The sequence below is a fragment of the Carcharodon carcharias genome, chromosome 11 (genome assembly GCF_017639515.1).
Source record: "Carcharodon carcharias isolate sCarCar2 chromosome 11, sCarCar2.pri, whole genome shotgun sequence".
NCBI classification, from domain to species: domain Eukaryota; kingdom Metazoa; phylum Chordata; class Chondrichthyes; order Lamniformes; family Lamnidae; genus Carcharodon; species Carcharodon carcharias.
The window spans coordinates 105,543,811-105,615,899 of NC_054477.1; positions in this window are offsets into that span (position 1 = coordinate 105,543,811).

Below are 72,089 nucleotides of genomic sequence, written 5' to 3' on the forward strand. Positions count from 1 at the left end.
ACCTCGGTTAAGGAAGAAGGAGGACATGTCAGAAGAATTGTTTTTGAAAGTGGCATCATAGGGACAAATGCGACGGAGGTGAAGGAACTGAGAAAATGGGATGGAGTCCTTACAGGAAGCGGGGTGTGAGGACCTGCAGTTGAGGTAGCTGTGGGAGTCGGTGGGGTTGTAATGAATATTGGTGGACAGTCTATCACCAGAAATTGAGACAGAGAGGTCAAGGAAGGGAAGGGAAGTGCCAGTGATGGACCATGTGAAAATGATGGAGGGGTGGAAATTGGAAGCAAAATTAATAAATTTTTCCAGGTCTAGACGAGAGCATGAAACGGCACCGAAGTGGTCATCAATGTACCGGAGAAAGAGTTGTGGGAGGGGGCCTGAGTAGGACTGAAACAGGGAATGTTCCACATACCCAATAAAGAGACAGACATAACTGAGGCCCATGCAGGTACCCATAGCCACACCTTTTATTTGGAGGAAGTGAGAAGAGTTTAAGGAGAAATTGTTCAGTGAAAGAATAAGTTAAGCCAATCGGAGGAGAGTAGTGGTGGATGGGGATTGTTTGGGCCTCTGTTCAAGGAAGAAGAGATCCCTCAGACCATCCCAGTGGGGGATGAAGTTGTAGGGGGATTGGACGTCCAAGGTGAAGAGGAGGCGGTTAGGGCCAGGGAACTGGAAATTGTTGATATGATGTAGGGCGTCAGAGGAATCGCGGATGTAGATGGGAAGAGATTGGACAAGGGGAGAGAGAATGGAGTCAAGATAGCAAGGAATGAGTTCCGTAGGGCAGGAACAGGCTGACACGATCGGTCTGCTGGGACAGTCCTGTTTGTGGATTTTGAGTCGGAGATAGAAGCGGGCTATCTGAGGTTGGGAGACTAGGAGGTTGGAAGCTGTGGAGGGGTAGATCCCCAGAGGAGATGAGGTCAGTGACAGTCCTGGAAACAATGGCTTGATGTTCAGTGGTGGAGTCATGGTCCAGAGGGAAGGTAGGAGGAAGTGTTTGAGAGTTGGCACTCAGCTTCTGCGAAGCACCTTCCCATGCAACTGCAGAAGGTGCATCACCTGCCCCTTTACTTGCCCCCTCATCACCGTCCCTCAATTTAGCCTACCACATTTGCTGCTCCCAATGCAGTCTCCTCTACATTGGAGAGACCAAACACTGACTGGGTGGTCGCTTTGCGGAACACGTTCGGTCTGTCTGCAAGCATGACCCAGACCTTCCTGTCGCTTGCCATTTCAGCACACCACCCTGCTCTCACGCCCACATGTCCATCCTTGGCCTGCTGCAATGTTCCAGTGAAGCCCAACGCAAATTAGAGGAACAGCACCTCATCTTCTGATTAGGCACTTTACAGCCTTCCGGGCTTAACATTGAGTTCAACAACTTCAGATCATGAACTCTCTCCTCCATCCTCACCCGCTTTTCGATCCCCTTTTTTCTACTAATTATTATATATATATTTCTTTCCCCACCTATTTCTATTATTATTTTCAAATTTATTTCCATCCATTCTTTTATCTCCACCTTTTAGCCTATTTTGATCCCTTCCCCCCACCCCACCCCCACTAGGGCCATTTGTCACTTGCTCATCCTGCTTTCTACTCTTCATGTCACCATTAGTACATCCTTTAGCAAATATCACCACCATCAACACCCCTTCGACCTTTTGCCTATGACGTCTTTGGCAATCTCTCCTCTGCCTCCACCTTTCCCTGGCCCTCTATCCAGCTCCACCTGTCCCACCCCCCTTAAACAGCTTATATTTCACCTCATTTCTATTTCTCTTTAGTTCTGATGAAGAGTCATACGGACATGAAATGTTAACTGTCTTCCTCTCCACAGATGCTGTCAGACCTGCTGACTTTTTCCAGCTATTTTTGTTTTTGTTTCAGATTTCCAGCATCCGCAATATTTTGCTTTTATCAACATGTATCTTAAACTGTTGTCCATCATAGTCCACCACGATATGATGTGATGTATAATGCCATGCAATCTGTGGACAGAACAAAGCAGCAGTCCTACAGGAAGGACTTGTTCCACATAGCCTCCCAGTTATAAAACACATTACTGTTCTACTAATCTTTGTTGTAAGTTGATACTTTTTCTGCTAAACAGAAGAACACAACAGTATCCGTTTGCCCAGTTGTGTTAAATGGGCAGATGCTCTGTTTTGCCAGGACTCACTTGTGTTTCCCTTTTGGCCAGTACCAGTGATGAGCAGCCACTTCATTTTAACATTAATTGGGGGTGTGTCAATGCTTATATTCATTCGTGGGATATGGGCATTGCTGGCTAGGCCAGCATTTATTGTCCATCCATATTTGTCCTTGAGTAGGTGGTGGTGAGCTGCCTTCTTGAACCACTGCAGTCCTTGTGATGCAGGTATACCCAAAGTGCTGTTAGGGAGGGGGTTCCAGGATTTTTATCCAGTGACAATGAAGGAAAAACAATGTATTCCAAGTCTGGGTGGGGAGTGAGTTGGGACGGAACTTCCAGGTGGTGGTGTTCCCATTTATCTGCTGCCCTTGTCCTTCTAGATGGTAGCGGTGGTGGATTTGTGAGGTGTTGCCTAAGGAGCCTTGGTCAATTCCTGCAGCGCATCTTGTAGATGGTATACACTGCTGCCACTGTATGCAGGTCATGGAGGGAGTGAACATTTGTTGATGTGGTGCCAACCAAGCGGGCTGCTTTGTCCTGGATGGTGTCAAGCTTATTGAGTGTTGTTGGAGATGCACTCATCCAGGAAAGCAGAGCGTATTCCCTCACACTCCTGACCTGTGCCTTGTAGATGGTGAACAGGCTTTGGGAAGTCAGGATGTGGGTTACTCATCACACAATTCCTAACCTTGGACCTGCTGTTGTAGCCACAGTATTTATATGGTTAGTTCAGTTCAGTTTCTGGTCAATGGTAACCCCCAGGATGTTGATAGTGGGGGATTCAGTGAAGGCAATGCCGTGAATTCTCAAGGGGCAATGGTTAGAATCCCCCTTGTTGGAGATGGTCATTGCCTGGCATGTATGTGGCACAAATGTTACTTGCCAGTTGTCAGCCCAAGCCTGGAATTGTCCTGGTCTTGCTGCATTTGGACATGGACTGCTTCGGTCGTGATTGATGCTGAATATTGTGCAATCATCAGCGAATATCTCCACTTCTGACCTTATGATGGAAGGAAGGCCATTGATGAAGTAGCTGAAGATGGTTGGACCGAGGGTATTGCCCTGAGGAACTCCTGCAGTGATGTCCTGGAACAGAGATAATTGACCTTAAACAACCACAGCCATCTTTTACTGTGCTAGGTATGACTTCAACCAGTTGAGAGTTTTCCCCCTGTTTCCCATTGACTCCAGTTTTGCGAGGGCTCCCTGATGTCACACTTGGCCAAATAGTGCCTTGATGTCAAGGGCAGTCACTCTCACCTCACCATTGGAGTTCAGCTCTTTTGTCCGTGCTTGAACCAAGGCTATAATGAGGTCAGGAGTTGAATGACCCTGCCAGAGCCCAAACTGGGCATCAGTGAACAAGTTATTGCTAAGAAAGTGCTGCTTGATAGCACTGTTGATGACTCCTTCCATCACTTTACTGATTAAAAGTAGACTGATGGGGCAGCAATTGGCCAGGTTAGATTTGTCCTGCTTTTTGTGTACAGGACATACCGGGCAATTTTTCACTTTGCTGGGCAGGTGCCAATGGTTGTAGCTGTACTGGAACAGCTTGGCTAGACGTTCAGCAAGCTCTGGAGCAAAGTCTTTAGTACTATTGCCGGAATATTTTCGGGGCCCATAGCCATTGCAGTATCCAGTGCCTTCAGCTGTTTCTTAATATCACATGGAGTGAATCAAACTTGTTGAAGAACTGGCATCAATGATGCTGGCCACCTCCAGACGAGGTTGAGATGGATCATCCACTCAGCACTTCTGCCTGAAGATTCTTGCAAATGCTTTAGTCTTATCTTTTGCACTAATGTGCTGGGCCAACCCATCATTGAGGATGGGGATATTTGTGGAGGCGCCTCCTCTGGTGAGTTGGTTAATTGTCCACCACCATTCACGACTGGATGTGGCAGGATTTTAGAGCTTAGATCTGATCTGGTGTTTGTGGAATTGCTTAGCTCTGTCTATCGCTTGCTGCTTACGCTGTTTGGTGTGCAAGTAGTCCTGTGTTGTAGCTTCACCGGGTTGACACTTTTTTTTTAGGTATGGCTGGTGTTGCTCCTGGCATGCCTTCCTGAATACTTCATTGAACCAGGATTGATCCACTGGCTTGGTCGTAATCGTGGAGTCAGGGATAAGCCGGACCATGAGGTTACAGGTTGTGGTTGAGTGCAATTCTGCTGCTGCTGATGGCCCATAGTGCCTCATAGATGCTCAGTCTTAAGTTGCTAGATCTGTTTGAAATCTATCCCATTTAGCACAGTGCTAGTGCCACAAAATGGAGGATATCCTCAATGTGAAGACGAGACTTTGTCTCCACAAGGACTGTGCGCTGGTCACTCAGACTGAAACTGTCATGGACAGATGCATCTATGGCAGGCAGGTTTGTGAGAATGAGATCAAGAATTTTTTTCCCTCTTGTTGGTTCCTTCACCACCTGCCGCAGACCCAACCTAGCAGCTGTATCCTTTAGGACTCAGCCAACTCGGTCAGTAGTGGTGCTACCAAGTCACTGTTGGCGATGGAGATTGAGGTCCTCCACCCAGAGTACATTCTGCACCCTTGCCTCAGTACTTCCTCCAAGCGGTGTTCAACATGGAGTACTAATTCATCAGCTGAGGGTGCATGGTACATGGTCATCAATAGGAGCTTTCCTTGCCCATGTTTGACCTTCATGGGGGCCAGACTCCATGTTGAGGACTCCCAGAGCAACTCCCTCCCAACTGTATACCACTGTGCCAGGTCTGTCCTGCCAGTGGAATAGGGCATACCCAGAGATGGAGACGATGGTGGCTGGGACATTATCTGTAAGATATGATTCTGTGAGTTTGAGTATGTTAGGCCATTGCTTGACTAGCCTGTGAGACAGCTCTCCCAATTTTGCAACAAACCCCCAGATCTTAGTGAGGAGGAAACTGCAGAGTCGACAGGGTTGGGTTTGCCGATGTTGTTTCCGGTGCCTAGGTCATGCCGGCTGGTCTGTCCTTATTGATTTGTCTCTAGGGGTTTTATATAACTGAGTGGCTTGCTAGGCCACTTCAGAGGACATTTAAAAGTCAACCACATTACTGGGTCTGAAGTCACGTGTAGGCCAGATGAGGTAAGGACAGCAGATTTCCTTCACTAAACAGGCATTAGTGAACCAGATGGGTTTTTACAACCTTGACATGGTTTCATGGTCATCGTTAGACTTTTAATTCGAGATATTTTATTGAATACAAATTCCACCATCTGGTGCAGTGGATTACTAGTGCAGTAATGATACCATTATGTCACCACCTCCCCCGATTGCTAGTTCCCACAATTCTGGCAGGCAGGGCACATGACATAAAGAGAACCCATTTAGAGGGGGTGACTAGGGTACTCAGTGCTGTCGGTATTCCGTCATGGAAAGAACACAGAAATAAAAGTAACTGTATTTAACAATTTCTTAACCCTGTTGATAACAATCCGAAAGTCTCCATGAAGGCTGTGCACAAATCGGCCACTTTAAATCACTGGCTGTGTCGCCACTCGAAAAAATTTAAAGAAGCCCTGTATTTAACGAAATTGTCCACACACTGGAAAAAAAATGATAGGAAATGTTGATTGTGACTCTTTCCTTTAATTATCCCCAACCCATTAAATGTCACTTATTCACAATTTTCTGCTCGAAATGCAAGAATAATCTAATCTTCTACAATGAAGATTATGCTGTAGGTTGGGCCTAAGAAAATTGGATACAAAGAGTTCACTTCCATTTGTCTACGATCAGGACATGACTATCCAACATGTCTAAATATCGCTTTGTGTTCATCCACATGCACATTACTTTTCCAGGCCCAAGCAGACTACTTTTGTCTCCCTTTCTTTTTCTTAACTCATTCCAGCATCAATAGCCATTGTGGAAGAGTTCCAAACTTCTACCACCCTTTCTGTGCAGAAATGTCTCTTAATTTCACTCCTGAAAGGTTTGGCTTAATTTTTAAACCATGCCTTAGTCCCAGACTCCTCAGTTAATGGAAATAGAGTAGATAGAGAAAAGCTATCTGTTCTCTTGATATCTTGAAAACTTTGATCAAATCATCCAAAAGCTTATAAATTTCAAGGAACACAGCCCTATTTTATGTAACCTCTCCTCGTAACTTAACTCTTGGAGTCTAGGTACCATTCTGGTGTATCTATGTTGTGCTCTCTTCAAGGACAATATGTCCTCCTAAGATGTGGTGCTCAGAATTGCTCATTGTACCCTGGATGGATCTAACCAGGGCTTTTTATAGTTACAGTATAACTGATTCGTAAAGACGTTGCCATGGGGAATGCACTAGTTAATAGTGACTGACAGTTAACTGCCAAGCATTGTTTGAAATTTAAATCAGGCAGCTTGACTCAGATTGGTCAAGGCATTGCCCTGAGGAATGAAACAGTGAATGGCTATCACTTATTTTGTTAAGTTCGTATTCAGCAGTAGGTGGGATGCAGATTTCAGGTTCCTATCAGATCAGCCATGATCTTATTAAATGGTGGAGCAGGCTTGAGGAGCTGAATAGCCTACTCCTGCTCCTTATTTGTATGTTCATGTTAGTTGAAACAGGCACAATATGTACACATGTTCTTTCTGTCTGCAAAGAACAGGGCCCTGTGTGTTTATACATGTAGCTTCCAGTACACACACATGAGCCATGCTGTGAGCCTGACTGACAATCTTAAATTGGCTATCAGCATAACTTTTAGCCCACTGAGGATTATTTAGCAAATATTATCCAATCACAGAATCACACCTAATGTTGAACACTGTATTTTGAGTTTTGCAAGTATGGGCTGGTGGGGTAAAGTCTGTACCTTCCCTGTTGTGAACAGTGGAAAGGACACGCTGTCTGATATGACCCCCAGTCTTTGGAACATATGGCCTACGTACCAGCATCACGCTAGCACTGAAATTCATATACCACATCACTCATTTGTGTGATAGGCAGAACGTCTTTTTGGCTTGATGGCAGCATCCTGTTAGTGGCAAATGGTCTCGATTGGACAACATTTGCTAAAAATTACGCTGACAACCAATTTAAGACTGCCAGTCAGGCTTGTAGTGTGGCACATTTGTGTGTATTGGAAGCTACATATATTAATACACAGAGCTCTGATTTGTGCAGACAGGAAGAGCATGTACACACATTGCACCTGTTTCAGCTAAACAAAATAATTGATAGTCACTCACTGGTTCATTGCTCAGGGAAATGCCTTGACCAATCTGAGTCAAGCTGCCTGGTTTAAATTTCAAACGATGTTTGGCAGTTAACTATCAGTCACCATTATCTGGTGCCTTTTCCCTGTCATAGCCCACTTGCCAACCAATCAGCACTCTCTTCTCATACAGTATGAAGTTGTTGCTACCCCTGACATTAGCATTCTTGTTATTGTCCTAATGAGTGCAAGATGAAAAGCTTTGATAAAATGTCTTTTTTCAGAAATATTAAAAGTTCTGTACTACTGAACAGCTATTAATATCTCTTTGCCATTTTCTGCTTCCATATCTTTGTGTCATTGACAAACTTTTCTAAGTGTCTTTCTATCCCATCATCTAAATTGTTAATAAATACAATGCATAATTGAGGTCCCAACATTGATCCTTCTAGGACACCACTAGTCACATCATGTCAATTAGACTATCTGGCTATTATCCCTACTCTCTGTTGCCTGTCACTCAATAATATCCCTAACCTAGTCAATAACTTGCCTTCAATTCCATGAGCTTCAACTTTAGCTAACAGTCTCTTATAAGGAACTTTATAACATGCTTTCTGAAAGTCCATAAAAATAATATCCATAGACATTCCCCTGTCCACTCCTATATCAACTCCTCAAAAAATTCAATCAGTTTCATCAGCCACTTTCACCTATTGCAAATCCATGCTCTCTCTGATCAAGCTGAAAATTTTAAAACTGTTCAATCATTCTATCATTGATTATGGATGGTAATAATTTCCCAATCAGCGATTTTAGGCTAACTGGTCTATAAATCTCCATTTTCTCTCTCTCTCACTTTCTGAAATAGGGAATGACATTTGCAACTTCTGCAGATGAGAGAACTTTGGAAGATGATAACTAGGGGATCTGCAATATTCTTACCAACTTCCTTAAAAATCCTAGGACGGAAACTACCTGGCCCTAGGGATTTCTCAATCTTTAGTGCCATTATTATTTTCATCATTGTTATTTTTCTTTCATTAATTCTGGGCAGTTCCTATCCCTGATTTAGTATTAGTTTCTTTGGGATGTTCAGCATGTAACCTCCTCTACTGTAAACACTGACACAAAGTAACATGTCTGCCATCCCCTGATTTTCATTGACAATATCATCATCAGTGTTCTTGGGGCCTACGTTGCTCCCGTCCATCTTCTTAACCGTTTTTCTTATCCAATTATATTAATTGTAAAAGTGTTTTGTGTTATTGATATCTCTCATAAGCTTCCTTTCACGCTCTCTTTTTTGTATCTCTTACAATCTGTTTTGTCACCCTTTGCTGATCTTTATATCTCTCCCAATTGCCAGATCTGTTCTACTTTTACAACATTACATACTTTCTCTTTTTAGTTTTATGTTGTCTTTTACACCACCAGTCATCCATGATTGTTTGTTGCCAAGTACCACTTTTGCCCCTTAGGGGAGAAGGGCCAAAAATCAGTTTCTCAACGTCATGGAACCAGATTGTGATCGTCTGTCCAGCCCACTGATGGCAGGCTGCATTCCCCACTATCGGATGTCGGGGACCTCATTGTAATACATCCACATATCATTATAAGGCTAACCCGCTGGACTCAAACCACCCCCCCTCCTCTGGTTGGAGGATCAAGTGGTTATGGAGTCCGGGTGAGGGGAAGGGGTTCCAAGGGGGAAAGGGTTTCCAAGGGGGTAATGTCCAAGTAAATGTGCAAGAGAGGGCTGTGATGAGTCCATGACTGCCTCCTCAGAAGTGAACTGAGGATGGGCGTGGATCCATAGAATGGTGAGAATGACCGGGGGCAGAGTGAGGCAGTAGAGTGGGAGGCTGAAGGTTCGATGGTAGTGGTAAAGAGGATGGCGAGGGTGGTTGGTGGAGATTTGGAGGCAGAAACAGACCCTGGGGTGGGAAGGAGCATGTTGGGGAGGTGAATGTAGATGGGGTGGTATTTTTGGGAAGGAAGGGAATGTGCATGTTCACCTGGACATCCCCGATGGGAAAGGTTTGTGGCTGGTATTTCATGGAGGGGTGGTGGAAGGTGATGCCAGGAGGTCAACCATGAAGGGGGAAAGGAAATGGGTGACTGGGGGAGGGGAAAAGATGGGGGAGTTGATGAAAAAACGAATCCAGACCATGCTGTCTAAATCAAAAGTAAGACAATGGTCGTGGTGGGCGGGATCAGGTGCTATATGGGAGTGATCATTGGGTGAGTGGTGATTCAGGTCAGCTCAGATGGACAACTGAAAGTGAACCCCAGCGGGCAGCATTGAAAATACTCAGGACATTGAGGTAGGTATGATAGGTGAAGGGTCCGTGTGCGTGGGAGAGTGCTTGCTCGAGGCTCTGAAAAGCCCTGCCACACACACACTAATCCCTCCAGAATCACTCGTTGAGCAGCTGCTCCCTCTGCAGTGACAGAGTACGAGATTGAGGTGCGCACAGTCTAAGGGGACTCAGAGGGAGAGGACAGCCTCTGAGCTTCCTGAGTGGATGACCCAGGGTGTCCAGATGCCCCTCCTCCTCTCCTCGGGTACCCAGGGGCCCTGGCCTCCTTCCTTGAGAGGAAGGAGCACCTGGAGAGACTCGAGGTGCCCCATTTCCCTCTTGTGTTGCCACTGGAGGAACTCACCCATGGCTACCGCGATGGAGTGCAGGTCTACACACATCTCCACTTTCTGGTGGACCAGGGTCTCCATGGCATCGACCAACCTCCCCATGGAGACCTCCATACATGCACATGTGGGCACCACTTCATCAGACAGCAGGTGGACACATTTCTCCGATTCTCGTTCCACTGTGTTGAGGGCCTCCAACAGATCTGCGAGATGTTCCCCCGTCTTCTGCTGAGTCTCCGGGATGAGTTGGAAAGCCAAATCCAGAGGCTCATCTTCTGACTTGGATGTCACAGATGCCTCTTCCTCGTCAGTCCTCCAAGTGCTGGGGATCTTGCACGATCCTGCCTTCTGCTGCTGCGGACATGGGTCCATGAGGTGACCACCAGATTGTGAGCCTGAGCCTACTCTAGATCTGGGTGCCACTGAGGTGTGTGTCCCTCTGCTTGTGGAGGGTGTGGGTAAGCGCTCTGACAAGTCTTCCAGGATGCTTATTTCCAGCTTTTCAATGGAGGAGGCGTCCGCTTGGCTGGAGGTGAGGTCGTGGATGGAGTTGAGGGATTGGCTAGCTGAGGGTGTCTGTCGCTTGGCAGAGCTCCCTGTGAGCCTAAGTAGAGATGATTAGTGCATAGCAACAGAGTCAAAAGCAGGAGAGAGAACACTCACATTTGAATTGAGAGAGGGTTGATGTGGTGTAGGATCCTCATGATGATGTTCGCCACTGACTTCACCATCACCGCAGGCATTGTTCATGACCTCACCAGTCAACGTGATGGCACAGTCCTCAAAGAGATTGAGGAGCCTAATGTAGGCCACTTCATCCCCCGGTCTGCGACTCTCCCTGCTGATGTTAGCAGGCTTCTCCTGCATGAATACAGGTGGAGAGAGTGTGAGCAGGATTCATGGCACTGTGTGGAATCTTTATGTGATGAATGGAGCCATGGACAGGATTAGGATGTGAGCTCGAGAGTGTATGAGCCTGATGGAGATGTGAGGGCGTGTGTGAGAGTTCGCGGTGTTGTCTCCTGAAGAAAGAGATCACTGGATGTATGATGGATTTGTGAGTGTGAGTTGAGAGTGCTGAGAAGAGTGAGTTACTCTGGCGGAATAGATGAGACCATTCATCCTCTAGCAACACTAGGTGGCTGTCCACTTTTATAGGGCATTAGCACTGACCACTACAGCCACTGCGTCCCAAGCCGGATTAATAATGTTGCTGCCCATCCCGTGGCCAGATAGGGATAGAGGACATTACCGCAGGTTTCCATTGCTTCCAAAACACACTTGAGGGATGCGTCATTGAACCTGGGGGCTGTAGTCTTCTTGCCTTTCAGGGCCATGCCTTCTGTGCAGCAGTCATGGGCTGGAAACACTGCGAGTTGTGTCACAGCTGCGCTTTAAATATGGCGTCCATGATGAAGCAGTGAGGTGATGGTGGGGCAGGTGAATGAGAGCCCACCCACCATGGAAACAGCATGTTTCCTGGGAATGCATAATTAATGCGCCTGGTTTGGAATGATACGGCTTGAAAAGCCACTGTTGCAGCCGCGGGTAAAGCGTTGTTTTACCTGCCCTCCCACTACCATACTTAGGGTGGAATTATCCCAGATTTGCACTAAGAGATTCATTGCCTTTCTGTCATGTGCTTTTCTGTCACAATCTATCGCCCATTAAAACCTCTGTCTTGCCGAATCTCTGCCACTTCATAGCTGCTACCAAGGGGCTTATATACAACTTCCATTGCAAACTTTAATACTTTTCAATTTCTTAATTCCACCCACAAAGTCTCCACCGCCTAATCACCTCTCATTATATCCTCTCTAATCATGAACGTGATTTCATCATTTATCACTAAGCCCATTCCTCCCCCACTGCTATTTTGCCTGCCTTTCCGTAGACCTTATGATTTGGCCTAAATAATGCCCAGCTTGGACTCTTTTGTGGTCACACAATGGCTATCATGTCATACCCAAGTTGAATTTGCACTTGCAATTTATTCAGTTTGTACCTTTTATACTTCATGAATTTGTATAAAGAACACTTATTTGGGCTACACACCCTAGCCTATACTTCAGCTTTAATGTTTTACTCAAGTTTCTTATTTCTCTGTTCTGGTTTAATTATTTTTAGTTTTCCCTTTACCTGTATTGTCTAAAGCACAATTTCTGATTGTTACTTTACTCTCTTCCCTTTCATTCAGTATCCAGCCAATTCTGTCCAGTGCCCATGGACCTGGAAAGTGAAAAAGCAGCTAGTTGTAGGAAAATGCTTGCATATATGGATATTTGAATGCCTTCCACAGCCGAGTGGTTTGCCAATACTTGATACTTAGATGCCCTCATGAAGAATGAGACATACAATGACTTTCAGTGTCGAGTACCTTAACGAGTAATATGTTTTTTTCTGAAATATTAGCTACTCAAAATGTAATTTAAAATAAAGCCCGAATTTCTATATTTTACACCAACAGTTTTGTTGATTGTGCTTAGATACAACTTCCATAAGTTCCTCTTGCACAGAAAGCTCACTTTACATCTACAAACTCAATTTCCTGCTCTACAAGTTTAATAAGCTCCTATTAATATCAGTTATGCTATTCATCATTTTAATGCCCCAGGAAACACTGGAAGCAATGTAGAAACTAGTACCTTTGCGTCCTTTGCTTTATGTTTGCACATCATGCCTTTGTATTTAGCTGCTCTGACTTTCTGCTTACTGCGTTGTTTTTTCTTGTTGCAACAAAGTAAATTTCATGGGTTACTGTTTCTGCCAGGGAGCCTCTCTCTGAATAAAGGAGCATATTGGACAAAGGGGCATAGAGGTCAGCATGTCCAATTTGCGGCCCTCCCAATGTTTTGGCTATTAATTTTAATGATTTCAAAATTGGGAAGGCAGTGAATTGGGAATGCTGACCTTTGTGTTCAATTATCTGATGTTCCCTTCTATTGAATGAGGGACTCTTATAGAAGCTGTAATTTCTGCACTCACTCCATACTACTACTAGTGGTTAGTCCATTCCCCCTTATATTTATCTTAGGGACTAAGTTTTCTACTTTTTGGTAATAATTCAATGGAAATTTAAACACCTTCTTACCTTTGCCCCTTGCCAAAAAAGTACACATTTCTGTCTCTTAACTCACTATCTCTGTGCCTCATATGTTTGTCTTGTATTATAATACCTTGCTTAGTTGCATCTCATCCTTCCATCATCTACTTGGTTCACCCCGGATCATTTAATTTGTATCATTCATCTGTTTATTTTTATGAATGCCTTTTTTGAATCATTCGTTTCACTCAGAAACCTAACGGAGTTTTGCCACTGTGAAGAGTGTCTTGCAAATAATCTGGGCAACATTCATTAGTCAGACAGGAGTCTCCTATTGATTTGACAGGTGAGTCTCAATTGTGAGATTGCTGATGTGAGGAGGGCCATATCCTGGATGTATGTATTTATGGGACTCCATGTATCATACTGAAAGCCTGATGAGGTGGGGGAGAGGGTGGGCAGATGACCTGCCTTTTATATTTGGTGTCTGGCATTCAAATCTTGCTACCTCTCAGCCTCAAATTCATTCAAGGTGGTCCAACAGACAATGGCTGTGTCTTCCCAGGTGTTGAGGTTAATATTGTAAGATTTCAAGGTGGTCTTTGGGATAATTTTCCAGCATTGCATCTGCCCATCTCAATTACAATGACAGAATCTTCCCTGTCCTGCAGGTTTGAAGGCTGGTCTAGGAAAAATAGTTCCAGCTTGGCATTGGATCAGTGGGCTGAACCATTCCCACTTTGGTGATCTTCCAAGAGGCAGGTGATCATCATTAGAGGCTATCTGCCTGACAGCAGCAGATAGCCAATCTGCATAATTAACTGTTCATTTGTGGGCACTTTGCGGATGCTGTGGGAGATGAACTGAGGCTCAAGCCTGTCAGGCTCCTAGGGGTGGCTTGTCAGCTGCTTGCATGCGGGCCCCATGCAGCTTCCTACACTCGTGCTCCACAACAGAGACACAGCCATCAGTGGATCACAACTAAGGCCTGATGCTATCCTGGGGTGGTTTGGAAGCTGTGGCCGCCATTTATTTATTAAATTGAATTGAATGCCTCTTTAGAGGCTGCCTCAAGATGGAGGTGCCCCTGTGGTCCCCTTGCTGCAGCAGCAGTGTCCACCTCTACCGGGGGGCTGAACCTTTCAAAGGCTGAAAGCCCTCTAATTGATAGGCCCTCTGAAGTCTCAGAAACCTGCTCACCATCCTTAATTGGACAGTGGACCTAATGTGATGTTGTCCACTTTAGCCGGAAGGATGGGAAAGCAGAATATTTTGTAAATGGAGATAGATTGTAGGATGTTGTGGTGTGGAGGGACCTGTGTGTCCTTGTACGTGAATTATAAAAAGTTTGCTTGCAGTGCAGCATGTAATTAGGAAGGCAAATGTTAGCCTTTATTGCAAGGGGGTAGAGTGTAAAAGTAGGGATGTCTTGTTACAACTGTACAGGACATTGATGAGGCTGCATCTGGAGCAATGCATACAGTTTTGGTCCCCATACTCGAGGAAGTATATACTTGCCTTGGGAGCAACTTAGAGAAGATTCACTAGGCTGATTCCTGGGATGAAGTAATTGCCTTATGAGGAAAGGTTGAGAAGGTTGGGCCTATACTCATTAGAGTTCAGAAGTATGAGAGGTGATCTATTTTTATTCTTCCACAGGAGGTGAGTGTCACTGGCTAGACCAACGTTTCTTGCCCATCCCTAGTTGCCAATCAGAAGGTGGTGGTGAGGTGCCTTCTTGAACTGCTGCAGTCCATGTGGTGTAGGTATAACCACCTATTAGAGAGGGAGTTCCAAGATTTTGACACAGTGAATGAAGGAACTGTGATTTCATTCCAAGTCAGGATAGTATGCAGCTTGGAGGGGAACTTACAGTTGCTGGTGTTCCCATGAATCTACTCCTCTTGTCCTTCTAGGTGGTAGAGTCACTGGTTTGGAAGGTGCTGTCAATGGAACCTTAGTGAATTGCTGCATTGCATCATGTAGACGGTATACACTGTTGCCACTGTGCGTCAGTGGTGGAGGAAGTGAATGTCTACAGTTCAGGTGCCAATCAAGCAGGTTTCTTTTTCTTGGATGTTGCTGAGCTTCCTAAGTGTTGCTGCGGCTGCACACTTCCAAGCAAGCAGGGAGTATTCTATACACTCCTGATTTGTGCCTTGTAGATGGTGGACAGGCTTTGGGGGGGCGGGGGGGGGTGGTCAGAAGGTGACTTTTTTTTAATTTGTTCATGAGATGTGGACAAAGCTAGTTAGACCAGCATTTATTGCTCATCACTAATTACCCTTGAGAAGGTGGTGGTGATCTGCCGCCTTGAACTGCTGCAGTCCTTGAGGTGAAGATAGACCCACAGTGCTGTTAAGGAGGCAGTTCCAGGATTTTGACCCAGCGACAGTGAAGGAATGGTGATATATTTCCAAATTAGGATGGTGAGTGGCTTGGAGGAGAACTTCCAGGAGCTGGTGTTCCCATGTGTTTGTTGCCCTTGTCCTTCTAGATGGTAGCGGCCATGGGTTTGGAAGGTGCTGTCTAAGGAGCCTTGCTGAGTTCCTGCAGTGCATCTCGTAGATGGTACACACTGCTGCTATTTGCGTTGGTGGTGGAGGGAATAAATGTTTGTGGATGGGGTGTCACTTAAGTGGGCTGCTTTGTCATGGATGGTGTCAAGTTTCTTGAGTGTTGTTGGAGCTGCACTCATCCAGGCAAGTGGGGCATGTTCCATCACACTCCTGACTTGTGTCTTGTAGATGGAGAACAGGCTTTGGGGAGTCAGGCGGTGCGTTACTTGCCACAGGATACCTAGCCTCTGACCTGCTCTTGTTGCCACAGTATTTATATGGCTAGTCCAGTTCAGCTTCTGGTGAATGGTAACCCCCAGGTTGTTGATAGTGGGTGATTCAGTGTTGCTAATGTGATTGAATGTCAAGGGGCAATGGTGATGGTCATTGCGTGGCACTTGTGTGGCAGGAATGTTATTTGCCACTTTTTGGATATTGTCCAGGTCTTGCTGCATTTGGATATGGACTGCTTCAGTATCTGAGGTGTTGCAAATGGTGCTGAACATTGTGCGGAAATCCTCACTCCTGACTTTATGAAGGAACGAAGTTTGTTGATAAAGCAGCTGAAAATGGTTGGGCCTAGGGCACCACCTTGAGGAACTCCTACAGTGATGTCCTGGAACTGAGATGATTGACCTCGAACAACTACAACCATCTTCCTTTGTGTCAGCTATGACTCCAAGCAGCGGAGTGTTTTCCCCCTGATTCCCATTGAGCCCAGTTTTGCTAGGGCTCCTTGATGTCACACAATCAAATGCTGCCTTGATGTCAAGGGTAGTCTCCCTCACCTCATCCCTGGAGTTCAGCTCTGTTTTCCATGTTTGAATCAAGGCTGCAATGAGGTCAGGAGCTGAGTGGCCCTGGCAGAACCCAAACTGGGTGTCGGCGAGCAGGTTATTGCTAAGCAAGTGCCGCTTGATAGCACTGTTGACGGCCCATTCCATCGCTTTACTTATGATCGAGAGCAGGCTGGTGGGGCGGTAAGTGGTTGGGTTGGATTTGTCCTGCTTTTTGTGTACAGGACGTACCTGGGCAATTTTCCACATACTGTTGTAGCTGTATAGGAACAGCTTGGCTAGGGGTGTGGCAAGATCTGGTGCACAAATCTTCAGTACTATTGCCAGAATATTGTCAGGGCCCACCATAGCCTTTGCAGTATCCAGTGCTTTCAGACATTTCTGGATGTCATATGGAATAAATCAAATTAGCTGGAGACTGCAGGAGGAGGCTGAGATGGATCATCCACTTGGCACTTCTGGCTGAAGATTCTTGCAAATGCTTCAGCCTTCCTTGCCGTAGAATTCCCAGCATCTGACCTCCTCTACTCATAGTGTATATATGCTGGTCCAGTTCAGTTTCTGGTCAGTGGTGATCACCAGGAAGTTGATAGTGTTGGTGGAGATGGTAATGCCATTGAATATCAGGGGAAGATGGTTAAATTCTCTATTGATGGAGATGGCGATTGCCTGGCATTTATGTTGCACACTTTAATTGCAACACACAGGGTGCTGAGGGAGATTGATAGAGGCTGATTCCCTTGTGGGGGAATCTAGAATTAGGAAGCACAGTTTAATGGTAAGGTGTTTCCCATTTAAGACAGCAATGAGGAAGAATTTCTTCTCTTGGAGGGTCATTGGCATTTGGAATTCTCTACAACTGAGACAAGTGGAGGCTGGTTCATTGAATATATTCAAGGGAGTCAATGGATATGGGGAGCAGGCAGGAAAGTGGAGTTAAGGCCACAATTAGATCAGCCATGATTTTAGTGAATGGCAGAGCAGCCTCAATGGGCCAAATGGCTCACTCCTGCATGTTTTTAAGAAGATGCTACCAATGTCACAGTGAAAGAGGAGGCAGCTGAGACACTGGATGGACTAAAATTGTTGAAGTGTAGGTATTAGAAAGGTTGGGTGTACTTAAAGTTTGTAATTCAACAGGACCAGATGTGATGCATCTGTAGATACTGAGTGGAGTAAGGGTAGAAATTGCGCAGGCACTTGGCATAATCTTCCAACATTCCTTAGATACAGGAGTGGTGCCAGAGGACTGGAGAATTGCAAATGTTATACCTTGGTCAAAAAAGCGTGTAAGGACTACAGGCCAGTCAGTTTAACCTTGGCCGAAGGAAAGCTTTAAGAAATGATAATCCAGAAGAAAATTAACAGTCAATTGTACAAATGTGGATTAATCAAGTCAAGCTAGCATGGATTTGTTAAAGGTAAATCACATTTAGCTACCATGACTTGAGTTTTTTATGAGATAACAGAATGGGTTGATGAGGATCATGTGGCTGATGTGTGCATGAACTTCCAAAAGATGCTTGATAAAATGAACACAAGAGACTTGTAAGAAAACCTAAAGCCCATGGAATAAAAGGGTCAGTGGCAGCGTGTGTACAAAGCTGGCTGAGCGAAATTAAACAGAGTAGTGGTGAATAGCTGTTTCTTGGACTGGAGGAAGGTATATTGCCTGGTTCCCCAGGGGTCAGTACCAAGACCACTGCCTTTCTTGGTCTATATTAATGACCTGGACTTGGATATACAGGGCACAATTCCAAAATTTGCAGCTAACACAAAACTTGTAAGTTTTGTGAACTATGAGGAGGATAATGATCAACTTCAAGGAGTATAGACAGGCTGATGGAATGGATGGACACGTGGCAGATGAAATTTTCTGCATAGAATTAAGAAGTGATACATTTAGGTAGAAAGAAGAAAGCGAGGCAATATAAAATAAAGGGTGCATAGCCTGAATCCAACAGGCAGTATAAGTGCAATCAAAGGTTAAGCACCAGGCAGTGCTCAGCTGGGAAAGGTGAGTAGCTAGGACACAGGCCAGATTGATTGCAGGCAAGCGAGCGCAATGAAATGACATGGAAATCGAGCCAAGTAAGGTTGTGAAAACGGCAGGTGAAATCAAAAGGTGATGAAAGCTGTACTGTCTTTGGTGGCTTTATTCATTCTGTTATGCATCATGGTGCATTCCTGCCACTACTCAGCATCATGGGCAAAGATTCAGGAGCACGTGCGCAAGCGGCAACAGTGCCACTCATCCCAAGTGCTGCAGCAATGAAACATGTAGTGGTGAGTAGAGGAACTACAAGAAGATGACGCACTGCAGTGTATTTAAAGGACAGGAATTTTAGGTAGGTGGGCATGTGGGATCAGCAGGCCCGGAATTGGCCGGGTAACGGACCTATAACCGCAATCGGCCCCCGACCACAATTTCATGCTGGTTGGCCAATTAAAGGCAGCCAGCATGAAGTGTGCGCTGAAATGTTCAAAGCTGCCAGCGTGGGGGTGGGAGGAGGGCGAGCGCTTGACGTAACACAGACAAGCGCTGAATGAATGCTTCCTGAAGGCAGAGAGCTGCCTCAGGGAGCTGAAGACTTTAAAACCAATAAATAAAGTTTCTAAAATAAGGGAAAAAATGTCCATGCACCACAATCAGTCACCTGAACAAAAACATGATAAAAATGCTGTCCATAGATTTTATTTACATTTAACAATGAAAACCTCATCCCTCCCTTGGGTGAGGTTTCATGCAAAATGCAGTCTGCCTGGCCGCCAACCATAAAGTTGGACGGACCACAAAATGCCAGAGACAATAACAACCTTAATGACCTTAATAGGCCTCTTAACTGTCGGCAGGGCGCTTCCGACTTATGTGCGCGCCTGCCAACCGAAATATCGCACAAGTGTCGGGACGCTCACCTGACGTCATCTTATGCAATTTCGCGTCCGATTGGGTCAAGTGCACGCCCACAAGCTGGCCTAAAAATTGTGCCCAAAGTGTTCACAATATTTGAGTCCTGAACAGGTGCATTCATTTAAACAGCAGGGAAACTGAAGAATCCATGGAATACTGTAAAAATGTCTACAAAATCCCCACACTTAAATGGAAAGGTGGCTGACCTACTCTGATTTTAAACTAGTTAAAAAATGCACAGAATAATGGTTTATTGGCTCAGGTTTGTCTCAGCCAGGGAAGCAGGCCATAAGGATTAGTTTAACCATTGCAAATGAAGGTTTACATAGTCACAATACATCTGGGTTCATGGAAAAAGACCAAAAAGATCCCAAAAAGATTTGGATGACTTTGAAAGACCAGTTCAGAATCAAACTGAACTCCTGTATCCATCGCCTGGAATTTATGTCACGCTATCAACAGCCTAAGGAATCTGTAGATGACTTTATCATTCGAGGCAGGGAAAAGGGTGCCTACTGTGAGTTTTCAGCAGCAGGGCAGACAGGGAGAATTGTCGAATTAGTGATTGCATCTACTCCAATAGACACATTTCAAAAATATCTGCTGGACAAACCGAAAAGCTACAACATTGATGAGCTACTCAAATATGAACAAATGTAAGAGGCAGTTATTGCAGACTAACAAAACTTAAAGGTCTTACGTGCAAACCGCAACAGTTGACACAGTGGCTAGAATAGCCAAACACAGGAAGGCATATAGAAGGTGCAGACTTCTACATGCACCAAAGAGTTGTCCAGCATTTCATGATTCCTGCAAGGCATGTGGCAAAAAGGGTCATTGGCAGTGGCAATTAAAAAGAGCAAAGCCCAAAGGAGCCATGCAAAGGCTTAGGCAGAGCGCAAAGAGGCAATACCTTTGAGCGGCAATAATGGCCATATCAGATCCAATAGCAGAAACATACATGAGATGGTGGAAAAAATGGATAATGGTGAAGATGATCAAGGCGTTGCGAGGTGAAGTGAGAACACTTTTCACAATGTCCGTGTTGCAGAACACATATATGCCATTACCTTCAGAAGTATTTGCCACAATTCAGATAATCTGACCTCAGAAAGTTGGTAAACATTTACTATTGGCGAATGGCCTTTCCTTAGTGATTGCAATTGTTTTAAGTTCCTCCCTCTTTTTCACCTCTTTTGGAGATATTATTTGTGCCTTCTATTTATGTCTTCAACACTTCTGCCATTTCCTTGTCTTCTATTATTAATCCCCCACTCTCTAGAGGACCCATGTTCACCTTAGTTACTCTTTCCCTTTTTAAATACTTGCAGAAACTCTTACTATCTGTTTTTATATTCCTAGCTAGCTTTCTCTCATACTCTAATTTCTCCCACTTTTTTTAATCATTTGTTGCTGGCTTTCTGTCCAGAAAATTGGTCAGATTAGTCTGACCAATGACTAATCTTCGCAGAATTGTATGCTTGTGCATCCTTCTTCTAGAGTCTTTCTTTCTCACTGGAATATGAATACACATTGCAACACTATACTTTAGGACAACAACTCTAAGTTCAACCATTCCATATTAGCAGAACTCATGTTTGGAAGACCAGTGTGAACAAATCTACCTAGTTTTCATCAATCTACCTTTCCAGAAGCCAGAGAAGAACCTTTGAAAAAAGCAGGGGAGGATAAAAGATCTGCATAACATGAAGATAGGTGACAAGTTACGAAGTTTAAAGAATGGACAACAGGTTCAAGTTCGGCAACCCATGAAAGGTATGTGGCAACCCGCTGAAGTGACAAGGATTTGTCGGGAGCCAAGGTAATATGAGATCATCTCATACAAAGGTGCACTGTGAGATGGAACAGAGGATCAAGCAGCGAACACCAAATCCTCAACCACCAAGTAACTCCTTGGCAACCAGGAGAAAATCCAAGGTAACATCCAAGCATGACACTCTCACAGACTAATGTGAGAAAAAGCAACAACCTCAAGCTAACATTACAGTTATTAAGCCAGGGCTTATACTATAGTATAAAGGGTTAGTAGTGATTATGCTAATAGCTAATATACATCATCATGATGTCTGACCATGTGTCTCTAGAACTCAGAAGGTGATTCCCCTGGAAGGAGCCTCATGCTTATCTATCCCTGTACATAGTTGTAAATAGTTAATAAACTTTTGGAAGTCCTGGATGCCTTATTTCCAGTAGTCCCTGTTAAATACACCCTAGAATCCTTTCTAATGATATTTCATATGCTTCAGGGACTTTTAAGTCTACAGCAGAATTTTACGCCGATTGGATGGGCACGTTCCTGATCCGACTGGATGTGAAATCGCGTGAGATGACATTGGGCGAATGCCCAGACGTCATCCTGTACTCATGTGATATTTTGGTTGGTGGGCACATACAAAATCCGGAAGCGCACCTGCCGACAAGAGGGCAATTAAGCCCATTAACGGAGCAAACTGACTCTGATTTTTTGTGGTCCGTCCAATCTTAGGGTTGGCAGATGGACGAATCGGCTAGGCGGACTTTACATTTTTCATGAAACCTCATCCAAGAGCGAGATGAGGTTTCCAATATGAAATAAAATAAAAAGACAGCTCTTTGCCTCTCAGCGCTTGCCAGCACCCATTTTGACATCATTGCCCACCCGCTTCCCACCCCCACCCTGGCAGCACTGAGCTTTTCAGCGCAGGTTTCACGCTGGCAGTTCAATTAACGGCCGGCTACCATGAAATTGCAGTTTGGGTGCCGATTCCAGTCGGCGGTCTGTTTTTACAGGCCGATTCCGGGCCCCCATTACGCTAGTCTGCCAAGCTACAAATTCAGGTCTATGTGTTTGTTAACTCATAACGCTGTAATGAGTAAATAAGCATTTTCATGATTGTAAATGGTTATAGCTCTTTGTAAGGGGCAGTTATTTGTTTGGGAAAAAGGGGGAATGTTGTAGCACACATTTGAGTGGGTGTTGTATTTTACTGTGGGGTCGCTTTGCTTGCGAACTGGTTGCACGTTTATCTGTCGGTGGGTGAATTGATAACAATATACGGCAGACGCAGAGACCAATATGAAATGAAGCACATGAAGCACAGACAACAGAGCCCGAACATGATGTGTGCTTCTCCAACCAGACCCTACTCTAGACTAACATTATCATTGCAGCCTGTGCTACGCAACTATTGGTCTTACAGTCACGTGGTCAATCTGCTTACATTTTCTTAAAGGTGTATTGCACGTCAGATTACCACAGTGGGTGTGATTATGTTTCCTGTATGCATCACTAGGGGGGAAATGATGTGCTGTATCATGTGTTTCAGACACAAGTATTTCCTGAAGAAGCTGCTGCCTCAGGCATGTGTACAAGTTCTTTAACTGTGTCATCCTGCTATCAACATCTCAAATCCTTACTAAGCGAACCTATGTATTTTTGTGTTAGCCAATCCCTTATGCCCTGCTATTTATCCACTAAGTAGGCACAAGGAGAAGGAAAACACAAGTTAGGATCTGGAATGCACTGCCTGAAAATGTAGTGGAAGCAAATTCAATCATGGCTTCCAAAAGGGATTGGGCAATTATCTGAAGAGAAGAAAGTTACAGGATTCAAAGGGCAGAATGGCTTCTTTCAGTGCTGTATCCATCCTAACACTCTAGTACATAACAGTCTATACTCCAAAACTTAACTTCCATGTTCAAGTACATTAAGTCCAGTATAATAACATTCCTGCTGCAGTAAAAGCACTCATGCTCCCTAACATAACATTCCTATTCCAGTACACATACATTGCACACCTGCTCCAGTAGATGATAATACTACAACAGTACCTAACACTTCTGCCCCAGTGCATAACCCTCCCCATCTAGTTTATAGCATTGTGGCCTCAATACATGACATTCTTCCTCAATGAAGAATCCATGCTCCAGTAGCTAAAAGCCCTCTTCCAAATACATAACACCCTTGCTCTGGTATTTAACAGCCCTGCTTAGTAAATAGTACTTCTGTTACACAAGTATTGCACCAGTAGTTATATACTGCTTCAGTACATAACATTACTGCTCTGCTACATAACATGCCTGCTCCAGCATATAACACTCCTGCTCTATTACATTTGGCCCCTGTTTCAGTACACGAGCTCTGTTCCTGTACACGACATTCCTGCTCCAGTACTTAGACTTTCTGCTTCATTACAGAACATTCCTGCTACATGCCTGATACTCCTACTATGTTAAAAGCATTGTATATAATTTCAGGTTATTTTTGTTGAAGTGGAGAAGGGTGGACTTCCTGTCCACAAAAAAAATGCATTTATACAGCAACTTTTACAATGTCAGGATGCTCAAAGCATTTAACAATCAATTAAGTATTTTTGGAGTGTGATTATTGTGGTCAGGTGGGAAATATGACAGCCAATTTGCTCAAAGCAAAAGTCCACACATAGCAATTTGTTAATGACCACATAATCTCTCTTTTTGTGATATTGGCTGTGGTATAAATATTGACCAGTCAATATTGCTCTTCCTCATTGTGCCTTAAGACTTCTTGCATCTAGTGGTGAAGATAGATGGGATCTTGCTTGAATAACTTACTGACATTTTGAACAGTGTAGCACTAAAGTAGTAGCCTAGTGGTTCAAGCCTCTGGAATGGGGCTTGAACTACAACCTTCAGGCTCAGAGTCAAGAGTGTTACTGCTATGTCAAAACTGACACCTCTAAATAAAGGAGTGAGGGAGTATGAACTGCTGTTTGGGAGACCGAGCAGTGGATGCTTGCTTTGTGTAAATTGGCTACCATGTTTCCTACCTAACAACAGTGAATAGATTTCAAAAGAACTTCATTAGCTATGTGAAGCACTTTGGGAAGTTCAGAATTTGTGAAAGGAATTATACATGTACAATTTTTTTTAATTTGATTTTTTTCTGTTTTAAATGTTATAGTTGGGAACATAGGGTGAATGACTAATCACAGGTATCAAAAGGACTGAAGGAGGGACCTTTAGCTGGAGCGAGGCTTAACATGGACACTACATATTATTTTTAGAGATATAAATTAAATAAATAAATTCAAATAAATAACCTCATGGCTGGTTTGTAAACTTTTAAGTTCAGTCATCTGAGTGTAATTCCTATGTAAAGATGCTGACTTTTTCTAACTTCAGCCCCCCAAATATATCCAACTTCTCATGTTAATAGTGGAAGACTTATACACCTTAATTCTTTTCATTTAAGTGTATAGCTGCTATGAGGAGTTGGCTTGGATTGCCACTGTTAGCAGTGGTTGGGTTGGACTGTAGCTGCAGGCAGGGTTAAGTTTATGTGCGAGCAGTTGATATGATGGCTGCATAAACATTTTATTGTTTTATTGCTATACATTTCTCACTTTCTTATTGCTTTTGCAAATTTGTCTGCATTGTTTCTGTCTGAGCTTTCGTTTTGTTTCTGTTCTCTTTAATTTCCCTATTTCTTCTTTATCTCTTTGCAGTTTTTCCAGTTCTCTACCCAATCTGCTTTGCTACCTCCCACTGGTGACATAGGGTGGAATTGCCCCAGATTTACACTAAGGATAGAATTCTCCGGTTGGCGAGTGGGAGCGGGCCCTGCTCGCCGACGTGTAAAATGACATGTGGTGATGTCAGGCGGGTGTCCTGACATCACCACGCATCATTTAGATTTTCAGTCTGGCGGGCGCACAGCTGACTCAGCTGTGTGCCCGCCGAACTGTCAAAGGCCTATTAAGGCCATTTAAATAGTAATTAATTCAATTAGCTGAGCTGCCCATCCAACCTTAAGGTTGGCGAGCAGGCAAAGAGCCCAGGCGGCCCTCACATTTTTCATGAAACTTCATCCAGGCGGGATGAGGTTTCATGAAGTGTTTTAAAATGTAACAAAAATTTTAACATTACTTCTTTGACATGTACCAGCTCATGTGACAGTGTTACATGAGGGAACATGGTTTAAAAGTTTGAATTAACACATGTCAAACTAATCTCCCTGAGGCACCTCCGTACCTCAGGGAGATCTCTGCGCTCCGGGCGAGTGTCACGTTGGACGGGCATTAATTGTCCCGCCCATGTAAAATGGCGGCATGTCCCCAATCACGGGCGCCGATCGGGTTTGCGCCCACCCCCGAGCGCCCCTGCACAACCCCACCAACGGGGGAAAAATTTTTCCCTAAGTATGGTAGTGGGCAGGGAAAATAATGTTTTATCCGTTAGTTGCAATGGCGGCTTCTCATGTCTTATCGGCATTAATTATGTGTTCCTGGGAAACGCGCTGTTTCCATAGCAGGCGGGCTTTCATTCACCCACCATACCTTCACCTTGCCACTTCATCATGCCAGGTGCCATATTTAAAGTGCTGCCATGCACACACCTTTCAGTGCTTCCAGTGCACAACTGCAGCACAGAAGACAGGATGGCCCCAAAAGGCAAAAAGGCTGCAGGCCCTGCCTCAGTGATGTGTCCCTCGAGTGCCTTTTGAATCCCATGAAGGCCTGCTGTGATGTATTCTACCCCGCTTTGGCCACAGGATAGGCAATGCATCACCAATCCAGCATGGGAAGCGGCGGCAGCAGTGGTCAGTGCCAATGCCCTAAAAAGAGGGCAGCCATCCAGTGCAGCTACAGGATAAATGGTCTCCTCTGTGCCACCAGGATAAGTCATTCTTCTCGTCACTCTCAACTCAAACACTCACAAACCCATCACACATCCATAGGGATCTCACACCTCAAGGGACAACACTACTCACTCTCACACACACACTCACATCTCCATCAGGCTCATACTCTCTGGAGCTCGCATCCTCATCCTGTCCATGGCTCCGCTCACCACACAAACCTTCCACACATGCTCACACTCTCTCCATCTGCTTCCATGCAGGAAAAGTCTGCTCAAATCAGCAGGGAGAGGTCCAATACCAGGGGAGTGGAATGGCCCACATTGGGCACCTAACTCACTTTGAGGAGTGTGACATTGGGCTGACTGATGAGGACATGGACTCTGCCTGCGGTGATGGTGAGGTTGTCGGTGAGCACCCTCATGAGGATACTGCACCACATTATCCCTCTCTCAATGCAAATATGAGAGTTCTCTCCTGCTTTTGGCTTTGCTGACATGCACTAATTATCTCTACTTTGGTTCACAGGGAGCTCTGCCAAGCGACCGACACTGTCAGCCAGCCAGTCCCTCAGATCCATCCATGTCCTCACCTCCAGCCAAGAGGATTCATCCTCCATTGAAGAGCTGGAAATAAGCAGCCTGGAAGACCCATCACAGTGCTTACCTACACTCTCCAACAGTGGAGGGACACACCTTGGTGTGACATAGATCTAGAGCAGGCTTTAGTTTCACAGTCTAGTGGTCACCACACAGACACATGTCTGAAGCAAGAGAAGGCAGGTTCATGCAAGCTCCCGGGCACTTGGAGGACTGTGGGGATCAGGCATCTGTGAGGTCCAAGTCAGATGATGGTCCCCTGGTTTTGGCCTTCCAACTCATCGTGGAGAGTCAGCAGAAGGCAGGGGAACATCACACAACTGTCGGAAGCCCTCAACAGAGTGGTATGCGGGTCAGAGGAATGTGTCCGCCTGTTCTCTGATGAATTGCTTACATGTGCGTGAAAGGTGGTGTCCATGGGGAGGATGGCAGACTCCATGGAAACCCTGGTCCAACAGAGGGAATGTTTGCAGACCTTCACTCCATCGCGGGAGCCATCAGCAAGTTCCTGCAGTGGTGATGTGATAGAGAAACAGGGCACCTTGCTGTCTCACCAGGTGCTCCTTCCCCTCAGGGAGTCAGGCCAGGGCCCCCAGGCACCCAAAGGGAGGAGGAGTGGCATCTGAGTACCCCTGGGTCATCCACTCAGGAATCTCAGAAGGCGTCCTCTTCACCCTGAGCCCACTTTGCTATGAGCCCCTCAGCCACGTCTTCTGTCACACAGAGGGAGCAGCCGGCCAATGAATCATTCTTGAGGGAGAAGTGTGTGTGTGGCAGGGCCTTTCGGAGCCTCATGCAAGCACTCACCCACACAATCGTATCCTCCCCATATCACACTCACCTTAATGTCCTGAGCATTTTGAATGCTGACTGCTGGGGTTCACTTTCAGTTGTCCATCTGAGCTGACCTGCATCTCCACCACCCAGTGATCATCACACCCCCCATGTCATAACCATTCTCCCCTCATGACTCTCGTTTCAATTTCGATTTGGAGAGTATGGTCTGGATTCGGTTTTTCGTGTGCTCCCTCATCTTTTTCCCCTCCCTCAGTCACCCATTTCCTTTCCTCCTTCATTGTCAACCCCACATTGCATCACCTTTCATCTCCCCTCCGTGACGTACCAGCCACAAACCTTTTCCTTTGGGGATGTCCAAGTGAATATGCACATTCTTTCCTTCCTGAAAATCCCACCCACATCCACATTCACCTTCCTGACCTCCTCCTTTCCACCCCCAGGGTCCGTGTCTGCCTCCGAGTCCTCACCAACCACTATCACCATCCCTTCTATCGTTACCATCAAACCCTCACCTTCATGCCCTACCCACCTCGCTCCGCGCTCAGTCATTCTTACCATTCCTTCATACCATGCCCACCTTTACTTTGCAGTCATTTAGTCATCAGAATCCTCCCTTGTATAAAAACAAAAAACTGCGGATGCTGGAAATCCAAAACAAAAACAGAATTACCTGGAAAAACTCAGCAGGTCTGGCAGCATTGGCGGAGAAGAAAAAAGTTGACGTATTGAGTCCTCATGACCCTTCAACAGAACTGAGTGAAATTAGGAGAGGGTGAAATATAAGCTGGTTTAAGGTGGGGGCGGAGGGGGTGTGGTTAAAGGGACAAGCAAGCAGTGATAGGAGCAGATAATCAAAAGATGTCACAGACAAAGGAACAAAGAAGCGTTGAAGGTGGTGATATTATCTAAACGAAATGTGCTAATTAAGAATGGATGGCAGGACACTCAAGGTACAGCTCTAGTGGGGGATGGGTGGAATAAGACTAACTGGGCCTAAAAGGTATAGATTCAAAAATAATGGAAATAGGTGGGAAAAGAAAAATCTATATAAATTATTGGAAAAAACAAAAGGGAGGGGGAAGAAATGGAAAGGGGCTGGGAATGGAGGAGAGAGTTCAAGATCTAAAGTTGTTGAATTCAATATTCAGTCCAGAAGGCTGTAAAGTGCCTAGTTGGAAGATGAGGTGCTGTTCCTCCAATTTGTGTTGGGCTTCACTGGAACAATGCAGCAAGCCAAGGACAGACATGTGGGCAAGAGAGCAGGGTGGAGTGTTAAAATGGCAAGCGACAGGGAGGTTTGGGTCTTTCTTGCTGACAGACCGCAGGTGTTCTGCAAAGCGGTCGCCCAGTTTGCATTTGGTCTCTCCAATGTAGAGGAGACCGCATTGGGAGCAACGAATGCAGTAGACTAAGTTGGGGGAAATGCAAGTGAAAGGCTGCTTCACTTGAAAGGAGTGTTTGGGCCCTTGGACGGTGAGGAGAGAGGAAGTGAAGGGGCAGGTGTTACATCTTTTGCGTTTGCATGGGGATGTGCCGTAGGTGGGGGTTGAGGAGTAGGGGGTGATGGAGGAGTGGACCAGGGTGTCCTGGAGGGAATGATCCCTATGGAATGCCGCCGGTCAGGGGTGGGGGGGTTGAAGGGAAGATGTGTTTGGTGGTGGCATCATGCTGGAGTTGGCGGAAATGGCGGAGGATGATCCTTTGAATGCGGAGGCTGGTGGGGTGATAAGTAAGGACAAGGGGGACCCTATCACGTTTCTGGGAGGGAAGAGAAGGCATGAAGGCGGATGCAAGGGAGATGGGCCGGACAAGGTTGAGAGCCCTGTCAACTACCGTGGGTGGAAAACCTCGGTTAAGGAAGAAGGAGGACATGTCAGAGGAACTGTTTTTGAAGGTAGCATCATCAGAACAGATGCAATGGAACCGAAGGAACTGAGAGAATGGGCTGGAGTCCTTACAGGAAGCGGGGTGTGAGGAGCTGTAGCCGAGGTAGCTGTGGGGGTCGGTAGACTTGTAATGGATATTGGTGGACAGTCTATCACCAGAAATTGAGACCGAGAGGTCAAGGAAGGGAAGGGAAGTGTCAGAGATGGTCCATGTGAAAACGATGGAGGGGTAGAGATCGGAAGCAAAATTAATACATTTTTCCAGGTCCCGACGAAAGCATGAAGCAGCAGCGAAGTAATCATCGATGTATCGGAGAAAGAGTTGTGGTAGGGGGCCGGAGAAGGACTGGAACAAAGAGACAGGCATAGCAGGGGCCCATGTGGGTATCCATAGCCACACCTTTTATTTGGAGGAAGTGAGAGGAGTTTAAGGAGAAATTGTTCAGTGTGAGAACAAGTTCAGCCAGACAGAGAGTAGTGGTGGATGGGGATTGTTCGAGCCTCTGTTCAAGGAAGAAGCTAAGAACCATCCTGGTGGGGAATGGAGGTGTAGAGGGATTGGACGTCCATGGTGAAGAGGAGTAGGTTGGGGCCAGGGAACTGGAAATTGTTGATGTGACGTAAGGTGTCAGAGTAATCACGGATGTAGGTGGGAAGGGACTGGACAAGGGGAGAGAGAAGGGAGTCAAGATAACCATAAATGAGTTCCGTGGGGCAGGAACAGGCTGACATGATCGGTCTGCTGGGACAGTCCTGTTTGTGGATTTTGGGTAGGAGGTAGAAGCGGGCCGTCCGAAGTTGGGCAACTATCAGGTTGGAAGCTGTGGGAGGAAGATCTCCAGAGGAGATGAGGTCAGTGACAGTCCTGGAAACAATGGCTTGATGTTCAGTGGTGGGGTCATGGTCCAGGGGGAGATAGGCGGAAGTGTCTGCGAGTTGACGCTCAGCCTCCATGAGGTAGAGGTCAGTGCACTAGACAACAACAGCAACACCCTTGTCAGCGGGTTTGATGACAATGTTGATGTTGGACCTGAGAGAACGGAGTGCAGTAAGTTCAGAGAGAGACAGATTAGAATGGGTGAGAGGAGCAGAGAAATTGAGACGACTAATGTCACGCCGACAGTTCTCAATGAAAAGATCAAGAGAAGGTAAGAATCCAGAGGGAGGGGTCCAGGTGGAGGGAGAATATTGGAGGTGGGTAAAAGGGTCCCTTGAACGGGGAGAGGATTCCTGCCCAAAGAGGTGAGCACAGAGACAAAGACGGCGGTAGAAGAATTCAACATCGTGACGAACCCGAAATTCATTGAGATGAGGGCATATGGGGAAGGAAACTAAGTCCTTTGCTGAGCACTGAACGTTCAGCGCAGAGAGGGGAAGGTTAGGGGGTATAGTGAATACACGGCCGGGGCTGGGATTGGAAGAAGGGGTATGGACGGAGGGACAGGCAGGGGTGGAGGGTCCTAGATGGGTGTTGGTGTTGATGAGTTGTTGGAGCTTGCGTTCCTTAGCTCTTGAGAGAAAGAGAAAAAGTTTCTTGTTGAGGCGTCGGATGAGCCGAAGGATAAAATGAAACTGGGGGCAAGTGCAGCTTTGAAAAAGGGTACGGTGGTGCTGCTGGAGGGAGAGGTCGAGTGTGTTCATATAGCGGTGCATGGCACTGAGTGTGGATTTCAGAATGTGACGGGAACAGCAGTCCGAGAAACGTTTTATGTCCCGGAGATACCTGTAATCCTGGGTGGGTTCGAAACAAGAGGGATGGAATTTCAGTTGAAATCCACATGGGGTAAGTCAGAGATGGAGACAGTCACTGAGAAAGGAGATATGGCTGTGAAAGCGGGTTTAGGAAACACCTTGTCAAACACCTGGAGAGAAATGGAAAGCAATGAAGGTGAACAAGGCAAAAGAGAGATACAGAAATCCTGTCGGAGAAAGGAACAGCACTTCTTCAAGGTAGGCATTTCTTGAAGAGAAGTGGCAATCAATTAAACACAGAAATAAAAACAAAAAACTGTGGATGCTGGAAATCCAAAACAAAAACAGAATTACCTGGAAAAACTCAGCAGGACTAGCAGCATCGGTGGAGAAGAAAAAAGTGTCGTTTCGAGTCCTCATGACCCTTCGACAGAACTGAGTGAAATTAGGAGAGGGTGAAATATAAGCTGGTTTAAGTTTGGCGGGGGAGGCGGTGGGGGGAGAGAAGTGGGGAGGGTATGTGGTTAAAGGGACAAGCAAGCAGTGATAGGAGCAGATAATCAAAAGGTGTCGCAGACAGAAGAACAAAGAGGTGTTGAAGGTGGTGATATTATCTAAATGACTGTGCTAATTAAGAATGGATGGCAGGACACACGAGGTACAGCTCTAGTGGGGGTGGGGTGGAATAAGACTAACCGGGCATAAAAGGTGTAGATTTAAAAATAATGGAAATAGGTGGGAAAAGAAAAATCTATATAAATTATTGGAAAAAACAAAAGGGAGGGGGAAGAAATGGAAAGGGGGTGGGGATGGAGGAGGGAGTTCAAGATCTAAAGTTGTTGAATTCAATATTCAGTCCGGAAGGCTGTAAAGTTCCTAGTTGGAAGATGAGGTGCTGTTCCTCCAATTTGTGTTGGGCTTCACTGGAACAATGCAGCAAGCCAAGGACAGACATGTGGGCAAGAGAGCAGGGTGGAGTGTTAAAATGGCAAGCGACAGGGAGGTTTGGGTCTTTCTTGCTGACAGACCGCAGGTGTTTTGCAAAGCGGTCGCCCAGTTTGCGTTTGGTCTCTCCAATGTAGAGGAAACCACATTGGGAGCAACGAATGCAGTAGACTAAGTTGGGGGAAATGCAAGTGAAAGGCTGCTTCACTTGAAAGGAGTGTTTGGGCCCTTGGACGGTGAGGAGAGAGGAAGTGAAGGGGCAGGTGTTGCATCTTTTGTGTGGGCATGGGGAGGTGCCGTAGGTGGGGGTTGGGGAGTAAGGGGTGATGGGGAAGTGGATCAAGATGTCCCGGAGGGAATGATCCCTACGGAATGCAGCCAGGGGGATGAAGGGAAGATCTGTTTGGTGGTGGCATCATGCTGGAGTTGGCGGAAATGGCGGAGGATGATTCTTTGAATGCGGAGGCTGGTGGGGTGATAAGTGAGGACAAGGGGGATCCTATCATGTTTCTGGGAGGGAGGAGAAGGCGCGAAGGCGGATGCACGGGAGATGGGCCGGACAAGGTGGAGAGCCCTGTCAACTACCGTGGGTGGAAAACCTCGGTTAAGGAAGAAGGAGGACATGTCAGAGGAACCGTTTTTGAAGGTAGCATCATCAGAAAAGATGCAACGGAGCCGAAGGAACTGAGAGAATGGGATGGAGTCCTTACAGGAAGCGGGTTGTGAGGAGCTGTAGTCGAGATAGCTGTGGGATTCGGTAGGCTTGTAATGAATGTTGGTGGACAGTTTATCACCAGAGATTGAGACAGAGAGGTCAAGGAAGGGAAAGGAAGTGTCAGAGATGGTCCACATGAAAATGATGGAGGGGTGGAGATTGGAAGCAAAATTAATACATTTTGCCAGGTCCTGACGAGAGCATGAAGCAGCACCGAAGTAATCATCGATGTACCGGAGAAAGTGTTGTGGGAGGGGGCTGGAGTAGGACTGGAACAAGGAATATTCCACATACCCCTTCAAGAGGCAGGCCTAGCTGGGGCCCATGCTGGTACTCATAGCCACACCTCCCTTGTATGTTCACCTCAACATCACCCACTCCGGATCCCTTCTCCTCCAGAGCCCCTTGGCCCTTTGTAAACCCTTCTCCCCTTGGCACCTCCACCCACACCCCCCACCGCCCGCCCCAGACTCCTCTCACCCTTAGTCCTCACCACTCCTGGGTTCCGCCCTCCCTTAGTCCTTCTCCCTTCCTCACTCCTTCAGACACCCTTACATCTTCTGCCACCCTGAGTCCTTCCACTATCCCGACTCTTCTCCAGCATTACTTCTTCCTCCAGCCTTACTTCATCCTCCAGCCTTACTCCTTCCCCCTTCCTGACTGTTTTACGTCCACACTTACTACTTTCCATCCTTACCCCCACCCCTCTCTGCAATCCTTCCTCCCTTGGACTTCCTCCCCTGTCCATGCTCCTTCCTCCCCCTGGACTCCCTCCCCTCACCACACTCCTTCCCCTATCACCACCCCCCCCTCAACCCCGCTGAACTCCTTCCCTTACACCTTCCACCTTCCATCTTCCATCCCCCTTACACCACCTTCCCAGTTGTCATCTTGTCTCCCATTAACCCTCCTGTCCTGTACTCTCTCCTCTCCTCCCAAGCTGCCACCCTGACACATTCATTCCCCTCTCCCAACATCACCCCATCCTGACACCTTCATTCCCCCATCCCAACCTCACTCCCCCGGCATCTCTTCCTCTCCTAGTCAATCCTAGGCCTTCCTCTTCCACCCCCTTGACCATTATCCATTGTGAGCAGACCTTCAATGGTGGCTTTCCAACTTCTGTGAGCTGCTCCACAGCAGAGCCATGTCCATGAGAATCCACCCAGCATGCCATAGACGTTCCTCCAGTGTGCCATTGGTGTCAGGCTCCAGCATCTTCTGCTCCTCGGATGTCAGCAATTTGAACAAAGCCCTGGGGATAAGTTCCAACTTCTGCATGTCACACTTGTCAAGACGTATTCTGCACTGGCATGCAATCATGCCGCCATGGACAGACGATCCAGGAGGGGATGAGGGGGGAATGGTTCCGGCAGGCTGGCCTTATAACGATATGCAGATGTATTACAATGAGGTTCCCCACATCCGTTAGCAGGGAACTCAGCCTGCCATCAACGGGATGAGCAGACGATTGCAAATTGGTTTCACAACATCACGAAACATATTTCTGGCCTTCTTGGCATATTGTATGCTCACACCGCTGAGCAGGCCCAATGCCAGCGGGCATGAAAAATTCCACCCATAGTTTTTATCCATCATTCTCCTGTACCCTGGAACTCTCTCCCTCTAAAATCTTTTGACCTTGTTACACCTTCTGAAGATTTGCAAACCCTATTGACGTCAATGGAAAAGAAATTCTGGTAGTTAAGTGTGCAAAGATTAGCTCCAGTCCTAATCTTCAATATTTGGCTCTCTGGAACAGGACATGCATTATGCATTTGAACTGCTACTACCAGCTTTCTGTTCCTGGCAGTTGAAAATTACCTCCATCTCTTTAATTCCACCGTTGGTCACCTCACAAAACTTTGCTTCATATTATACTTAATAGCTATTGATCTTTAATGGGAGGTTATTTATCATGTGAAAGGTACCATACAAGTGTACAATGGAATCCTTGTTGTTCGCTTCTAGGTCTCTGCTACGTCACTCAATTTTGTTCTTAGCTGACCATCTATTTTTTTTCTGTTTTTCTGAACAGCTGTTTTCCTGTTTCCTTTTTTGATTACCTTTCTCTTTCTTTGCTTCCTGTTTCTTCACGTGTTCTATTCTTTCTGTTGGCTATGTCATTTTCCCTGCTACTTAGTTTTCTTTCCTGGCCCTGGAACCTTCCTGCTTTTCTTGTTTACTGATCTTGTGGGCTTCATAAGTTTGGATTTGATGAAGAAGGTAAAGCATTGGACCTCATCATTCCAAAACACCCACAATGCAATCTTTCAATTCAGCATATTGCCTTCCCCAAGTGAGTTCAGTAGCCTAGACTGAATCAATTTCCAATAGTTGGCCCGTAAATAGCACAACTTCAAGTTCTGAATTTACCCTTCAGAACACTATCACGTTTCCTATGTTACAACAGTGACTGCACTACAGGAGTAATTCATAGGATGTAAAATGCTTTGAGACATCCTGAGGTCATAAAAGGCGCTATATGAATGGATTTAATAATGTGTAATGAACTTGAATGAGTCAATAATCTAATGTTAAGGGAGCACCTGTCTCACAGCTATCATAATATGATCGAATTCAACATTAGGTTTGAGAGGGAGATAAGTGATTCACCATCCAAGGTTTTAAATTTAGGAAAAGCTGACTTTGGAGGACTGTGGATAAATGGACCACAATAGGCTAAGCAGAATATTCATTATAAAGCTAAAAATTAACAGTGAGCAGTGTTCAAAGAAATAGTTGGTAGGATTCAAGGCCTATATACCTTGTTGTGATCCCTATAGAGGCCGACAACTTTATAAAAATAAATTTGAACCTCCATTTGATAGCGGAAAGGATAATACAATAAGATTTCACAATTCAAGATTTTTACTGTAACAAACAGACTAAAACACTTTTGACTAAACACTAGTTTTGTAGGCAACTTATACTTTAAACGGCAGAACAGAACTTACCCTTTTTACTTTTAACATAACCGAGAAATTTACTTCATAGGTATTTACTAGATTATCCCTTAAGTAGCTATTCCATTTTCCTGGACCCAATACAAAGCGATTCTCAGCTCTTGAGGGTTACTTCTATTCCTTTCCTGCCTCGTAACTTATAACCCAGAGCATCTTTCACAGTGAGGGTTTTTATTCTCCTGGAGATTCCCCCTCTAGCACGAGTTAGACAAATCTTCCAGCCTAGTTTCAAGTCCCCTCGAATTTGGTCTTTTCAATCTGAGCATAAGTTCCCACCTGCATTCCTGCATGCAGAACCATGGAGATTTTTGACCTCCAGCAACTCCTTCTCTCCCAGCTCTTGGCAGGCTAATTTGCCTGTGAGGTTCAGTGTTATATTTTTAAGAAAACAATGGCTTCCTAATGACACTACCCCCCTCAAAGACTATCTGCTTGGCAACATGAATCACATGGCCTTATATTTAAGTAGAAATTATAATTATTTATTCTTTGGACCCCAATTCTATTCTATCTTGGGAAGTTTAAAGTATGACTGTGCAATTTATGTGGAGACTAACAGGCTAACCACTGTAAACACAGATGGTGTTGCCATTATCTTCCAAGTGTGAACAATTTACACCTTCTTTCCAGCAAACAACCCCAGCTACCTTTAATCCTTAACAGCCAAGTTATTTAGCCTGCTATTTGGCAGACTTTAGAATAGGTCACATGACTCCCTTCATTTTATCTTAAATTAAAGACCTAGTCCAAAAGTATAACCATCTCATCAAACCTCACATTTGTAACAATACCCTCTATATATAGAGCTCTAATTATGTAATTAACCAACCGTGGTCAACAATGAAAGTACAAAACTAGAAGAAAAGTCTTACACAAATGTAACCAACAATAGAGATCCCTTGGACTGGGAGAGATACAAAGAACAACAAAGAAGGCAGTAAGAGCAAAAAAACGGAATATGAGTAAAAGATTATGAGGGATATAAAGGACAATATATAGTATAAAGCAACTTAGCAGAAAAAGGATGGCTAAGAGTAATGTGAGCCCCTTAATAGCAGATGCAAGTGATAACACAATTGGAAATTATGAAATGGTAGTCTTATTAAAAACAGTTTTATATCCTCATCAACATTCAAGATGAGGATGTTTCAGACATGTCCTCACTTTCCAAATTTGGTGGTTTCCTGCCTTCCCCTACTTCATTCACATTTCCATTGATCACCACAGAAAAGCAACAACTGATGTAACTTAAAAACGGTTATTCAAACACTCTGGGAAACTTGAAAGGCATTACAAATATAGACAACACAAATGAGAGTGGAGTATCCCACATATTTGCAGGGCTTTTATTACCCTGGCTATGTCTGAGCTGATGCAAATCTGAGAATGATAAGAATTACAAAGATGAACTATTGGGAACATTGGGAGATAGATAGACAGGGTTAGGGCTGGATAATTTTGACTTTGGGTGCTGGTGTGACATAGGCAATGCTGATTCTTGATTCATGCAGTTTGTGCCTCTTCCAACTTTCATCTCTGTAAAAAGTCAAAAACAAAACTAATTTTACAAACACAGCCTTACCTGGTCATGATGACACATATTAAACCACACAAAAATCGTTTTATCACCAACCAGTCCTACAAGTTCTCATCTGTCATTCAGTGCTTGGGAAGTGACAATATGGACAGAATGAATATGTCATGATAGAATCCAGGGCAAACACCTGCCCATTTACAGAGGACAAACCTTTTGATTGCAGGATAGAATCTGTAGCAATGTACATACTTCAGCATGAATGCAATATATTACTCCAAGTACTCTAGAAAGGCGAGTTGTGACACAAAAATCCATTTGTGATTCCTGTTGCAGATTCATTGAACTGGGAAAGCAGGTAGAATGATGGTCAATAAGAGAAAAAAACATCTTGTGCAGTGAGATATGGTGGTCTGGCAAATGCTTATGATATCATCTGTGCTGCCTAGAATATAGAAGGTTTAGGTGCACCAAAATCTATATTAGCAGCTGCAGATGCTCAAAAATGTTTTTACACATTCAGACAGTGATTGCATATTATGTACCAGGAGAAGGTGGTGCCTCAAATGCCAGTGAAGTGACCCCAGTGATTTATAAGTGGCTTTGCTAATTGTTCCTCCTATCAGCCTTCAGTTGCAACATGGCAGAGTAGGGTAGTAACCTGTTTTGAAAAGGCTGGAATGAATTGTGTTGGTTTGTCACACAAGCCAGAAGTCCCTATTGGTTTAATAAATCTTTTTTCCCTAATTTTCTATTTTGAGGCAAGCCTTTTGGAACAAAACAAGCCCATCATTATTTCTATCAATGAGAAAAGTAAGGCTGCAGCATGCAGGGAATGCAATAATCTTCCTTCCAAAGAGAATGTTAATTTTGTAACATAAATTATGCTATTTTGTTATGTATTTTATGAATAGAAATGGAAAATCAGGCCAATAATTTCATGCCCCTTTAAGAGTGAATTATTCCACTCACACATTAATTATTCAATAAATTAATAATAGCAGAAAACTGAAATCCCCATAACATCGATTTGGCTAAAGGCACGTTTTTGTTATAAATTCTAAACACTCATAAAAATATCAACTGTGTATTGATTTTTTTGAATAAGAGCAGGCAGTTTTAAAACAAACTGGGACTCAAATATTACTGAGCATCAGAAAGCTAAAGAAAACTAGACTCCATATGGTAGCATTTGCTATCCCCTTTTATGAGTTTTAATTTTGTTGTTTTCTATTAAAGAAAAAATGCAGCCGTGAATACTCCAAAATGTTTGCACAAATTCAGATAGTGATTGTGTGCTGGGGAAGATGGTGTCACAAATACCAATGAAGTGACACCAGTGATTTCAAAATCTTTGTAGCCATATTGTGGCAAAGGAGAACGTTTTTCTTAACTTTAAGTCAACCCACCATGTGGGGGCAAGGGTTGCTGGTGGGGAGGAAAAATATTCAGGTAAATTTAAGAAAATTAGCTTACTGCACCATTCCCCAATAGAAACCTACTGAGTGCCATCTGAACTCTAGGGCTAATCTGGATCTGAAATGCACCGAGCAGAAATAGGCAGGATCCTCATTAATAAACTCGAATAGGGGTCCAATGACATAATTCAGGCCACAATGCCAATTAACTGTGAAGCTGCTATTTAAACCGTAATACCATTGGCTTCACAAACTGACTAACATGACTAGCATACCAGGCTCACCCTGTTACCCATCTGCCCGGAGTTTATATTGCAGCCATGATGATTAAGCTTCAGTTTTGAACCAAGTACTACTCCACATGTAGCCCAGCAAACATGATGGAACTGCAGGATGCATTTTGATTGCCTACGTAGTAAGCTATGCCATTTCTTGTATTCTCTAGGGGTAAGGACACTCATAATTATCCGTTCTCATTTAATCTTCACCTGTAATGACTTTTGTACTATTCTCACAAGAAGCTAGTTTTGTCAGTTTACAAATGAGACAGCAAAAAAACAGCCAGAAATTTTCAAGCTATCAAAAAAATTATAGCATTAACTCTGAAGGTTAAATAAATTGATTAAAATGCCAGTTTAAGCTGATCTTAATTAGAAAATCCGTTTTATTTTAAGAGTGCACCCATTTAAAACAAACACTGAGCTGATTTGCCTTATTTTTATTGCAGTGATGTTGTGTATATTAATCATGTGTGCTGACGTGTTATATTGATTTCATCCATACACGTAGCTTTGTTAATTTTCAAAGTTCACACAGACGAATGTGCTCTGCTCAAAGAGAGATGTGTATAAAGTGAATTATGATGCATGTAGGAATCAAGAACAAGCTACAGTTATAGCATTGGTTGAATCTTGTAATTGGTTTTCTACTTTAACCTTGCAGGTCTTCTTTAGCATGCAGCTTCATTAACCATTTTTCCATTGTTTGAACAGCAGAGCTGCTAATCACTTATTAATTAAATGTTTCTGAGAGGCAGTGCTGCTTTTTTTTTTTACTTTGTTGAGAATACTAATCTTATTAATAATAATAGTTCAGGGTAAGATTGATAACAGCAACAATAGCAAATTTCGGCCTCATTAAGATTCCGATTTTTGCTTTTCAAATTAGAGAAAGACTAGTAATGATAATAGTGCCCATGCAGTAGACATTGAGAAATATGGAAGATGAAGCATTATTTTGCAGCTGATGTAAATAATTACATTTATAATGGTGCAATGGCCCTGCTTGGAACAACTCAACCTCATGATCATACCCACAATTAATGTACTATTTCTGCAGTAGGGGTTTTGGCTCCTTGCTCTTCACTCTTTCAATTTGTGCAGAATTTGGAATATACACTTATACTAAATTGCACCCAATAATACAAAATGCTTAGCTCTTGAATGTTGTGTTATAATGAGAGCAGAAGTATTTGGAATGCAATCAGATTTTAAACATACCATTTTATTTTTCTTAATACACTACTGTCATAGTTTGGAAATGGTTACTTGTTGCATAGTAAGTATAATTAATCATGAAGCAGAATTTGAAAATCTTCCTTCAATAGAATCCTTCAGCACAGAAGGAGGCCATTCATCCTAACGTGACTGTGCTAAATTTTTGCTAAAGCTATCCAATTAGTTCTACTCCCCTGCTCTTTCCTTATAGCACTGCAATTGTTTCCTTTTAAAGTATACATTCATTTTCATTTTGTAGGTTACTTTTTAAACTGCCTCTATAACCCTCTCAAGCAGTACATCCCAGATTATAATGATTCATTGTGTGTAAAAAAAAACTCATGTTTGTCCTGGCTCTTTTGCTTTTTGACTCTAAAGTTATTATATCATCTCCATTGATACTTTACTGGATGTTTCAGCTGGGTTCCATCCAGCACAACTGATATTATAGGATTTATTTGGTGAACACATATTGATTATGAACACATATTGATTATAAAGGACTCCATGCTGTGAAGTGAACTGTGGGATGTACAGATATTATATGATATTCTAATACTTTATGACAATGCCAACAAAAAGATTGGAATGAAGATGAATGGGTGAAATTTACTCCTCATGTTGGCAATTTTTGCACTAATTGTTTTGCTGACAAATTATCTTGCTATCAATATAATTATTGCAGACAATATTATTCCTGCATACTTACTTTTTTAAAGAAGAAATACTTGCATTTATATTGCACCTTTCATGACCTCAGGATGTCCCAAAGCACTTTGGAACTAATTGAACACTTATTGAAATGTAGTCATTGTTGTAATGTGGGAAGCATGGCAGCCAGTAGTACGCATACAGCAAAGTGTCATAAACAACAACAAGTGAAGAGGGCACTCAGTGGAATGCATACCTCTGTCATGGTGTTTTAACCCGATGTTATTCAATTATGCAGCTCTTCCTCGAGGCTTTTCCCTGCCTGGTTGATGCTCTGTAACTACAAAACTGAAAACAGGAACTTTTTATTAAGAGGCCAATCCACATCCAACAAGCTGCTCTGAAAATTCTGCTCATATTTTGACAGCTGTGAATAATTCCACCATAGCAGCCAAGACAATCCATAACATTCTTAAACAATCAATGACATTTTAAATAAAACAACCCACAACATTCTTTAAAAAAAAATTCTCCCCATCTCCCAGTGCTAATGGATCCTTTAAAAAACTCCAAAATACATAATTGCTAAACACTAATCAGTTCTTCCTTGGGTGATTCCCTTTCTGTGAACCAGGTTTCTTTGAAATCTGTCCATTAGTTTTTGAGATGTATTGTTTGCAGACAAACAGACTAACAGGGGTGAAAACATTACCTCTGTTCACCTTCAGTGGTGGAGGTAATGAGATAATGAGCAGATAATCTATTTTAGTGGTATTGGTTGAGAGATAATTATTGGCCAGGGGACCTGGTAGAATTCTCCTGCACTTCTTCAAAGTTGTGCCATGGGATTTTTTATGTGCATATGAGCTGATAGATGGGCTTACAGATTACCATCTCATCCAAAAGTCAGCATCTCCAGCAATGCAGTAATGTGCTGGTGTGTTAGCTTAAATTCTGTGTTCAAGTCTCTGTAAGGGAACATGAACCCGCAACTGTCTGACTCAGAAGCAAGAGTTCTATTGCTGAGCCAGAGTACAAAGCAGTATAAAATTCTACCCAGTCATTTGGAGATCAAATCAAACATGTAAGATGTCTTTAATCACACTTTCTAACTTTCTGATTTAAAGAAATATGGTAATGTACTGTGTAATTAGGAGAAGCCAACACAGGTCATGAGCCCATTTTTTTCCTTGACTCTGTAAAGTGCTTTGAGTCACCTTTTTGTGCACAAGGCCTGCTATAGAACAGTATATGATTGTAATTGCTGGAAATTAGGGATGAGTTTCGAGCAAACTTTTAAACCTGAAGTAATGAGTGTTGGACCACAGGTCCACAGGTACAAGGATTTGATTCAGTTCAGATGCTTAATTTTGCATTGGCTTATGACTTTAAAATCATGAATGTGTTCATTCATAAGGTGAAGGAGTCTTCTTCATCTATTCCCCAATTTTCATTGTGGCAGCAGGATGTGCAGTATTGAGGTGAATTTCTATAAATTCAGTGCTAGCACTTTCACCTCAGAGTCAGGAGATTGTGGGCTTAAAGGTTCAATCCCACTCTAGAGTTTTGAGCACAAGATCTAAACATACGCCTGTGGGGCTGAACTTTTACCAGCTCTCAAGGGATGGGCTGAAAGGCAACCCATAAAATGGCAATGGCAGGCAGTGGGGGATGGGGTGGGGCTGGTGAAGTTCCTGTTGCCACTGGCATTTTACCAACAACTGGTGGACCATCCGCCGCCAGAGGGGACCATCTGGTGAACCCTGGTGGCCTCCCTGTGGGCCTGGGGTGGGGGTGGTTTGAGCCCTCTTCATTGGGACCCCCAGTGCAAATGGCCACCGGCACTGCAGTCCCTACCTGTCCTAACCAATATCTTCCCCTGCCCCCATTTCCACCACCACCCCCCCCACCTCCTGCCACACCCATCCTGCTATTGTAAGGGCCTGCCTGCCTGGCCCCAGCAACCCTGGTCAAGATGGGGCTGCCACTTGCTTAGGGGCTCATCGATGACTGAAATATGGTTGTGGTGGGCAAAATAGGTTTCTTTTTTTTTAATGGTACGGAAACACGCAGCAATCACTAGAATTCCTGCTAAATCAATGGAGGAATTGTGAAAAAGGGAGAGACGAGAGCCTGGCAATTGAAAAGGGGATGAGGCTGAACGTGGAGTGGCTGACAACAAAGCATTGAAAAGTGTGGAACAAAAAGAGAAATACCTGGAAAAACTCAGCAGGTCTGGCAGCATCGGCGGAGAAGAGCAAGGTTGACATTTCGAGTCCTCATGACCCTTCAACAGAACTAAGTAGAAATAAGAAAGGGGTGAAATACAATCTGGTTTAAGGGCGGGGGGGGGGAGTGGGTGTTGGGACAAGCAAGCAGTGATAGGAGGAAATAACAAAAAGATGTCACAGACAAAAGAACAAAGAGGTGTTGAAGGTGGTGATATTATCTAAAAGAATGTGCTAATTAAGAGTGGAGAGCAGGACAAGCAAGGTAGCTCTAGTGGGGGTGGGGTGAAATAAACGACCAGTAGAATACATTTAAATATAATGCAAATAGGTGGGAAAAGAAAAATCTATATAAATAATTGGAAAAAACAAAAGGGAGGGGGAAGAAATGGAAAGGGGGTGGGGATGGAGGAGGGAGTTCAAGATCTAAAGTTGTTGAATTCAATATTCAGTCCGGAAGGCTGTAAAGTGCCTAGTCAGAAGATGAGGTGCTGTTCCTCCAGTCTGCGTTGAGCTTCACTGGAACAATGCAGCAAGCCAAGGACAGACATGTGGGCAAGAGAGCAGGGTGGAGTGTTAAAATGGCAAGCGACAGGGAGGTCTGGGTAATGTTTGTGGACAGACCGAAGGTGTTCTGCAAAGCGGTCACCCAGTCTGCGATTGGTCTCTCCAATGTAGAGGAAACCGCATTGGGAGCAACAAATGCAGTAGACTAAGTTGGGGGAAATGCAAGTGAAATGCTGCTTCACTTGAAAGGAGTGTTTGGGCCCTTGGACGGTGAGGAGAGAGGAAGTGAAGGGGCAGGTGTTGCATACTTTGCGTTTGCATGGGGAGGTGCCGTAGGTGGGGGTTGAGGAGTAAGGGGTGATGGAGGAGTGGTCCAGGGTGTCCCAGAGGGAATGATCCCTACGGAATGCCGCCGGGGGGTTGAAGGGAAGATATGTTTGGTGGTGGCATCATGCTGGAGTTGGCGGAAATGGCGGAGGATGATCCTTTGAATGCGGAGGCTGGTGGGGTGATAAGTGAGGACAAGGGGGGACCCTATCGTGTTTCTGGGAGGGAGGAGAAGGGGTGAGGGCGGATGCGCAGGAGATGGGCCGGACACGGTTGAGGTCCCTGTCAGCTACCATGGGCGGAAAACCTCGGTTAAGGAAGAAGGAGGACATGTCAGAGGAACTGTTTCTGAAGGTAGCATCATCAGAACAGATGCAACGGAGCCAAAGGAACTGAGAGAATGGGATGGAGTCCTTACAGGAAGCGGGTTGTGAAGAGCTGTAATCGAGGTAGCTGTGGGAGTCGGTAGGCTTGTAATGAATATTGGTGGACAGTCTATCACCAGAAATTGAGACAGAGAGGTCAAGGAAGGGAAGGGAAGTGTCAGAGATGGACCATGTGTTTTTGTTTTTATCATTGAAAAGCAGCATGGGAAAAAAAATCACAGTGATGTCATCGCACATGGAGGGACAACAGAGGTGGGTTACAGGTAAACGTAATTTATCCTACTAGATCAACTAATTATTATTTTAAAAATGAAAAAAGTAAGCTAAATTGATGAACTAAACATTGAATTAGTTAATTTAAAGTTTGATAGGGATGGCAGTGCAGGTGATGAGGTGTACCTGCAACATGTAGGAGTTTGATGAGAACATCACAATCCTAGATAACCGTTATCATAGTCATGTTTGTGGTCATCAGCATTGTCGGACATAGCCATTTCTTGTATGTGTAAAGTTATCTGTTATATCCTAACGGTGCTGTGGAACCTGATTGAACACCTACCTGGCTTTCCACAGCATGGGCCGATGAATTGTCTGGTTTTGTTGGCACTGCCCAGTCTTTCTAGCTTTCCACTTGTCAGTGGTTTGTGGAATTGATTGATGTTAGTGAAGCTGACAGAGAGTGTGGCTGCACGTGGAGAAAGCCTTGGTTCTGGCATCAAGAGTTCTGGTCAGGCCAGCATTTCCAGTAATGAGTGCCATAGTTACCTTGGGTTACAGCATGAGAGGGTGATGGAGCAAAGAAGAAGAGAAGCTGCTCACAGTGAGGGGAGGAGGGGTCGACGTTCTCTCAACAGGAGGCTTTATCAACATAGGGTCTTCCAGGAGCATTTCTGCTACCTCCACCTAAACGAGTAGCAGTGGGTGAGTCCTTTTTAATTTATTTCACAAAATTACATAGAATATATGACAGAGAAACAAGCATATACAATAGGGCCACAATCATTCCTAAGAATGAAGACCCAGCTCCCTTTTGTCTGTGACTTCTGTTAGTTATCTCCACCTATTACTGGCTGCTTGTCACAACAAACCCCCACCACCCCCCCTCCCCCACCCTACCCTTAAACTAGCTTATATTTCACCCCTTTCCTATTTTTACTTAGTTCTGTTGAAGGGTCATGAGGACTCGAAATGTCAACTGTGCTCTTCTCCGCTGATGCTGCCGGACCTGCTGAGATTTTCCAGGTATTTCTGTTTCTATTTTAGTTTTAACATGGGACCTGTATGTCAGTTACCAATTGGATGTATTCAAATGTACTCAAATTTTTTGTGATAGAAAAAGTACAAAAGTAATGAAATATAATCAATCTGGGAGCTGGGTCTTCATTCTTAGGAATGATTGTGGCCCCCTTGTATATGCTTGAATAAAACCAGTTAAAAGAAGCCTGTGGTCGCTGTGCGATCGGGGATTGTTACTACCCCCCTCCAATCCAGCAACTACCACATAGGCCAGTTGAAGAGGAGAAATTACAGGAAAGCCCCATTTGGATGATGTTGGGGAATGGCCATGATAAGTTTTATAACTCCATCCTCTCCTTCGCCTTGAGGTTGCGTAATTACCAATTCCTGGTGCTCCTGGCATTAATTTATGAGGTTTAATTGGTAAACTGATTCGAACGTGTTCGGGAATTGTTCCGAACCTGATATCTTCAGTGTGGCTTGTGATTCAGCTGTGTCTATTATCCCATCTGCAATCTGCCTAAGGATCCATAGCAGACCTTTTTCTTGTAGCTCCACGGATATCAGGGCATATCCTGTCCCATGCGCACTGTAGCGCAATCCTCGGGCAGTCTCAGCAGCCACCCAAGAGGCATAATCATTTAAGTCATAGATCTGACCGGAATTAAGTATGGAATTGGCACTCCCAAATAGCCCTCCGATGTCTCCTAGTATACTTCTTTTTAACCTGGCCTGTGCTTTTGCTCTAATTCCCAGACGATTCGAAATTTATACTCTTTAACTACCCTCTTCAGTTGGCTTCTAGCCTATTTTATGGAATTTTGGTGGCTGTGACAAGTGGTATGTAATACTGACAGTCGTCCTGAGATATTATATGTCACTTCCAGGGAGACCATAGTTACATCATGCAATAATTTTGACTTTCCTATCTGGCTATCCCATCTGTGGAGGGTTCTTATTGCATCTGGACATTGAATGGGTCTTTGATATCCACACATAGTCAAAGTAAAACATCATGTATCATAACAATCATGCCTATCTATTGTATAGTTACATGTTTCTTGATAACATTGTCCCTCAGGACCCGATTCCCAAACAAAGGGAGGTATGTCTGTCCATCCAGCAGTCACGTTAATCTCTTGATACATCCAAATGCTTGTTGATGAAAAACTGGTACATCCCCCATTCCACCAACCCGGTCCAGTTCTATAGTAAGGGGCATGTATGTTCGTCATTGTCCTTACCCTTGGGTAAGTACCACCATCCCGTGAAGTTCCCGTTGTTACACTCGAATGGTGTCAGTCGAACTGGCTGCACTGGCGCAGTTAAATGTAAAGTACTCTTACAACTCTTTGTGTGATTACACGTGGGGGTCCTGTTCCCAATTGTTCATTTGATGTGTCCATGTAGTGACTTGATCCGTATTCCACGTGTTGGGCTTTCTTATCCATTCCCCACTTCCTCCTTGGGGAACTACATACTGCCCAGGGTGAAGGCAGGTGTCCTTATTGACTTTGACCATTGGTGCTTCCCATGCCAGCACTGACATGCCCATAGCCAGGATCACGTACCTGTGGAAACATTAACATTGGCTTCCATTGTCTGGCTTACCACTTGGTGATCCATCATATATCTTTAACTATGCGTAAAGCCTCCATTTATTTCCCATTTTCATATCTACAAATGCACACATATCACCTGTCATAATTAACTCGTATGGTCCATGCCAGCTGGGGCAAACCCTGTTCGTTCAGGGCTCACCCTGACCATCACCTTATTCCCCACTTGGGTCCATTGTTGCTCTTTGGATTTGCCTGTTTCCATATCCTTAATCGTTGGTCAGTCCCTAACTTCCTCTCTCAACTCATGTAATTGCTTACTTAATTCCCTTACGTAGTCTGTATTTTTCCTTTCAGTGGCCCTACATCTCCTCCTCCCACTAGAATGCCTTCAGATAATTGCATGGCCCTTCCTATTATCAATTCATTGGGGTGAACCTGGTAGTCCTATTTGGTGTAGCCCTAAGGCGCATCAGAATGCTGGGCAATACGGTGGCCCAGATGTTCCCTGTCTCCTGAATTGCTTTGGCTATAGATGCTTTTAAAGTTCATTTGTCAGCCCAAGCCTGAATATTGCCCAGGTCTTGCTGCATTTGGATGTGGACTGCTTCGTATCTGAGGAGTCTCGAATCGTGCTGAACATTGTGCACAGATGGACCACTTGGCATTGGCCTAGGACCTGGAAACAACAATGGTAATTTCAGCCCTGTTGTCTTTAGTCCTCTTTACTAACATCTAGGGGCTAGAGCTAGAGAGCTGTCTCACAGATTAGTCAAGCAATAGCTTGACCTGGTCATGCTGATGGAATCATATCATACAGAAAATGTCCCAGACACCACCATCACCATCCCTGGGTATGTCCTGTCCTATTAGCAGGAAAAGCCCAGCAGTGAGTAGGGAGTTTCCCTGGGAGTCCTCAACATTGACTTTGGACCCCAAGAAGATTCATGGCATCAGGTCAAACATGAGCAAGGAAACCTCCTGCTGATTGCCACGTCCATCAGCTGATGAATCAGTGCTACTCCACGTTGAACACCGCTTGGAGGAAGCACTGAGGGTGGCAAGGGCACAGAATGCACTCTGGGTGGGGGACTTCAATGTCCATCATTAAGAATGGCTCAGTAGGACCACGACTGACCGAGCTGGCTGAGTTCTAAAGGGCATAGCTGCCAGACTGGGTCTTCGGCAGGTGGTGAGGGAAGCAACAAAAGGGAAAAACATACTTGACGTTTGTGGAAAATTGCCCAGATATGTCCGGTACACAAAATGCAGGACAATTCCAACCCAACCAATGACAATCCCATCAGTCTACTCTCGATCATCAGTAAAGAAATGGAAGGTGTCATCAATAGTGCATTTGCTTGGCAATAACCTGCTCACTGGTGCCCAGGTTGAGTTCCACCAGGGCCACACAGCTCCTGGCCTTGGTTCAAGCATGGACAAAAGAGCTGAACTCCCAAGGTGAGGTGAGAGTGACTGCCCTTGACATCAAGCCTGCATTTGACTGAGTGTAGCATCAAGGAGACCTAGCAAAACTAGAGTTAATGGGAAACAGGGGGAAAACTCTCCACTGGTTGGAGTCATACCAAGCACAAAGGAAGATGGTTATGATTGTTGGAGGTCAGTTACCTGACCTCCAAGACATCACTACAGCAGTTCTACTTAGTGTCCTTGGCCCAGCTATCTTCAGCTGCTTCATCAATGACTTTGCGTCCATCATAAGGTCAGAAGTGGGGATGTTCACTGATGATTGCACAATGTTCAGCACCATTCGCGACTCCTCAGCTACCGAAGCCATCCATGTTTAACTGCAGCAAGACCTGGACAATATTCAGGCTTGGGCTGATAAATGGCAAGTAAAATTTGTGCCACACAAGTGTCAAGCAATGACCATCTCCAACAAGACAGAATCCAACCATTGCCCCTTGATGTTCAATGGCATTACCATCACTGAATTCCCCACTATCAACATCTTGGGATTGCCATTGACCAGCAACTGAGCTGGACTAGCCAAATACTGTGGCTACAAGAGCAGTCAGAGGCTAGGGATCGTGCTACAAGTAACTCAACTCCTGACTCCCCAGAGCCTGTCTACCACCTACAAGGCACAAGTCAGGAGTGTGATGGAATACTCCCCACTTGCCTGGATGAGTGCAGTTCCCACATCACTCAAGAAGCTTGACACTGTTCAGGACAAAGCAGCCCACTTGGTTGGCACCCCATCCACAAACATTCACTCCCTCCACCTCTGATGCACAGTAGCAATGGTGTGTATCATTTGCAAGATGCACAGCCGAAATTCATCAAGGCTCCTTTGACAGTACCTTCCAAATGTATGACCACTACCATCTAGAAGGACAAAGGTAGCAGAAAGCTGGGAGCACCACCACTTGGAAGTTCCCCTCCAAATCACTCACCATCTTGACTTGGAAATGGATTGTCGTACCTTCACTGTTGCTGGGTCAAAACCCTGGAAATCCCTTCTTAACAGCACTGTGGGTGTACCTTCATCACATGGACTGCAGTGGTTCAAGAACGCAGCTCACCATCACTTTCCCAAGGACAATCAGGGTGGGCAATAAATGCTGACCCAGCCAGCAAAGCCCACATCTCGTGAATGAATAAAAAAAAATCTCACCATCTTTGGCTTCCTTGGCCCAACTGTCTGAGGAACCACCTGAGGCCTGGGGCCAAACGATGATAGCTGCCCCGAAGCTATGCAGGTCGTGCATCCGCAGGAAGGGCCCCAACGGGTCTCATAGGATGACGCCGACCATCATGGTCCTCAAGGCTGTACAGCCAGAGACATAAGCAGGCTGCCTTCACCTTTGTTGAACAAGGGGAGCACTGTGTAGACGTGTCTGAGTGTAGAGGACACCACATTGGCTAGAACACTAAGTAGGTCACTGTTTAAGCTATAATATTATTGTGTGTAATGTATTCCAATTTAGTTTATGAATTTTTATTCAAAATATTCACATTTCATACAATTATTAATCACAACTATTTACACTGAGGTCACCATTTTCTTCCTGTGGCACCTGGAGACTTTCCACATGTACCGATTGTGTTGTGTATGAAGTTAGCTTGTCTGCTGTCATTGTGAAGGGTTGGGCTTTGTCTGGTGGCAGGGAAATGTCAGGTTACCATCTCTGAAGGTAACCATTAGCTGAGCCTTTGTTGGATGAGGAAGTTCCCTTGGCTACAAAGATGACCTCTATGACTCCTCAGCTCCTCTGTGGCTCCATCCTGTGGCAACTCTCTATCCTGCAACCTGTGATGCAGCATTTTCAGCCCCCCATGGCACTTCTTCTTTGATGTCCTCCACCAACAACCCCACTCCCGCCCCCGCCACCCTGCGGCCCCACCCACCCTGGTGCAAGTTCTGTGTGCTCCCCAACAATTGTAGAGTTTAAAAAGTGGGGAAAAAAGCCCTACCTGAACAGACACCTTGAACTTCCAGGGTAATCTGAATTAGTCTGGGCACTTTTCAGGACTGCAAGTGATGGCCTTGGGCCCACTCTGAGTTTGTGTGATACATAGTGTGAAATAATCTGATCAGGGTAGCCATTATGCAGCAGATGTCTTCGATGTGCCCTGTTTCAGCATCAAGCTTGCGTGGTGAGCAAATGGCTCAGGCGCTGTTTACGAGGTTGCCAGGAAGGCCAAATTAACTCAAATTAACTCAAAAAAAGCTAGCTGTTTCACGCTGCTACTATGCAGTAGCAACACAAGTGGTATTCTCCACTAGCAGGTGCTGCCGCCAAGCCAAGAAGACGTTCTGCCTATCATACAAATGAGTAACGTGGTGTCTGAATTATAATGCCAGTGTGATGCTAAGAATGTAGACCATATGTCCCAAAGACTGATGGATGATATCAAACAGCGTATCCCTTCTGCTGTTCGCAGTTGGCAAGGTACAGACTGTACCCAACCAGCCCATGTTTGCAAAACTCAACACATTAGATTTGGTTCTGCGATTGGACAATATTTCCTAAGTAACCCTCAGTGTGGTAAGAATTACACTGACAACCAATTTAAGATCGTTAGATTCACAGTGAAACGGATTTGCATGTACTGAAAGCTACATATATTAATACATAGAGCTACATCCTTTGAGACAGAAAAAACATGAACACACATTGCACCTATTTCTGCTGAACAAAATAAGCGACAGCCATTTGTTGGTTCATTCCCCAGGCCAATGTATTGACCAATCTGAGTCAAGCTGCCTGGTTTAAATTTCAAACAATTCTTGACAGTTAACTGTCAGTCACCATCCACTGGTGCATTCTCTATGACAAAGCATCTACCAATCATAGTCCACTTGCCAACAAATCAGCACTGTCTTCACATATAGTATAAATATGCTGTTTCTCTTGGCATTGGTATTTTCTTGCGAATTATCCTGGCGAGTGCAAGACAAAAAGCTTTGACAAAAAAATGCTCTTTTCTCAGCAATACACAAATTGGTAATTTTTGAGTTTACAGACTATCAAGTATGGTATCACAAGGATCAATGCCTGGGCCTCAGCTATTTATAATCTGTATCAATGAACGGAATCGTCCCAGATTTGCACTAAGTGCAGTAGCAGGCGGGTGAAACGACTTTTTACTCACCGGCCATGATGGTGGGTTTTCACACCACGTCATCCCAAATCCGCTGCATTACTTATGCATTCCCAGGAAACACACCATTTCCATCGTGGGCGGCCTCTCATTCACCCGCCATGCCATCACCTCGCCACATCATGCCAGGCACCATATTTAAAGTGCAACCATGCACACACATCTCAGTGCTTCCAACCCATGACTACTGCAGGGAAGATGTCAACGAAAGACTAAAAGACTGCAGCCCCCAGGTTTAATGATGCGTCACTGGAATGCCATTTGGATACAGTGGAGGCCTGCCGTGATGTCCTCTACCCTCGCGCTGGCCTCAGGATATGCAGCGGCATCACCAATCCAGCATGGCAGCGGTGATTAGTGCCAATGCTGCACAGAAGATGTTGGCCAGCCAATGCAGATAGAGGATGAACAATCTCATCTGTACAGCAAGGGTATGGCAAACATCTCATTACTCTAAACTCACACATTCAAGCCCATCACACATTCACTGGCATCTCACTCACTGCCAGCTCAAGGGACACCACCACCCATTCTCACACACATATCCTCACATGTCTATCTGGTATCATCTCCTCTGCCTTCTCAGCCCTCACCATCTTGAGGCCTCATGCACAGATCAACATATGCCCCCCTCCCCGACAAAGATGATACAAAGGAACATAGGCGATTTAAGTCATTGGGTAAGATTATGACAGCAGGAAGTTATGGTGAAGAATTGTGAAGTTATTCACTTTAGTAGGAGAAGTAGAATTATTTTTAAATGGCGAGAGACTGGGAAAGGTTCATGTTCAGAGGCACCTGAGTGTCTGGCGCTATTTGGGTAGGTTATTAGAGGGGTGCTGGGAGCCTGTACTAGGAGTATGCCGAGTAGGCAGATTGTGAAATCAGTCACTGTTATCAATCTAACATTGTCAATTTCGACCTCAATGTTCCAGATATTATCACACATCTGAATATGTGTTCAGCAAGAGGAAGGAAATTCCCCCTCCTCCCCTGCCCACCCTTAGGGCTAGTTAAAATGTTCTGATTTTAGATTGGTTACTGATAAATTTCTAAGGGATGTTTCTGAGTAATTTGAAATGTTTGGAGGTTTTTAAGACTTCCTAACATTTCTGGAGTCCATAGGGAAAGGTGTGGTACATGGTGGAGGCCTTTCAAGAAGGACAAACCGGTTCAAGTCCCAGTAAAAATCAGTAACAGTGGCACCAATAATACTGGAGTTCTATTTTAAGATGTACAAGACCAGTTTGGTACCCTTCACTTCCAAGTTTCACTGGTTTTTCCTTTGGTTTCACTTCAAAGTTTCTGCTCAAATCACCTCCACTCCCTATTATGGATGCAATGGCTTCAATCCCTCTTGGCCTGCAGCATGACAGGGAGAATGAACAGGGGATACACAGATGAAGGGAAACTGCTTAGAGAGAGAGGAAGTGGAGAGGAGACAAGCTCTTAGCAAGAAGTTATATCCACCCAGGGTCACCAGGGGTAATTCTCCTACCTCAATCTCAGCAAGGAACAGTATGTTTACTAAGGAGGCACTAACTGAAAGCTATCACCTCCTACAGACAAGCCTGCAGCCTCACAGCACAGCAAGGATTGTATTAGTGGAGGTGACCCTGGCCATGAATTTTTCATGCTTTCCAGGCTGGAGCAGGCTATGTTTCTAACATTTTACAGTTTGCTGTCCACTGTTGTTTAAGGTGTTTGGGTTTTGAAATGTAACCAGCCTGATGTCACATCTGGTTTTCCGTAGTCATGTGACTATTGTCCTTAAACTTGAAATGTGGTGTCAGGGTTTTTGAACCCTGAAACTATTGTAGAGAAGACACAGCTCAGAAAGGAACACAAAAATGTTTAAATCTGCAAAAAGAACAGTTAAAAAAGAATTAAGAAAAGAGAACACATATTGAAGGCTGCAAGTAAATACTGGGTAAATGAACATGGCAAACTTTATAAAGTTTCCAATCCCAGCTCCAGTAGCAATGAAAGGTGATACATGGCAGAATTGGTAACATTTCCACTTGCAATGGCAAAACCACGAGTTTGCAACAAAGTTGTTATAAGCCAGAACCGATGAGAGTAGCCACACTTCTCACACTGCTGGGGGAGGACTGCTCCAATGTGTATACTACTCTAAATCTAACCAACAAACAAAGAAAACAGACAGCAGATATTTTGAAAGCCATGAAAGAATGCTTTGAAATCCGAGTGAACGTTACTTATGAACGCTATGTACTCAACACTGGAACTCAACGTGAAAATGAGACCATTCAACTGCAGTAACACAGTTTGCAAAATCATGTGAATTTGGACATCTAAAAGATGATCTGATTAAAGATCAAATAGCCTTAGTCATACGAGACTCGGCAGTGAGAGAATGTCTACAGAAAGAGGAGAAATTTACACTCAGGGAAGTGATAGACATGTACAGAAAAGTAGAGCTTATGAAACATCAGTTATAGCACATGTAAGGCAGAGCAGATCAGGAGATATATTATGCTGAGACATATTCCTTGTCGAAAGAACAGAGCAATCGCAGACAAAGGGCAGGAAGCAAAAACTGCGGAGGACAGCATACAAAGGAAAATAAGGATTGGTCAGCATGAGGAAAGCAATGTTTCAACTGTAAGAAGCAGAATGATTTCACGCACAAGTGTTTGGCTAGAAAGAATCAAAACAAGCCTATGCAGATGGCCACTAGAGGGATATCGGCAGAAGTGTCCAATGAAAAACCATACATGATACAATGGGTTGGTTGGTTCAAGTCTATAGACGATGAATGGTTATGACTGTTACAAAGGTGACTGCATAGAGAGAGTATCAAGTGGACAAGAAATGTCAGATAGTCACTGGTGCGTCATGCAACATAAAGAACTTCACAGACCTGAGCGAAGCGACACCAAAGGCGATCCAAAAATGAAGCCCTTGAAAGTGAGTTTGAGGCTTTATGATGGCACGATAGACATACTGAGGGGACAAGTTAATCTGAGAGCCCAATGCAATGGCAAGAAGGAAGATCTAGAGTTCCAGATCATAGATGGGATGCAAGGGCCACCAATCTCAGCTGAAGCAAGTCTAAAGCATCGGGTGGCAATGCTGAACATGCCAGCAAAGGAAGGGCAGCAAATTACCCAAGAGAGAAGGTGACAGAAAACCCTAGAGAGAGGGAATCAAAAGATTCTAGAGTAAGGGAGACAATATTTAAGTAAACCAGAAGATGATTGCTGACCATGTCAGTGCAAGGAAATGCACTAACAGAAAGTAAAAGAAGCAGTTGTGCAGGAAAATGTTCACATCAGAGCTGAACAGGAAGATTTGCAGGGCAAGATTCCAACTGAGTATATACTGTTGAAAACACAAGATAAACTGAAGTCTTCAATGAACCAAGCTGTGTGAGATAGCAACACATTTCAGAGACAACACAAAGGTACCAGGAGAAATGAATGACCCTCAATTCCACAGTTGGCAACTTAAAGCGGGAGTTGAAAAAAACTCAACTAGACATACAGCCAGGCAAAACGGCAGGCAGAAAAAGTACGCAAAGAAGTTGCAACCTTGAAAGACTGCTCGAAGAATCAATATGTAGCCATGGAAAAAAAGTGAGGAGCCAGTCACGGTACAAACTTTCAATGCACTCAACAGGATTCAACCCCCTTGTAAACTTGGGACATGTGTAGAGAAATCTCGACCGTACGTGTGGAAGTGAACAACCAAATAAACCAGTGCAACCGTAGGCATATACGAACGACTGAAGCTGTTCGTTCACTGTAATCAGCCAGTCAGGGAGAAGGGGTCTCACCATCTGTACTGAGTACAGAACTACCATCAATCCCAGAAGTCCAAGTGTTCCCAACAACTGCAGTGGAACAAAAGAGTCACCAAAGCAACGAATGCCATGTGCTATTCACCTAGATGAATAGCCAATGTCAACTTGCACATGTACCATTAAGAGACCTGCACAATTTAAAGACTGTGTGTGCAATACATGTGCAGAGACTGACTAGTAGAACAAACAGTGTTAATGCATGAGATCAGTGGGTGTAACGTGGGCAACCTGGGTAATTCACAGTCACACAGGATCGTGCATACAAATGTGTCTTCTGGTAGCTAGGAAGAGGGGGATGTGTGTATCTTTTGTTCCATATGAAAAGGGGGATGTTTGGGTTTTGAAATGTAATCAGTCAAATGTCACATCTGACGTTCCGTAGTCATGTGGCTATGCCATGAGGCAGTCACTTTGTAAGTAGACATCATAAGGGAGTTCAATAAAGCCTCTCACTGGTAAGACACTGATGAAGCACTGCTGTCCTTAAATGTGAAACAAAGGGATGTACTCAGGCCCTTTATTTAAGGAGGGCTGCACACCTTTTATTCTCTTTGGGAAAAGAGAAGTAGATGGAGTGAACATGTGGTTTCTGCTTCTGCTTTGGCTGTGTTGACATCACAGAATAACATCCATATTCTGCCAGCATTTATACGGTTAGTGCCAGCTAAACAAGATATGACTTGCTGATATGGGACTGAATTTTTCTGTCAGCAAGAAGGGGGCAGGGTCCGCTCGCCAACGCGGGATGACGTTGGGGGGAACTCCTGACGTCATCCCACCCCATTTAAATTTCAGGAAGGCGGGAGCACAGCAAGATCAGCTATCCACCTGCCGACCTGTCAATGGCCAATTGAGGCCATTGACAGGCTAATTAAAACAATTAAAGGACCCACCCATCCAACCTTAAGGGGTGAGGGGTGAGGTTTCATGTCGGTTTTAAAAAACTTTCATAAAGTTTCTGTGATATTTATTAACATGTCCCATCTCGTGCGACATTGCCATATGAGGGGGACATGTTAATGATTTTTTTATTTTTCTATTTTTAAACTTTGGAAACCTTTCAGCGATCTCCCTGAGGCACCACTTGGCCTCAGGGAGATGTGCACTCTCTCATGCACATGCGCGTAAGAGCGCATTCTTGCATTTGGGGAATCCCCCCGCCTGCCCGCACAGGAAGCACATGGTGCTTCCCGTCGGGCATCACGCTGGGCAGGCCTTAATTGGTCAGTCCACTTAAAATGGTGGCGGGGCCCGTTTCGGCGGCAGCAATCGGCTGCCTGTCCGCTACCAAGCCGGTCGGGCCCGCGCGCCCATCAAGGGCAAAATTCAGCCCATGGTAGTCCTGATAATGAAAAACCTATTAATGGAAATGATTTAGAGATAGGTCCTGAAGATTTCTAGTCATGGGGCTGTAGTTATTTCCTTTGGCAGCTTGTTCCACTGTGGGAATATCCTTGGGAAGAAAGCTTGTTGATACGTTGTCTTCAAAACAAATGGTCTTTGTAGTTTGTGTTGATGACTACCTCATGTTTTGGCATTGCTGGAGGGCACCAGGTACTCAATTCTGTCAGTTCCCAGCAGTCCATTCCATATTTTATTGAACATGGTCAGTCTTCTTTTCTCCTTTCTTTGCTGTAGTGATTCACATTCCAAGTCTTTGATCAAGGATGTGACACTGGCGTATTTCCTATATTGATTCATGCAGAATCATGTAGTATGTATTTGCATTGTTTCAATCTTATTTATATCTCTCGCCATATAAGAATCCCACATACAACTTGCAAAGTCCAGGACTGAACAAACAAATATTTTTGATGCAATACCAAGAAACCTGAGAATCCTGTTTGCTTTGGATGTTACCTGCTGAATATAGAATCCCTATTGAAGATTGTTTTTAAGGTGAACACCAAGGTATGCTTGTGTATCCATTTGTTGGAGAATTTGATTACAGAACTTAAAGCTATCTGTTGGTGGATCCTTTTGAATGGGAATACATATGACAAAGCATTTTTTGGCATTTCCCATTGGTTCTGCCAAGTTTGCAATTCCAAAAGATCATCTTACAGTCAATTGATATGATCTTGAGTTTTCCCTGATGCATTAACTGCACAGTCATCTGCAATTAACATACACACTGTTCTTTAACTTGTTGAGAAGATTGTTTCTGTATGTCAAGAAGGGCAAAGGTTTTGACACGTTAACAGGCCTCTCCATTGAGCAGACTGCCATTGACTGCACACATGTTATTCTGAAGGAGCTGCTTGTACATTCAGCAATATACTGCAACCAGAAGAGTTTCCATTCCCTCATTATCCAGCTCGTGTGAAACCATGTTCAGCACATCATGCAAGGCAATGCTCAATATCGCGGCAGCAGTCATAATGCCTTCATTCTGTAGTTGTCTGCTGTATCACCGCAACAACTCAGAGGGTGGCTACTGCATGACAAGAGCTATTTGCTGACCACCTAGCTCATGACTCAGGTGTAATGAAAGCCAAATGCCACACAAAATGGAACCGAGAAGATTATTGGGGTGTTTAAATAATGCATTCCAAACTAAAATTATCAATCAAATTTTCCATTATTCCATGCAAAAATTAAATCACCTTTGCGCATTCCCTTTGTACCTGTCTTCTTTGTGTCTTTGCTTGTCCTTTGCTTTTATGGAATGTTAGCATCATGGAAGGCTACTTACTATCAGTGAGATGAACTGTACATGACCTTGCAGGATGACATCAAGCAGCTGATCCTAGAAGGTGCGGCTTGTAGCTCAACAGGGTTGGCAACAATCTGGGCTGGCTGGCTGCCAGGCAAAAGCAAGGGCACTGGTAGAGTGGCAGCGCTGTGAGGACAAGTGCTGTCATTCACAGAGCTACTGCCACTCCTTCAAGTGGATATCTCAGCAATCTTGGCAATGTGCTGAGGACAGATTCTCAGACTGCTGTGCAAGCCCTGCCAACATTGGCATCTGCAGCCATGATGGCATCAGTCTGAGCTTGTCTGGCAGCAAACCGAGTGTTATATTAATTCAGTTTGTGTTTCCACCACAGCACCCAGAAGTTAGGCGGCTTCTGCTTGTGTTGCAATGGAAGCTGAGCTGTTGGCCATTGGACGTTACATCATGGTTGGGTTCACAAGTGTAGCAACTGAGTTGGCCACTGGTTCCATGCTGGAAATGATGGGCACAAAACTCTGCATAAAGCCATGTGCAAGGGGTTGGTGCTGGATTCCTTCATGCTTCTTAACAGTGACAATAGGCTTTCTGGCAGGCCTGCCAATGCATCAAGTGTTTAATTGTGCATACCCATCAACATTCTTCTTTAGGCTGTCCTCACCCGAATTCTCTGCAGCAGAACATGTGTGATCCTATCCTGTGGCAAGCTGCCAACTCCACAATCATTTTCCTCTGCCTGCCCTCAAGCCACTCATACCCATGCTTCAAAGTGCAGATCCTGCATGTAAACTATCCGCTAACATATGTGGTGTCAATATCTGAGCTGGTAGCTATAAGTGTGAATTCAAATGACATTGTTTCTTCCACCCTTCCTCCTCTACCTCTTGTTCCTGTACTATTGCTGAGCCAGGGTACCATTCTTGTTGAAACAGTGAAAGGCACAATGGTAAAGTTGAGGTGAGGGAAGGGGAGAAAAGCAAAGGCAGCATGCTTATACCATCTGCAGCTTGTAAACAGCACAGATTGTGGAATGAGGAGGCAAGTGGGATCTAAGAAGAAGGATTAGCTATAAGTACACTGTCACCTTCAACGATTTCAGCCTGCTGCTGAGCATGGCTTCAATCATGACCAGTCCAATGATGGCAAACACGGCTTCCTCTACTGGGATGAAGACATGCAGCAGTACCTGTGTGCCATCGGTTAAGCACTGCTGCCTTTGGTGGTCCGGCAAGAGAGAGGGAAACATGTCAGTGAGTATGATACAATCTGTACATGCTAGGCAACCAACAATTAATCATGCACCCAACTATCCCTATCCAGAAGAGGATTCTTGATAGGATACATGAGGCCTTTTAAAGACTTTTTTCTCTATGCAAACCCCTGAGAAAGTCCCACACAGGAAAACTCAAGAAAGAAGCCAAAAGATACAAATCACCTGGAAGCACTCAAGAAGGAAGACAGGAGATACGTTTTGATGGGGAGACCCCTGGTGAACCAAGTAAGAAGATCTCAGTCAAAGGTCACTCCTAAAGGACCTACAGTCATCTCAGATTGACCATTTGAGGGCTAACTATATGGTTTGATTGAAACAGTTTTGTTTAACATTCTCAATAAAGGCATTGGATATAATGTGAGATTGTGCCCATCGTAACCATGGGACAGAAATTTTTGCTCGGCAGGCTGGCATATGCCCATCCCACTTGAGCATGAAATGACACATGTTGACATTGGCTGAGCGTGCCAATGTCAATGTGCAGCCGCGTGATAGTTCAGTCGGCGGGCACACTCCAGAGCTGGCAGCATGCCTGCTGACAATTAAAAGGCTTGTTAAGGCCATTAAGTAATCAATTAACTTAAATTTTTCACTGCCCATCCAACCTGATGTTTGGCGGGCAAGCGAAAAGGCCAAGCGCCCTTTGCATTTTTTTGGAAACCTCATCCATGGGCAGGATAGGGCTTTCAAAAGCAAAAAAAAATAAAAACTTTAATTTTTCATGTCCCTGCTCATGTGACAGAGTCACATGACGGGGTATGTTTCATTACATTTTTGTTTATTATTTTTTCTTATTTCTTCATCTCCCTGAGGCAGTTCTGGGAGATTATGAAGCGCTCACACGCATGCATGAATGAAGTTCATGCTCAGCCCACTCACCCTCCTTCCCCCCACCCCATCCACCCACCCCCCCACCTCCTGGCACAGGCAGCACTCAGAGCTGCTGCTTACATTTCACACTGGGCGGGCCTTAAATGGCCCACCAGCGTGAAATCGCGGTCCGGTGCCGATTGCGGATGACGGTCAGCTTCCTGACCACCCCACCCATCAAGGGCAAAATTCTGCCCATGCTCTCCAAGTATAATAAAGAGGTAAAATCACCAACAAACAAATAACATTTTTAAGGTTAACATTTCGAGTCCATATGACCCTTCACCAAAACTAAGGAAAAATAGAAAAGAGGTGAAATATAAGCTGGTTTGCGGGTGGGGCAGGAAGAGCTGGATAGAGGGCCAGTGATAGATGGAGATTGCCACAAGATGTTTAGACAAAAGGACAAAGGGGTTTTGATGGTGGTGATATTAGCTAAGAAATGTGCTAATGGGGACATTAAGTGTAGAAAGCGGGACGAGCAAGGGACAGATAGCCCTAGTGGGGGTGGGGTGGGAGAAGGGATCGAAATAGACTAAAAGGTAGAGATAAAACAATGGATGGAAATATATTTAAAAATAATGGAAATAGGTGGGAAAAGAAAAATCTAGAAATATTATTGGAAAAAGGGGGATTGGAAAGGGGGTGGGGATGGAGGAGAGAGTTCATGATCTAAATTTGTTGTACTCAATATCCAGTCCGGAAGGCTGTAAAGTGCCTAGTTGGAAGATGAGGTGTTGTTCCTCCAGTTTGTATTGAGCTTCACTGGAAAATTGCAGTAGGCCAAGGACGGACATGTGGGCATGAGAACAAGGTGGAGTGTTGAAATGGCAAGCTACAGGGAGGTCTGAGTCATGCTTGCGGACAGACTGAAGGTGTTCCGCAAAGTGGTCACCCAGTCTGCGTTTGGTGTCTCCAATGTAGAGGAAACTGCATTGGGAACAGCGAATGCAGTAGACTAAATTGAGGTTCCACCTGATGTCATCCCGCCCCATTTAAATTTTTAGGAAGGTGGGGGTGCAGCCAAATCAGCTGTCCACCCACCGACCTGTCAATGGCCAATTGAGGTCATTGCCAGGATCATTAAAACAATTAAAGGACCTGCCTGTCCAACTTTAAGATGGCGGGCAGGCCAGGACCCCCGGTGGGGAATAGAAAAAAACATGAAACCTCATCCACCGGCGGGATGAGGTTTCATGTAGGGTTTAAAAAAGTATAATAAAGTTTTGGTGAAATTTATTAACATGTTCCATCACGTGTGACATTGTCATATGAGGGGAACATGTTAATGATTTTTTTAATTTTTCTATTTTTAAACTTTGGTAACCTTTCAGCAAATCCCTGAGGCACCACTTAGCCTCAGGGAGATGTGCAGTCTCTCGTGCGCATGCGCGTAAGAGCGCACTCTTATATTTGGGGAATCCCCCCGCCTGTCCGCACAGGAAGCGCATGGTGCTTCCCATCGGGCATCACGCTGGGCAGGCCTTAATTGGTCCGTCCACTTAAAATGGTGACGGGGCCTGTTTCGGAGACAGTAATCGGCTGCCCACCCGCTGCCAAGCTGGTCGGGCCCGCTCGCCCATCAAGAGCAAAAATCAGCCCATGGTAGTCCTGATAATGAAAAACCTATTAATGGAAATGATTTAGAGATAGGTCCTGAAGATTTCTAGTCATGGGGCTGTAGTTATTTCCTTTGGCAGCTTGTTCCACTGTGGGAATGTCCTTGGGAAGAAAGCTTGTTGATACGATATATTTACATGTGTATCATATAACTATTATGTTTAGTGCAAAAATTAACTCCAGGGACTTTGAAAACAATATTTTTGCCAATTAAATAGAAATGTATAAATCACAATAAAAATTTAAAAAACATTCCACTGTGTTTTCCGATGCTTCCATAGTAATTAGAACTTGAAGACGAATAATTACTACAACAATATGCATTAAAAAATGTACCAAATAAAAACGTGCATAAAACCATTGTAAGAAATGCTAGGAGATCTCTGTGCAGTAATTAAGACTGCATGAAGTGAAGTGATGAGATATACAAATTGCATGATGCATTTTAGATGAGGAAAGAGCAGTCAAGCAAAGCTGCTGCAATATTTTTGCTATGTGTGCCTCTTAATAAATAGTTTTATTGAATACCTCAAAAACACCTGCAGGCTTATGATAAGGATAATAACGATTCAGAGAAGGTTACAGCTTTAAGAGTGGAGAGAAGTACATCAAAAGGGACTTTCCAATTTGATGATGAGGTTGCTTAATCTTTTGTTTTCTTCCTTTGCTTCTTTGTAAAGGTATGAATCCCTGTCTCTGATCCTCAAAGTTATTTTTTTCTCCCCTATTTTCACATTGTGGCTTTGGGTTTTGTATTGACCATGGAGAAGAAAGTGCGCAATCTCCCTAAGCCCAAACCTCTGCTCAGCATGTTCTAAGACAACAATTCAGCAGAGTTAAAAGAATGCCCACGTAGGCTTTCCTGCTGAATGTTCGGACCCCCAATTATGACGAAAGACACAATTATCCATTCAGTTAGCCTCCTTCCTGTGGTGCATGATGTAACCATCTAAAGTGCTATATGTTGGTGCTGGCTTTGTGCCATGCCGCCTTTCTACAGTAGTCTTGTCTCCTTGGAAAGGGTGAAAAGGAGATTCAAGTAGGTCTTTAAACACAGACTGAGTAACCACTTTGTGGAACACCTTTGCTCAGTCTGAGGGCATGACCAGATCTTTTGTCGCTTGCCATTTCAACTTGCCATCTTGCTCTTATGCCCACATGTCCATCCTTGGCCTGCTGCAATGTTCCAGTGAAGTTCAAAGCAAACTGGAGGAACAGCACCTCATCTTCCGATTAGGCACTTTACAGACTTGTGGACTTAACATTGAGTTCAGCAACCTCAGACCATGAAATTTCTCTTCCATCATGGCCCCTTCTTTAATCCATTTTTAATTAATTAATTTTTTTATTACGTTTTTTAAAATTTATTTGCTCCTTTTTTCACAAACCGCACCCCTCCCCCCCTCACCCCAATGGATGCACAGCACAGGGCCATCTGTCACTTGTTTCTATATTGTGCCTTCACAAAGCACTGACCCTTGTTCTGTTATTAAGACCCTCTGCTATCTTACCTTCACGCCACTATCAGCACCTTCTTTACTTTTTACCACTACCATTAGCACTCCCTTTGTCTTGTGTCCATGACACCTTTGTCAATCCCTCCTTAGCTCCTACCCATTCCTAACCTCCTATCTTGCTCCAACTGTTCCATCCCCTCCTAAACACTATAAAATCCATCACATCACATTTTTACTTATCTTTAGCTCTGAAGAAGTCATATGGACTTGAAAACTTAACTCTGTTTCTCTCTTCGCAGATGTTGCCAAACCTGCTGAGTTTTACCTGCACTTTCTGTTTTTATTTCAAGTAAGTAGTACCGGGGTGGGGGATGTCAGTTATGTGGAGAGACTAGAGAAGCTAGAGTTGTTTTCCTCAGAGGAGAGAAGGTTATGGAGAGATTTAATAGAGGGGTTCAAAATTACAAAGGGTTTTGATAGTGTGGATTGGGTGAAACCACACAAATTTAAAGCTAACAAAAGAATGAAGGGTGAAATGAGAATTTTTTAATACAGTGAGTGATGATGATTTGTGTCATGAGGCTATGCCCCTTTGTTTTGAAAATATGATTTTTCAACTTTCAGCTGACTGGAAAATTTGTAATTTCAACAGAGACAAAGCAAACTGCTTAAAAATACAAGGCCACATTCCAAGGTGAAGATGAGAAAGAAACAAATCACCGTCAGGGGAGCGTGAAGGAAGAGACATTTCCTATAGTCCAAACACCCATCAAAACCTCATAACTGCCAAAGGAAGAGACATTAACAATGCAAAGTACTGGATGTTTTACCTTTTTCTATTGGACTCTAGCTCCCCTTTTTTCTGATACATGTGTGCGTGTGTTTTGACATCATGTTTTTATTATTTTCCTTGGGTTTAGTGGTTAATGCATTTCCTAGTTCTTTGACTCCAGAAAACTTTGTTTGATTAGCTCCTTATTGCTCACAGCTAAAATAGTTCAATACATTCTGATTTGGAAAAGGCATATCTTATTAAAAACTAAACTTAAACCTTTGTTGTGACCAACTGAGGAGTTTGAAAAGAGGGGAGCCAGTTCATCCCTCTTAACTAGTTATAACATCTGGAATGCACTTCACCCTTCTCAACTAATCATAATATATAGAATGCACTACCTGAAAGGGCGGTGGAAGCAGATCGATTAGAAACTTTCGAAAGTGAATTCAATATTTACCTGAAAAGGAAATTTTTGAGAGCTATGGGGAAAGAGCAGGGGAGTGGGTCTAATGGGACACTTTTGCAATGCTTTGAGGTGACTCAACAAGACATAAATTAATGCTGTATAAATGCTTTATGTCTTCCTTTACTTTTCAAGCAAGTCAATAGAAATGATAAAGCACAGTTTAGTTTATTTTAATTTTTGCTGAGGGGAAAGGTGGAAAAAGCATTGCTTAATTCTATCGGGTGGAATTTTATGGCACCTTCACGGCAGGGCGGGACTGTAATATGTGGCAAGCCATTCAAAAATCCATTGATTTTGTCAGGACCATAAAATCCTACCAACACAAAATTTTGCCCATCATTAGGGAGAAAGTTAATTGGACAACAATAAGTAAGAAGTGATGCGGTCTTTAAGCAACAAGCAAGACAATGCAGTTTACAAGTGAAAATAAGCAGTTAGTATTTCCATATTTGAGTCACGTTGACTATCGAATGCAGTCTATAAGTGTGTGCCCATTATTGTCATTCAAACAGGCCATAAAGATTTCTATAGGCAGGATCTTCCGGTTGGCGAGCGGGGGTGGGGTCCGCTCGCCAACGTGTAAAATGACACGGGATGACGTCGGGTGGAACTCTCAACGTCACCCCGTGTTATTTCCATTTTTAGGTCAGCGGGGGCGCAGCTGAGTCAGCTGCTTGCCCGCTGACCTGCCAACAGCCTATTGAGGCCATTGAAAATGTAATTAAGGTTGTTAATGGACCTGCCCGTCCAACCTTAATATTGGCGGTCAGGCTGGGAGCCCTGGCGGGCTTTGGAAAAAGCATGAAACCTCATCCATGGGTGGGAGGAGGTTTCATGAAGATATTTAAATCTTTAAGGAAGGTTTCAATAAAACTTAAGGACATGTCCCAACTCATGTGACGATGTCACATGAGGGGACATGGCAGGGAAAATTTTTAACCACATTTAATGAAAGTTTTAAATCGGAGCTGATCTCCCCGAGGTAGCACATAGCCTCAGGGAGATCTGTGCACTCTTTTGCGTGCATGCAAGAAAGAGCGCACTCCTGGCTGAGGGAATCCCCCCACCGCCCACATAGGGAGCACATCGCGCTTCCTGGCAGATGTCACGCTGGGTGGGCCTTAATTGGCCTGTCCACATAAAATGGTGGCGTACCTACTTCCGCACTTCCCCCCACCCCCCTCCACCCCACCCGCCGGGGAAAATTTTTCCCTATGTTTTAATTCAGTTGATGGTTTCTCAAGATAAAGAATCAAACCTCTAGCATAGCTGAGCAAGTGTATAATAATATTATGACACTCTTATCTTGTCATCAGTTGTTTTCAATCAAATTCATTCAACCAAATAGAAGCATTGCAACAGGAGTAGATTATTCAGCCACTCGAGCTTGCTCTGCCATACAATTAGATCATGGCTCATCTGTACCTTAACCCCAATTACTTGCTTTTGCTTCAATTTCTTTGATACCCCTACCCAATAACATTTATCAAACTCAATCTTGAAAGATCTAATTGTGCCAGCATCCACAGCCCTTATGGAGAGGGGATATCTACAATCCTTTGTGTGAAGAAGTGCTTCCTAATTTCACCCTAATTTTAAGATTATGCCCTCTTGCTCATAATTTTCCCACGAGGGGGATTCTCTGGATTTGAAGTAGGTCTCAATGATGTTAACATATCGTAGATATGATCAATACTTAGATCAAATTGTGCCCCAACTGGTCCACTAACTATCATGTAGCTGTGCATGATATATTTCAATGGTGTTGAAGGTAACAAAATCAAATGATAAGCTTGCTGATATTCATTACGTCATTTTAAGATTCTTTTCAGAACCTGCTGTAATAAGTCTAACATAATTACAAGCGGTGTTCATTAATAACACTTCCTTTTTAACTTGCTTTCTGAATCTCTACAAGAATCTTTTAAACATAAAACACAAATACCATAAAAATATTCTTTCAAAGATGGAAAAATGGAATTGCATTAACAATCTTGTGGTCATAAAATAAATGTTACCACTTCACCTCTGGTTTCCTACATGATTACAGCCCATTATGTATTGTATGTATCCCTGTGACAAAGAAACATGCCATAGCAACACAGTGCATTAGACCAGGTAAAAGTACTATGTTGGGTACTTGGCTGCCTAAATGGAAGTGAACATTCACAATAAAATCTAATTTTAAAATCTATATTGATAAATATGCATTTTTTTTACAGTGAAAGTGTTGTCACTTCTCAATGCTTTCATTGTATTTATTGCTTTGATGTGCTAATACAGGTTTGAAAAATAACTAGGTATTATAAACATGTGACACTGTTGTGATTGTTCTTTCATGTTGTGGTTCAGTGATTGGAAGAAATTCAATATTTGTGGGGGTACAAATGAATGGAAGCACGTTAATCGCTATCCCGATTTTCCTTCCAATTGACATAAGTGGGTCAGCAAATTGTGTAATTTGTTCCAAGAACATCTGCAGCCAACTGGCACTGAATGGTAATGCCAGTGCTGCTCAGAGTCATGTCTTCCCTCAAATTTTCTACCACCACCCACCCAAGCTTGCATATGATAGATAGGCTGCAGTATCAAACAATGGGATACTGAAAAATATATTAAACAGGTGACTGATGCCTTATTCTGTGTGGCCAACACTTCATATTGTATAACAATAGCAGAATTACATGACTTCCCAATCTCACCACAGTACACCAATTTCCAAAGTCAACTGATTATTCTAGCATCAGGTACCTGCTGCTCTTCTCCCACCAGCATTTGATTGTCTGCACCTCACACTTGGACTCATCTGGTGCTCTTACTTCATGTTCATTAATTGCCTTCTCCAGAATTTGTGTAACTGAAAGAAGTGAGAGGGATGCAGAAGGGTGTGTGATGGCACCTTAATTGTGGGTCACTAGCAATGCTGACAGGCATTTCATCCCGATCTACAATGACAGAAGAGGACAAATCTAAGAATGTTGATTTAAAAGTGCACCTTTAAATAGAACTTAAATTAAAAAAGTACTAATCATTGCTTGAGTGGCTGTGTGTATACCTTTGTGGTGTCAAAGAACAGAAAGTTGTATGCCTTGCACGTGGGGGTGTGCTATGACTACACTCCCCTTGTAGGAAAACTAAGGCCATTCTAGATACACTGCAGACTCTCTGGGAAACTTGAGATAAACAAAGGAATAATACATCCAGACATCATCAACTTAAGGCTCTGAATCTAAATATAAAATAACAGAACAGCAATGCAAAAAAACACGTGCATGGTTAGTTAAGCTAGGGCAAAAAGGTGACAATCAAAAAAAAAATTACCACAAATGGCAATTCATTATTAGGGATGAAGCCATCCATCTAAGTGGAAGGTGGAATGGGTCGGTGCTACAACAACCAATCTTCTACAAAGGGCAAGTTGTATCTCTATCACAGAGAATAGTATGATCCTGGAAACTTACCAATGGTGCACCATATACAACCAGTACATTTAATATTTCTAATATTTACTGTAATACTGGACATTCAACTGAACTATGTCATTTTGTTGCTAAACAAATCCTATTTGATATGAGGTACCTTGATGTACTTAATGTTGTAGCTATGATGATTAACTTCTGTTGATTAATGGTCTGCATCCAAGTGCTTTAAACAGCCCTTTTTCTTGATGGACTGCAATGGTTCAAGAAGATGCTCACCACCACCTTCTCAAGTGCAATTAGAAATGAGCAACTTATGCCGGCTTGCCAGCAACACTCACATGCAATGAAATCATTTTTAAAAATGAATTATCATAGGTTTTGTTAAGTAATAATTAATTACTGCATTATTCAATTATTAAACAATTAACTAAACAAGGATGACTTTGGCTGGCTAATTGCACTTCACTATGTATATATTTTGATCCAGTTATGATAGGTTTACCTTGACCAACTACCATTACAATTTGGAGTGGTTTAAATTGTTCAAAAGATGTGCTAACTTCGGCACGCTATGAATTTTCAGCTATGTTTAGTGGATCCCAATCCACTTTTTCCAATGTGCATATGTTAGGAAAGGAGGAAAAGATTTGTTTGACTAATATATATTGTATATTGTTGCTAATTTTAACTCAGGACAGAATTTGGACATGCAGGGGCTGAAGCAGGTAGCAAGCCACCGCAACCTCATTACCATGAAGTCTGGGAGATAATAATTTCCAAGCCTACATACATAGGCAGTCACTGATCTGAAAATGGTGTGAAGTAGCAAGAGGAATCTGCAGGAAGAGAGCTGGATACCTTCTGGATGAGATGTTATAACCTCTCAGGTAGAAGTAAAATGTCACATAGCACGATTTTGAAGAAGAGCGGGTGAATTCTACCTTGGCCAATATTTATCCATCAGTCCACAACTGAAGACAGGTCACCTGGTTATTATATCAATGGTGTTTTTGGGACCTTTCTGTGCTCACATTGGTTGCTGCACTTTCCTACATTACAACATGTTGTAAGAGGCAATAGAGAAATGCAAGCCTTACTTTCTATTTTCTTTCTTTATCTCTGTGGATGATTTTAACTGTCTTCCTTGTTTCCACTAATCAGGTAGGGTTAAAATTCTGTTATGATCCCAGTTAACTCCTGGACAAGCCTGATCCCTGAGAGGAACCAAGCCTGATAGATCCTAACTTTTAATTTTGTTTGTTTAGGTACGTGGAGAGTGGCTACTTAACAGAGTCACCAGGGTCAGCTAATGAACTTTTAACAAAAGAATATTACATTTATTTAATAAGGAATGATGAACCATATTACAATACTCCTTCACCTACAACTATATCTTTGGGCTTGGCCTAAATAGCCAAGTGGTTATGGTACTGGGTTTGTAACCCCAAGATTAAGAGTTCAAATCTCACAATGGCAAGCTATGAAACAATATAACTTCATCTGAAACAGATGGAACTAGGTTTGTACTCGAAAGAATTACAACTATATCTTTACAAATATATGCAAATTTGTTAGGAAAACACAAGTTACAAAAGCTATTTTGTACTTCACTGTTCACAGTAAGTATAGAGTCCATGCAAACCTATGGGGATCTGTGGTCAGGCACACCACACTCTGAAACCAAGTGACAGATGCCACCCCAGACAGATTCTATGGATCCCTCCTCAACTACCCCAGACACTTGTCACACCATGAGCCAACCAGTCTCACTGAACTCCATCTTTCAAACGAGGGTTTCCAATCTCCATTCTCCAAAGAATTGCTTTTAGAATCTTCTCCCAAACTGACACTTTCTCTCAGGCTCGGCTGTCAACAGTACCACTGCTTCACATGCCCATAGCACTGATTACAGACCTTTAGTTGTCTCTTTGGGCATTCTGGCCTCTTGCAAGCTGTTGCTGATTTAAACCTGCTTTATGCAGCTTTTGTCTCTTTACATCTAAAGCTTTGACCCCTTTTCTCTGCCTCTCACTCTTAACTTCACTTAACAGGACCTTCTCCAGGTACCTGTCCTTCCTTTGACTAGAAGGTCTGCTTGGGACTTTTGCCTGTTCCACTCCCATGGATTTTTGGGGTATTTTCTTTAGCTTGGGACTGGCTATCTGTCCCCTGTGCTCCAGTGTCTCCTGGAAGCTACTTTCAAAACCAACAAAACTCAATCAGCTTTCAAATCAAACAACTATTTCTAGTTTCTTCTGTGTGTGTCTGAGGGAGGGACCTACCTCTCTGGAGCCCTTTTGCTAGACAACAGCCCAGTTTCTTTACTCTTGTTTAACTTAACTGCAATAGTCTTACAACTCTCATTAGAAATGCAGGCATTTTTTAAAGTGAAATTAAAACTCAACTTGACCTCTTCTTAACACACATATACAGAAATATAAATCAGACTTAAACATTAAAGCTAAAACTCATTCCTAACACCCACAAATGTCAGCACAACTTACTTAAACTATTTCCTAACAATTGTTCAGAATATTTCTTACATACCGAATAGGATTTAGCATTCATCTATCTTACGTCTTAGTCCTCCATTCCCAAAGATACATATATCTTATATGTATATATACATATATATATAAGATACATCCCATATACACAAAGAGATCCAGGAGCCCCCCTTCAATGGAGTTGCAGATTGTAATTTCTGAACTTTTTATTTCAGATTTGAACCCTTGATATTTTGTCTCACAAAAGGGAAGAAATTTTCCGATGTTGTGAATTAAGAATAAGATAAAATAACAGGCAATGTACTCAACTAGCACTTCAATCTGTGTGTCAGTAAGTACCGTGCAGTATGTAGCCGGGTTATGTTACAATAATTTTATGTGTGAATGCCTTTGAAGAGCATGTTGAGACTTTCAATTACTTATTGCAGTTTGAATCTATGCGCTGCTGAAATATGGTTATGCATCAGAAAAGATGAAAGAGCTGTTAGGTTGTGTGGCGTGGGCAGCAGTAAATGTGGAACAGATTGATAGGCAACATACCTGGGTTATTTATTTAGTAAATGGTAGAATTGGTAGCCTTAGTGGGTACATTAGCAAAGTTGTCATGTTACTGGACTATAATCCAGAAAGTTAAACTACTGATCTGAAGGCATGAGTTGAGACTCATGAGCAGACATGGCTGCTGTGAATTTAAATTCAGTTGATTAAGTAGATCTAAAATAAAGAGCTAGTATGAGTAATGGTGACCATGAAACTACCAAATTTTCATGAAAATCTGTCAGGTTCACTAATGTCCTTCAGTTGCCTAGAACTTATACTCCCTACCTCACTTTTCTCTTTTAAGACATTTCTTAAATGCCCTCTGAAATTGGCCTAGCAAATCATTCAGCTGGGATGGACAATGTTCTATTCCAGAAAGCCAGGTGGTGAAGGATAGAACTGGAGGCAATCTTTGCACACATATACGTTTATTTGAAGAGTTACCAATTACAAGTATACACCTCCTTAATCTAAATCGGAGGCTGCCCGCCAGCAAGACAATTGTGGCTACACAATTAATGAGGCAAGAATGGGATGATATAGCATGAAAACCTGCCATTGTGGCCGGCGCGTAAAGTTACTTTTTTTCCCACCTGCTACCGCACTTTGTGCAAATCTGGGATAAATTCTTGTAAAAAAAAACCTTACTTCCAGGAACTGATCATGTGACCAAGCCTCCTGGGAGATAAACAATAGTAAAGGAAAGAAAGAAAACATCATAATTACAGTGGGGGTAAATTCCTGTGTATAGTTCTGTTTTCAATCTGTTTAATTTAGAACAAGCTTGCTGCAGGGAATATCTTGTTCAAGCAGAATTTAGTTGATATTTTGTGTGCTGGCTAATAAGGTTTTAAAACCCTTGATAAATAAAGGACTTGCTAACCAGTGAGTTGGACTTCTGGGATAGCCAAGCTGAAAAGAGGGTGTTCCTAGGTGCAAGACTTCAGAGTTAAAGAAAATTATAACCAGGAGAGTTCTGGCCCAAGGTGATTACAATCATGGTTAGAGGAGATTGAAGGGGCAACCTTGCAGGAAGTAAGAAGAGTGCCCAAGCAATCACAGTCCTTATACTAATCTCTGAAACAGTACTCAGACCAGGAGATTAATGTTCTAATTTCTGATGAGTTGAGTTTTCTGGGGGGTGGAAGTCAAATGGCTGTGGAAGTAAATTTGAGTAAAGAAGCTTAG